Genomic DNA, 69844 nt, shown 5'->3' with positions numbered 1-69844 from the left:
CTAGTTTGGGTACCTCACGTGGCAGTTGATATTCTAACGGATTGTGTATTCTCAGATTAGTGGTGAGGTCCCAGAATTTGGATCGTGACTAGTCTATCTTTATTTTTCAGTCTTTTGTATCATTCAGAGACTTATGTTATATCTTCAAATTCGAACCTTCTATTAGATACTCTTTATACTTATGACACCAGGTTTTGGGATAATTTTTTTTATTGTTTTTCTTTTTATTTAAATTGTGGCATCACTTTCCCCTTTGTGATTCTTTTATGAGTTTTATTTTTAGGGTTACACATCAGATTAGGTTTTGAGATGTGTGACATCATCACCTCAATTTTTGGGTCATGACAATGAGGCAATGAAATTGTTTCGTGATATTTCTCAAAAAAGATCAAAGTCTAATATTGTTACCTATACTACTATCTTGCAAGGTCTATTTAAAGTTGGAAGAATTGGCGATGGGGAAAAAATTTATGCCGAGATGCTATCTACGGCACCATACCTGACATATGCTGGGTTTAACTGATAGTTTGAATGAAAAATTGAGGGAAAAAGAATTGGAGAGAAAACTGATATGTTCTCTCTTGCTTTATTAAATAAGCTTTGGTCCCACATAGGTGGTGGAAAGGAAAGGTCTCCTTCTTAAAAGAAGAAGCACTCCTTCATGTTGCTAAAGGGTCAAGAAGAGGGTCTCTCCTTGCGCCGTCATCGTCGTCGCTCGCTCGGCTCGGCTCGGCTTCGACTACGACTTCGGCTTCAGATTTGGATTTGGATTTGGTCAATTGATATGATTGATTGATAATCTTTTTGGACCAAATTTCCTTTAAATTTTAATTAATTAATATTATTTATTTATTTAATTAATTAAGTGGAAAAATCCTGACCCGTGACTCGCGACCCGTTTCTTTCCCGGATTAATTTAAAAATATTTCCCTCCGTTTTTCAAACAGATTTTTGAAAGGTTGCAACCTTGTCCGAAAAGTTGCAAACCTTTTCTCAACAGGCAAATCTTTTCCCAACAAGTGCGTTTTCTTAAAAGGTGCAAACAGTCTATATAGGTCTCTTAATCCTCAGAATGTTCCATACGAAATATCTGAAATAACATCTTTTTCTTCTTCTTTCTGCACTTCCTAAAATTGTGTGATATACAACCTTCGAGTGGTTCGCAGTCACCAAAATTTGCAGTACCTCTACTTTGGTGAGTAAATCATTCTATCTTGGGAGGAAAGATTCCAAAACCTCGGGTACTTTGAGGGGAATAATTTCCTTAAGGACACACTGTGTATTCAGTGGGCTCGATTTTGTTTTTGTTCTTACAATAATTTTTCAAATACTATTATTATTTTTCAGATTTATTCCAGATTCTGTCTTTATTACTTTCAGAAGTTTTTTGTTACTGTTTAATATTTTCCAATACAGTTTTCTAACAATCTTAAGGAAATTAATGTGATTTTTGTTTTTCTAATTAAATTGTATTATTTTTCATGACCTTATTGCTGAAGGTATGGTAGTTAATGAAGCATTTCAAGTGGCTGCAATGATAGAAAAGTTGCCTCTTTCGTGGAGAGATTTCAAAAATTATCTAAAGCACAGACGTAAGGAAATGAAGTTGGAAGATCTTGTGATTCATCTCAAGATTGAGGAAGATAACAAAACAACACAAAATAAGTCGCGTGGAAATTTAACAATTATGGGAGCGAACATTGTTGAAGATGCTGCTCCAAAGAATAAGAAAAGGAAGCAACCTTTTGGAAAGAATCAGGAGCAGAACAAGAAAAAGTTCAAGGGCAATTGTTATAATTGTGGGAAAGTTGGCCACAAAGCTCCAGATTGTCGTATTCCGAAAAAGGACAAGAGAAAGGGACAAGCCAATATGATGGAAAATAAAGAAGGTATTGATGATTTGTGTGCAATGCTATCAGAATGCAACCTAGTAGGTAATCCCAAAGAATGGTGGCTTGATTCGGGAGCTACTTCGCATGTGTGTGCAGTTCGAGAAGCCTTCTCTACTTATTCCCTTGCAGCACCTGATGCGACGATCTATATGGGAAATTCTGCAATTTGTAAGATTGAAGGATATGAGAGAGAATTTCTGAAAATGACATCCGGCAAGGTGGTGATGCTGAACAAAGTATATCATGTTCCAGAAATGCGAAAGAATTTAGTATCTGCCGGCCTTTTTATCAAGAATGGATTCAAGTATGTTCTAGTTTCAGATAAAGTAGTTGTCAGTAAGAATGAAATGTATCTAGGAAAAGGCTACCTCACTAAGGGTCTTTTCAAACTAAATATAATGGTTGTTGATGATAATAAAGTTCAAGGTTCTTTTTACTTACTTGAGTCAAATAATTTATGGCATTCACGTTTAGGATATGTCAATCATAAAACCTTGCGAAAACTGATTAACTTAAATATATTGCCTAACTTTGATTGCAATAAATCAAAATGTCAAGTATGTGTTGAATCTAAGTATGCTAAGCATCCTTATAAATCTATTGAAAGGAATTCTAGTCCCTTAGAATTGATTCACACAGACATTTGTGATATGAAGTCTACACCAACTCGTGGTGGGAAGAAGTATTTTATAACTTTTATTGATGATTTCACTCGATATTGTTATGTGTATTTTCTTAATAGTAAGGATAAAGCAATTGATGCATTTAAACAATACAAGAACGAAGTGGAAAATCAATTGAATAAAAAGATAAAAATGATTAGAAGTGATAGGGGTGGAGAATACGAATCTCCTTTTGAAAACATATGTTTAGAATATGGAATTATTCATCAAACTACTGCCCCCTACACACCAAAATCAAATGGAATTGCAGAAAGGAAAAACCGAACATTAAAAAAAAATGATGAATGCTTTATTAATAAGTTCCAGTTTACCGCAGAACTTGTGGGGGAAACTATTCTTACAGCTAATCGAATACTCAACAGAGTACCCCACAACAAAACACAAACTATTCCATATGAACTATAGAAAGGAAGAAAACCCAACTTGAAATATTTCAAAGTGTGGGGGTGTTTAGCAAAGGTCCAAGTTCCTTTGCCCAAAAGGGTAAAAATTGGACCAAAGACCGTGGATTGTGTTTTTATTAGCTATACTACAAACAGCAAAGCTTGTCAATTTTTGGTTCACAAATCGGACAATCCTGAAATTAATGTTAATACGGTAATTGAATCAGATAATGCTGAATTTTTTGAAAATATTTATCCGTATAAAACTAAATGTGAATCCTCAAGTGAAAGATCTAAACGACCACGAGAAGTTCAAAAGGAAAGTAAACCAACCGAAGAGGATCCAAGGCGTAGCAAACGTCAAAGGATATCTACTTCCTTTGGACCAGATTTTGTGACATTCTTGCTTGAAAATGAGCCTCAAACATTTAAAGCTGCAATGTCTTCTTCTAATTCAACATTTTGGAAAGAGGCAATCAATAGTGAGATTCAATCAATTTTGAATAACCATACATGGGAATTGGTTGATCTTCCTCCTGGAAATAAACCTTTAGGATCAAAATGGATATTTAAAAGGAAAATGAAAGATGATGGCACTATTGATAAATATAAGGCAAGACTTGTGGTCAAAGGTTATAGACAAAAAGAAGGTCTTGATTACTTTGACACATACTCGCCGGTAACAAGGATAACATCTATTCGGGTATTAGTGGCACTTGCAGTTGTATATGGTCTTGAAATCCATCAAATGGATGTTAAGACAGATTTCTTAACTGGAGAATTGGAGGAAGAAATTTACATGGAACAACCTGAGGGTTTCGTAGTTCCAGGTAAAGAAAGGAAAATGTGCAAACTTGTTAAGTCACTTTATGGACTTAAACAAGCACCTAAACAATGGCATGCGAAATTTGACCAAACAATGTTGACAAATGGATTTAAGATTAATGAGTGTGACAAATGTGTTTACATTAAAAATACTCCAAATCATGAAGTCATTGTTTGTTTATATGTTGATGACATGTTGATAATGAGTAAGGACATTACCGATGTAAATGCTACGAAACGTATGCTTGCTAGCAAATTTGACATGAAAGACTTAGGGGTTGCTGACTTGATCTTAGGAATTAGGATCCATAAAACTCCACAAGGTCTAGCATTATCACAGTCACATTATATTGAAAACATACTTGATAAGTTCAAGCATTTAAATTTCAATGTTGCAAAAACTCCAATTGATGTAAGTTTTGCACTTCAAAAGAATGAAGGTAAAAGTGACTCATAATTGGACTATGCACGAGTTTTGGGAAGTTTGATGTATATTATGAATTGTACACGACCAGATATAGCATGTGCTATTAGCAAGTTGAGTCGATTCATGAATAATCCTAATCAAACTCATTGGATGGCAATGAAATGAGTCTTAGGGTATTTGAAACACACCCAAAACTATGCTTTGCATTATAATAAATATCCCACAGTAATTGAGGGATATAGTGATGCAAACTGGATCACCGGATCATCTGAAGTTAAATCCACAAGTGGATATGTTTTCACCATTAGTGGAGGAGCAGTGTCTTGGAAATCATCAAAATAGACATGCATCGCCCGCTCTACAATAGAGTCTGAATTTATAGCTTTAGACAAGGCTGGTGAAGAAGCTGAATGGCTCCGAAATTTTTTGGAAGATATTTCATTTTTGTCTAAACCTTTGGCACCCATATGTATACATTGTGATAGGCAAGCAGCAATAGGGAGGGCAGGAAATGTTATGTATAACGGAAAATCGCGTCACATTCGACGGCGACACAATACTGTTAGACAACTACTCTCTAGTGGTGTTATCACCATTGACTACATAAAGTCAAGAGATAACGTATAGGATCCACTAACAAAAGGCCTATCTAGAGAGGTTGTTGAAAGATCATCGAGGGGAGTGGGGTTAAGGCCTAGGACAAGTCAAAATGATGGTAACTCTACCAAGTAGACTGGAGATCCTAAGAACTAGGTTTAAGGAGATCAAACAAAATTATGATTGGCAGTTCAACATTGTCAAATAACTCAACCCATTCTCGTGATGATGATAATGTTCAGAAACAAAGGATAAAACCTTGAGGCTTTTTAATGAGTGAATAAAGCTTTAAAGGGTTTTTAATAATTATCTAAGTCTGACGGAAAATGACTAGATAGTGTGTCTATAGGACTACATGTTTAGAAATCACCTATGTGAACGTGAAGTATAAGCCGCTTCAAGGGGAATGACGGTAAAGGCCCATTTTCTATGCATTCACGAAACCAGGCGGTGTTCATGGCTGAAACGAACACAACCGTGAGAACCATAGATAGTTGATGATTAATTGTGTGACTTATGTTGTCTAGTTATTCAACAAAGTTCAATGGTTCACAGATATCGCATCTACCGATTGATCGAGTATTTCCTATATAAGTTCACTATGGAAAGTTTAAAGGGAAACCTACTTATCCAGATGCAATTAATCTTCGCTTGTATATCACACACTTGTCCGTGCATTCCTTTATATTGTAGACATTCCCCATTCATGTGGGGGATTGTTGGGTTTAACTGATAGTTTGAATGGGAAATTGAGGGAAAAAGAAATGGACAGAAAAATGATTTGTTCTCTCTTGCTTTATTAAACAAGCTTTGGTCTCACATAAGTGGTGGAAAGGAAAAGTCTCCTTCTTAAAAGAAGAAGCACTCCTTCATGTTGCTAAAGGGTCAAAAAGAGGGTCTTTCCTTGCGCCGTCGTCGTCGTCGCTCGCTCGGCTCGGCTCGGCTTCGACTACGACTTCGGCTTCAGATTTGGATTTGGATTTGGTCAATTGATATGATTGATTGATAATCTTTTTGGACCAAATTTTCTTTAAATTTTAATTAATTAATATTATTTATTTATTTAATTAATTAAGTGGAAAAATCCTGACCCGTGACTCGCGACCCATTTCTTTCTCGGATTAATTTAAAAATATTTCCCTCCGTTTTTCAAGCAGATTTTTGAAAGGTTGCAACCTTGTCCGAAAAGTTGCAAACCTTTTCTCAACAGGCAAATCTTTTCCCAACAAGTGCCTTTTCTTAAAAGGTGCAAACAGTCTATATAGGTCTCTTAATCCTCAGAATGTTCCATACGAAATATCTGAAATAACATCTTTTTCTTCTTCTTTCTGTACTTCCTAAAATTGTGTGATATACAACCTTCGAGTGGTTCGCAGTCACCAAAATTTGCAGTACCTCTACTTTGGTGAGTAAATCATTCTATCCTGGGAGGAAAGATTCCAAAACCTCGGGTACTTTGAGGGGAATAATTTCCTTAAGGACACACTGTGTATTCAGTGGGCTCGATTTTGTTTTTGTTCTTACAATAATTTTTCAAATACTGTTATTATTTTTCAGATTTATTTCAGATTCTGTCTTTATTACTTTCAGAAGTTTTTTGTTACTGTTTAATATTTTCCAATACAGTTTTCTAACAACATATACACACATAGCACTTTGCTCAATGGTTATTTTAAGTATGGGCTTGTTGAAGAAGCTATGTCACTCTTTAAAAAGTTGGAAAGAAAGAGAGAAGGTACTATTGCATTTTACAACGTTGTCATTAATGGATTGTGCAAAAATGGTAAACTCGAAGCTCATGATGTTTTTGAGAAGCTTTCTTTCATTGGATTGCTTGCGAATGTGAGAACATACACTGTAATGATAAATGAATTTTGTCTTAAAGGGTTGTTTGATAAAGATAAAGATATTCTTAGAAAAATGGGAAGACAAAGGTTGCTTTCCAGACAACGTCACATACAATGTTATTGTTCAAGGATTTCTCAGGCGCAACAAAATTAGTGAAATGGCATCTTTCATGAAGGAAATGGTTGGAAGGGGCTTCTCATTTGTTGCAACTACAACTGGGATTTTGGTAAATATTTAAGGGAGAATCCTTGTGTCCTTGACATGATACCACAGCTTCACTTGAAAAATAAGAAGTGAATACTTCTTTCACTTGGTTTGGTTTATTAGCTTATACTCTGCCACTATTATACAATTTCCTTTTCACCCCTGCAAAAGAGACGACATTCAATGCAATTGCAGTAGCTGAAAAAATGGCAGTCAGAGTGTTACTTGAGCTTTCCAGGCACTTATTGTGGAGGTATGTCATTTTTGATATAATGATTGTTTTTCCACTCTTCTATGTTTTGGAAATCAGATAAATAATGTTCCTTTAAGGGTACTCTTTAGAAGTCTAGGGATATCATTTTGAGTGTTATTTAGTTATCTTCAGGTACTATCATTTTGGGATTCAATAACAATTGCCTGTAACTTAAAATGTTATGGAAACAATCTTTTTGACAAGTTCGACCAATCCTTCTGTCATTGAACCATAAAGTATGAATATATTTGATTATGGACGGTGAAGACAATATTCGAATTAATTTAGTATATATTCTTAGAGCTTTATGTATGAACCAAAAGCACTGGATTTATCGGAATTTAATTTTTTGAACAATAAAACTGTCAAAGTTTTTTTTGGTAAATAAAGAATTTTATTACCAAAGTAAGTGTATGTATAGCTCAAGAAGAAAAACCAGTACCTAACTGGCCTGGACATATAAAAATTTGCAAAGCTGATTGGTCCTTTGACTATTTGTGCCCTGTGAAATGAATACACAGACAATTGCCAGGCTGAAAGGTTTTGAATCTCCATTTTCTACTGTTAAGTGTTGGCAGGATGACTTACTAATGTTACCGATCAAATAAACAAATAGTGTTTTTTTATATGAAATGTGTTGTCCACAATTCTCAAACTAATAAGTGATAATTTAAATATAAGATTCTCACTCCTAATAATTTAAATATAAAATAAATAAAAAATTAGATATATTTTTCACACTTTATTAAAAAAAAGTAAAGGAGAGAGTAAATGAAACAATGTGAGAGATTCATATGTTTGGAGTGCTGGAAAATAGCATGCGTTGCGGCGACGGTGTTTATCTAAGAAGTTCTTTATCTAAGAAAGAAGGCAAAAAGATGAGAACAAAATTGGGTGTGCACAATTAGGCATTTAAATTTATATAAAATTAAACAAGTCGACACACTTATCCTACGTAACATAATACACGTAGGACACCACATAGGATACAGAATTGTCATGTAGGATGAATGTGTCTATTTATTCAAGTTTTAGATAGTTAAACTTTCTACTTGTGCACTAGTAAAGTTATAGGTCATAATTGTTTGTTGAATTCAAGTTAAGAAGCATATTTATGTATGATGCCTAATTTATATACCAATTTCTTAATAATGATAAGTAATTAAAACGATGAAGTAATTTGTAAATTTCTAAATGGAAGTTCCACAAAAACGCACCTACGTAATTAAGGACACTTGGTGGACTTCCACATTAATTTACTCTTAACATGTAGCAAAGTATTTAAGCTTAAGTTTTTGCGTTTGAAACAAGTACAGAAAAAAAAATTAGTAGTTGTCATCAGTTGCATCCTCCCAATATTCCCCAAAATATTTTTATAGTATACTTCGACAATCGGTAAGCAACCTTGGCCTCCAATGACTTCCAAGTACGATAAAGTGAAAGGAGATCATTTCAGTTCCAGTTTTTTTTTTTTGTGCACTCGCTTTATATCTTAGACACACAAGGAAGGAAGCAGCTCCAGCCTCTATCTGGCGATCATTTCGCTGGCATCTCACATTCACACTCCCGTTTTGACTGCCGCTCGGAAATTTTTCAGCAGCAATTCATGTACATCTGCAAATTCCAATCAAATAGGTCCTTCTCAGGAACAATAAACTTTTCTTCAACAAATATTATTACTGTGAAAATGTCAATTCCCCAAAACACGAAACATTGTCCAGATCTGTCTAGTGAAGGTGCAGTGAAGCAGTATATGATTTACTAATTCATTGGCACTTTCACACAAAAACATCTGCTGCACAGAACAAGACAGGGGAGTAGCGATCCAAGTGAAACATGTCGCCCTCGGGGGTGCAATTGTCTTCCAAACTGTTCTGCATGGCCAGTCCTTTTTTGAATGCTTCCCCATTCCCTAAAAGATTTAAATAGTACTTTGACAATAAACTTGCCGTCTTTCTGAAATTTTCACCAGTGAGTCACCAACCTGATCATTGAGAGACAGCCTCCAATTTCAGCAGCAAGTTATTGACATCTTCAAACTCCCATCAACTCCAAATAGTGAAAAAACTCCGACGAAAAATGAGAGTTGCAGTGGTCTATTTCCATGGGATAAAAAAACATTAGACACAGACAGTAGCCAAAGAACAAGTTTAAACTTGTAGCTCTATCCCCACATCAGTGATAAGTCATAACTCATAAACAACCCATAATAGCGCCTTTACTAGCAAAATAATGGTTGTTTTTATGTCATTTGGTAACAATTTAAGGCACTTCTTTTGACAAATACTAAAAAAAGTAGGGCTTTCTAATGGAAGAATGACACATCTTCCATTGGAACATAAACAATAAGAAAATACTAATGAAATTCTGAGTTCAAGAGCAAGTTAATTAGTTCACCCTTATAGAAAGGCCCAAAAGAAAATAAGTACTAAAAGCTTTAGATACGAACTTAGTATCAGAAAGGACACAGCAAATCATAAGATAACTTACATGACAAGTCATCTGCAGAATTCATACTGAAAAATCAGAATTCTTTTAGAAACTAGTGTAATATAGTCTTCTTTAACTTACACAGTAATAATAGTGGAAGAAATGAAAATACGTCCCAATAAGAAGGAAATTGTATAATAGTGGCAGTTTAGGCAAATAAACCAAGTGAAAGAAATGTTCACTGGTTTTTTTCCGAGCGAAGCTCTGGTATCATATCGAGGACGGAAGGATTCACCCTTATAACATTTAACAAAAACTTAGTTGTAGTTGCATCAAATGAGAAGTCCCTTTCAGCCATTTCCTTCATGAAAAGTGCCATTTCACTAATTCTGTTGCACCTGAGAAATCCTTGCACAATAACATTGTAAGTGACATTGTCTGGAAAGCAACCATTGTCTTCCATTTTTTTTAGAATATCTTTAGCTTCATCAAACAACCCTTCAAGACAAAATCCATTTATCATTACATTGTATGTTCTCACATCCGGAAGCAATCCAATGAAATAAAGTTTCTCAAAAACGGCATAAGCTTCTCTGAGTTTACTATTTTTGCTCAATCCATTAATAACAACATTGTAAATTGCAATACTAGTATCTTCTCTCTTTCTTTCCAACTTTTTAAAGAGTGACATAGCTTCTTCAACAAGCCCATACTTAAAATAACCATTGAGCAAAGTGTTATGTGTGGATATACCAGGTATGGTGCCCGTGGATAGCATCTCGGCATAAATTTTTTCCGCATCGCCAATTCTTCCAACTTCAAACAAACCTTGCAAGATAGTATTGTAGGTAACAACATCAGGCTTTGATCCCTTTTGAGAAATTTCACAAAACAATAGCATGGCCTCGACCAGTTTCTTTTTCTTACAATATCCATTTATTAGTATGTTATAGCTAATATTGTCAGGCTCAATATTCTTATCTATCATGATATCAAAAATTCTCCTTACTCCATCAAGTTGACCACGCAAACAATATCCATCCATCAACGCATTGTAGGTGATTATATCAGGCTCTACACCTTTTCCCACCATGAGTTTCATTAATTCCTCGGCATCTACAACTTTCCCTTCTTTACATAGTCCATCTATCACTATGTTGAAGGTGCGCACATCTGGATAAATATTAAGGTTCAAGGCCATCTCAGAGAACAAAGTCCTAACCATATCCCACTGACCAAGCTTACACAAACCATCAATCAATGAATTATACGTGACTATGTCTGGAGGAATGCCTTTCTGCTTCATCTCATTCATAAGGCCGATACCAGCATCTAAGTTCCCATCTTTGCAAAGGGCATCTATGACGATGTTGTAGTTAAATATGTTGGGCTTAGTGTTCCCCTGTTCCATTAACCATAGCAAACTTAAAGTCTTCTGAGTATGCCCTCTTTTGCTGAGCCCATTCATTACGGTTGCATATGTGACTTGGTTGGGCTCACAAATCTTCTCTCTCACTACCTTTTTGAACAATTCTACAGCATCTTTGACCTTATTTTCAGCAAAGATTCCCCTTATTAGTGTGGTAAAGGTGACGGTATCAAATGGAATACCCTTCTTGAGGTAAATGGGTAACACCGAAAACCCACAATCAGCACGATGCATCAGGCAATAGCTGTTAATCACGATATTCAAAATGAAATCACTAGTTGGGATACCCAATTTCTGCATTTCTCTAAAAAGAGAAACGACAGGAGAGTAATGCTTCCTATTTATCATAGTGTTAAATAATTTAGAAAATTCAACAAGAGAAGGAAGAGGCTTCATCCTAACCATTTGATGGAAGACAATAACAGCATCATCTAAACACTTGACATTCTCGTTTACTGTATTAGTATGGGATGAAGAATAAGGTCTAACAACTGTAAATGCCGAACCAGAAATGGAATTAGTAAAGAAAGAGAGAAAAGGGATACCATTGGAGCAGTAACTCAAAGGAATTCTCTTCATCTTCGATGGGCGCTTCTCACTCTGAATCTGTACCCTAATTTTGGACAACTTTTGTATAGAGGGGTTTTTTTAAAGTATGTTTTTATTAGATATAAGAAGAAGAAATACACATGTATTGTATATGTTTGGTGTTTTGAAAAAAAAAAAAAAAAGAATTATTGACAGCATATCCTCTGAAATAAATTTTACATTGCGCAAATCCAAATTAATTGAGATTTTAATGAAAACACCTGGATACACATTATTATGGTTACTTATATATGTTTGGTGTTTTGAATTTCACATAGAGGGGTTTTCACAAAGTATTTATTAATTGATTATCCTTAAGTATTAAAAAAGAAAATTGAAAAATTGTTGTTAATCAAGGCAAATGAAATGAGTTATATGATTAAGCAGGTTGGATCGGATTAAATTGGGTAATTTAAGTAAAATTGAGTATTTTCGTTGATTTAGGGCTTTCCATTAAAAAAGGGATACGGGTGACAAGTTTGTAGACGGCGAGGATAAAAATAACTTCATTTTAACGGTAAGGGTAAAATCAACTAATAAATAAAAATTAAGAGGTATTTTTTTTATACTTTTCCCTAAAAAGAAATACACGTCTATTGAATTATCATGAATACTTGGTATTCTTTATTCTTAATTAACAGTTTTGAATTCGAGTTTTGAATATAAAAAACATTATTGACAACATCTCCCCCAAAAATAAATTTCGCGGTGCACGAATCCAAATTAATTGAGCTTTAATGACAACATCTACTTTAAGTCAATAACGTAAGGGTATGATTGTATACACCCTTCTCACCTTGCGTTTCGTCATAGTATTTTTTTTAAAGAATATTTAACTGTTAAATTTTTTATTTATACTCATAAATTTTAAAAATTATTAAAGACACTCAGCCAAGAGAGGTATATTTTAGCACTAGATGATTTTTTTGGGGAATAGTTTGGGCAATGGATATGAAAAATGGGTTTAATTCATTTGGGTTAAGTTAGTTAGAGGATCAGATATGGGTCAAATTTGTGTGATGGGTCGTTTTTAAGAAAAATGAATAAATTGTGCTGATTTGAGATTTTTTGTCAAATGAGGGTTACGGGTGATAAATTTGTAGAAGGTGGGGATATAATTGATCGCGTATTATAATGGAGGGTAAAAGTAACAATTAAACTAAATTTGAATTGTTTGCTAAATAACGATAAATTATATGGCCAAACAATATTACATGTCAAAACTTTTCCCAAATATTTTTTGACAATATTTATGACTAAACAGATTCTTATAATAAAAGGTTGATTGGGATAGTTTGAACATGTGATACCTAAACCTTCAAAGGCATTGTATTTTCATGATTGAAGATATTAAAGTGGTACTACAAGATAGCTTAAAATTATATTTAGAAATATTGTATTAAAGGCCTCCTATCAAAATACACACACTATTGTCGTTACTTACATATGTCTGGTATTTTGAATTTTAGAAAAAGGTTTAAAAATATATGAAATAGTTCTTTTTTAAAAAAACCTTACATTTAAATTAAAAAAATAATAATCTATTTTTCACGCAAATCGTTTCATTGCCCTAAATCTTTTAATTTGATTAGAGACTTTTTATAACAATGTAAGTGCTGATGTGAAAATTTTAAAATCTCCAATGTTGGAAAATTCTTAATTACTTTAAAGGCATTTACTTTTTGCATATTTAAATAAAATGAAGGAAAAATGACTTAAATGCACAACTTATTTTTATCATATTCTCTAAATTTTTCTACCATTTAAAAAAATTATAAACATTCCTACTTTCTCCTATTCTTTGATATATCACTTTACGTGATGTATCAGAACGTTGGATACATCACTTTACGCGATAGATCGGTCGAATACATCACCTTTCGTGATGTATCAGGACGTCGAATACATCACTTAATGCAATGTATTGATCAGATATATGTAATGAACCTGTATGTCATTTTTAATAATTTTTGCAAAATAACCGTTTTACCCCATTCAACAGATTTCCCGAGTCACATTTGATTGATATACGATGTCGATTTTTTCAATTTTCTTGAAAAGTTGAGAATTTTGGTAAACTTTGAGTTTTAGAAGTTTGAATGACTCAAAAATGGTATTTGAGGTCATTCAGAGTTTCAAGTCTCGGAATGAAATTTTGCCGATTCCATCATTTTCGGAATGTTGAAATTGGTCTAGGAGAATTGATGGAATCATATTCGGGGTAATATCGTGGATTTGAGGTGTTGAGTTGGAAATCTTTGAGTTGACTTTGTTCAACATTCGGTGATTAGATGCTCGAAATTGAATTTCGAAGACTCCATTGAATTCAGAGGATGATTTTAGGCCTAGGGAGAGTTCTTGTGTATTTTCGAAAGCTCTGAAGGCATTTTGGTATTTTGAGGCATAAAGTTGGTTTAGTTGCGACTTTTTGGATTCCGGTCAAGGAGACCTCGAATTCGAATTCCGATGGTTCCATTGAGTCCGGAACTTTGAATTTAATATGGTTGCATATATGATTTGTGTGTACAAGATTCCCATATAATCCCGAGGGTCATTCGAAGACTTTGAGACTTGAGGTTTTTGGGATTTTTGTTGTGATCTGGTACAAGCCTCGCTTTAGCGAGGGGTGTGGCGCTAAAGCGACTCCCGCTTTTGCAACAAGGGTTACTTAAGCGGGGTTCGCTTTAAGCAAACCATTGGTCTCTAAAGCAATATCGTGAAGGCGACTGAAGGATAGCTATAACGTTGAGGCGGAGGTCGCTAAAGCGACCAATTAGTCGCGAAAGCGGACCGCAGTCGCTTAAGCGACAATAAAGATGGGTTTTGGCTAGGGTTTAAGTTATTTTAACCATTTTCGAACTTGGAAAGATTGGGTAGGCAATTTGGGAGAGAATTTTTGCGTGGAACCTATTGGGTAAGTGATTTTAAACCCTAATCCTCGTAACTAGGATTGTTCATGGTTATGGTTAAAAAACCAAATCAAACCTCAATCCGCACCAAACCGATTAAAAATAACCGATATTTGGTTTGATTTGGTTAGGTTAGGTTTGGTCTTAAATTTTAAAAATCAATACAAATTGATTTGGTTTTGATTTAACTAAAAAGAAACGCATAAATAATCAAACCGAATCGAGAAATTATATATATTTATAATTATTCACAAATAAAATATAAATATTTTGTTACGTTTTGATAAACTTAAGTCTTTAACTTTACCATTTTCTCATGTGCAACATTTAAATTTTAGCCCAACTATTAAAACCCTAAGTCTAAGTCCATCAAAGTCTATTACTTAGTCTTTATATTTTGTTAAGTTTTGAACTAACTTTATGCTATTGGAAATGAGTTTTTTTTGTTTCTGAAACTTGGTACATTAGATGAAGTTCAGTTGTTGGAAAAGACTTGCTTATATTTTTCTCATCTTTTGATTTATGGTATATAATGACTTTAGTATTGCTTAATAAAATCACTGTGTTTGTGTAATAATAACTCTAGTATTGCTTATTTGTTTAATTGAATCCACAGTAGTTTTCCTGTGAATTGTTCAATGTAATAGGTGTCTGTGTATCGAGATGCATATGCCCTTAACAAAATTATTACTTTCAAATCGAAAAAACCAAAAAAAATCAAACCCAACTAACAATAACCAAACCGATGGTTATTTTTTTGGTTTGGTTTGGTTTGGTTTTAGAAATATAAAAGCCGACTAAATTGGTTTGGTTTAGATTTTAACTAATAACCGATTCAAACCAAACCATGAACACCCCTACTCGTAACCCATTGCCTAATTGTGAATTTGGACTGGAAAATTGGTGATTTCAATTGATGAAAGTGACACTTTTTCAAGAACTTTGAGAAATTCTTCAAATGATGATTTTAATTTGATTTGAGCTTGTTTTTTGAAAAAGTTTTCACCAATGAGTTCAAATGCTTAGAAGAACGTGTTCATGTAAAATTTCCGGATTTAGACCTCATTTTTGAAATCAGAATTTGAGCCTTTTTGGTGTCGTGGACTTGGTTTCTAATTGAGAAACACTATTTAAATAGATCATGGCAATTCAGACTATATTCGGAAGGGGAAGACTCACGTTGATTGATTGATCGCAATTTGACTAAGGCAAGTGGACCCCTAAAACTCCGTGAATCTTATAGAATTCCCGAATTTTCCTTTGTTGTGTGTATTGGAGAATAACGAGGATGAGGTTACGGATTGAAATATGATATGAAATAATCTAAATTGATCGACGGGGTTAATAAAAGATGAAATGTGCTATTGTATTGTTTCAGGTTTGACATGTTGTGATCTTGATATCTATGTGTATTTAATGAAATACTTTGATAGTCTGATTTTGATTGCGGATTATTTGACTTGATATATTCCTCATTACTTGTCTGGCATGCTGATTGCATTGGTTCTATAACATTGTGATGAGATAGACATGATTATGATGCCGAGATCATTTTCGGAGAGATGTTATGATGTCGAGGTTATTTCTGGTGAGATATCCTGATGTCAAGGTTATTTCCAGCGAGATTGTGATGTTGAGGTTATTTTTGGTAAGGGATTGTGATGCTGAGGTCATTTTTGACGAGATTATGATGCCAAGGTCTTTGCCGGTGATTGCACACGAACATGATCATTGAGTATGCATATACATTCTTGCATATCTGTGTGTGGAAGACTTGATACTTGCATTTGACTCGTGATTACTTATATACTCTGACTTGTGATATTGAGTATTATTTGAACTGTTTAGCATGAGCTGTTAGGTTAGGCTAATTTTTTGTGCATGTTATAGTTATGGAGATTTGGTTGGATTGGAAAGGAGTTCGTTTATTCTATTAGATTTACTTAGTTTTGTTAGTCGGCTTGCTGGGTACCGTGTTGTTTGGTACTTACCCCTTGCTTCTACACTTATGTAGGTTCTGAGCTCGGACTTCGATTACTCATCCTATTGATTATTTGAGGCTTCCAAGAGACTGAGAGAGGTAGCTATGTGATCTAGCAGATTCTCTGATTCCTGTACTTTTATGCTTTACTCTATTAGAGAGTTGAAGACATATTGAGACTCGTATCTTTAATTTCCATTCTGTTTTAGTGGCTTGTACATATGACAACCAATCTTTGGGGGTTAATTAAGTTGAAAGACTTTTGCTTTTGTTTAATTGCTTGCCTATTTAAACTGTTTTCCGCTTTATTTTTGAATGGTTGAGTTTTAGGATGACTTGTTTGGTGGGAAAGGATAGGTTCCATCACACCCGAATTCGATTCGTGACAAAATGATATTAGAGTCCTAGGTTCATAGGTCTCACGTGTACAAGACAAGTCTAAGTAGAGTCTAGATGATCATTATAGAGATGTTTGCACTTATGTTTGAGAAGCTATGAAGACTTAGGAAACTTTCTTTATTCATTCTTTCTTATCGTGCTGAGATTTTGTCGTTGGTGCTGAGTGTCGAGTGTTGTTTTGGCAGATATCAAGTAACAGAGCTACATTTATTGGTAGAGGGGAGAAAGTCCCTGAGGTTGTTGTTGAGACCTTGGTTGGGGGTATAGGTAGGGGTTGAGCTAGAGGCCATGCCCGAAGAGCGACACCTACCCGAGGCCATGCTAGAGAGGCTTCCCTAGAGCCACATATTGAGGTTGTTGAGTGCCAGGTTTCTCCAGAGACTGCGGAGCCATTGCTTCAGGAGAACTTATTGATGATGCTGAGTATGCTGGAGAGTTTTACTCAAGGTGTTGCAGGCACGCCACAAGATTCATAGACACTAGAGCAGCATCAGGCCCTAGTGGTTTAGGATCACGTGGGTCAGCCACCATTGGTTCCCCCACCAGCTGGTAGTGTGCAAGTTGCTCCAGACATGGTTATGACTATAGCAGATCAGTAGTGCTATGAAAGATTTTAAAAGATGAAACCACCATAGTTCTAAGGTGGTAGAAGCGCGGATGCTCATGGGTTCTTGACAATATGTCGTGAGATGTTGGAACCAGTGAGTATGGATGATGCCCGGGGTGTTCAATTTGCTGCATTCCATCTCCATGGATCAACTAGAGAGTGGTGAACGACATTCATGAGATTCAGACCAGTTGGATCCTCTCCAATTGAGTGGGGAGTTTTTTCTAGTCATTTCGAGGATCGCTTCATTCCATGGAGCATACGTGAGGAGAGTAGATTAAGGTTCGAACGTTTGACTTAGTGTGGTATGTTCGTTCACGAGTATGAGGAATATTTTTGCCAGTTGTCGAGGCATACTACAACATTAATCCCAGATGAGGCGAAGAGAGTCCGCATATTTGTGAAGGAATTAACTTTCTCTATTCGGTATTATGTGTTCAGATCGGCTCATGAGGGGGCTTACTTCTAGTCTATTGTAAGCATCGCCAAAGAGGCAGAATTGATGGTCAGAGAGGAGTTTAGGGACCCCAAGATAGCCCATGCTAGTGGTTAGTTTTCAGGTAACTCATCTGGAGGTAGGGGTTCGCATAGAGGCAACAGTTTATTTTGGCACCAGAGACCCGTTCATGCTTCTATGCCAACATTTGAGAGTGGGCAGGTAGTTCAGAGATCTCAAGGTTAGGGTCCAAGGTGGTTATAGTATTCTATAAGGTTCTTTGTAGCAATCCTTTGTTCCAAAATCATGTTTTAGTTGTGGAGATTTTGGTCACTAGATGTGCTTGTGCCTACTACAACTCATTCAAGGCCCCAACGTACTTATTCAGCGGCTCCAAAAAGAGATTCGGCACCTCCGGCTAGAGTTCGGGGCAGAGCTCAAACAGATAAAGGTGGTAGGGCCTCTGTTAGTGGTGTTGTAGTTCTGCCTGGTAGAGGTACAATTCAAGGCGGGTGGTGGTAGAGGAGCTTAGTGTTATGCTTTTCTAGGGAAACCCAAGGTTGAGTCTTCAGATGCGGTTATTACATGTATCGTCCTAGTTTTTCATCAACCTGAATCTGTGTTATTTGATCCCAAATCTACATTCTCGTATGTGTCTACCTATTTTGCATTTGGATTTGATTTGGCTTGTGACCGCATGCCCTCGCCTGTATATGTTTCTACACCCGTGGGTGAGCCCTTAGTGGTGGATCGAGTGTATTGATCCTGTCTCATTTCTTTAGTCGGGTATGACACTTGGATAGACAAGATTATACAGGGGATGGTAGACTTTGATGTTATATTGAGTATGGATTAGCTTTCAACTTATCGTGCTATTTTTGATTGCTATGCTAGTGTTACATCCCAGAAAATTTTGTCACTAAGGCTACAGATGTCTTAATGTGAGCTCGAGGAGGAGAAAATATTACAAGTATAGAGAATGAGATTCTACTATAGTAGCATGAGGATATCATGAATATAATATTTGGAGTTCGTACAAAATGATTGGAATGATATGTTAAAAAATATATAGCCCTCATAACTGTGAGATGAAGTGGAGCCCATATGATGGGATTTTTATTAAAAGGACATCTAATAAGTTATATGGATAATATATGTGAAGTTAAACACAACTCAAGAAGGACCCTTGAGCCAATTCGAAGTGGAAACCATCAAAAAGATTTTTTTTAAGTCACATTTTCAGGTGATCTGACTTCGGGAGGCCAAAACTCCTTTAGTATTTGGAACTTGGGAAAAATCCCAAAATTAAAGTGGTATATAATTGAAATATCTTTCCAACCATAGGTCGTGGGTCAGAATGTGATAGAGGGATAAAAAGATATGGACGTTTTAAGGAAAAACGGCCGAACTGAACAGTGGATTCGGCCTAACCCGATTCCAACTTAGGTCAGGCCTAATACCCACTCCATTAAATGGAATTTTCCAGCTTTTTTCTTCAGAGTTCAGACCAAAGATGTCCATAAATTTCCAGAGAGAGTAAGAGAGGAGAGCCCTAGAGAGAAACACCAAAATTGACCATAATTTAAGCTCCGAATCTCGAAGCTCATGAAGAGAAAAATGTTGTACGTCGCGTTGCCTTCAATTTGAGCTAAACATTGGCCAAGAATGAGAAGTGTTAATATGGTTTCTACACAGTTGAGGTAATCTTAAAGTCCTTTTTTCATTGTTAACAAGTTTATTTTGAATTTTAACGGATTACAACGGAGAAAATAGAGTTATAAACTCGTTTGTTGATTTGTTGAGATTTATAGATTAAGGGGTTGTTTTAGGTAGATTAAATGGATGGAATTAGCTGAATGATGATGTACAATAATTTTTGATATTATTTTGATGTTGTTGATGAGTTTTTGTTCTTGAATTTGGAAGAATAAAGTGTATGAAAATATTGCATATATATTTTGGAGCTATTTGGTATGATATTTGTGGGCTGTTGTAGAACTTGGTGTAACATTAACATAGTTTTCTTACATTTAAATGAGTGATTTGCTGTCATGGGGCTGCTGCTAAATATCATTAAAATAGATAAAAAGATTGTACAAAGTAACGTATAAAAATTAGAGGTGGTTTGCTTGGCGTGTTGTAGGGGTTCATAAGGTTTTTGAGCATCTTTATGTGGTTAATTAGGGGATGTTTTGGTATGTTGTTATTGTTCTTGTTGAGCTTGAAAAATTAATGATATTTAAGAATATATCTTGTGTTGTATATTGGTTGGGCTGCTGTAGGGTTGTTTCGATGAACGTTATGATTATTGATTATTAAAGATAACTTGAAGATGTAGTAGTAGTATGTGGATTTGAATTGTTGTCAGATTTTATGAATGTGGGCTTCCTTAACTTAGAAATATTGTTATAATGAAGAGATTAACTTGTATTAAATGGAATTGAAAGTAAGAAAACTCCATGATTAGTGTTGGTGTTGAAATTGACAGATTTGGAGTTGCTTGAATTAGATTGGGTTGATTGTTGTTGTTGCTATTATTGTTATGGATTATGTGTTAAAAGTGAAGGGATTATATATGTTAATGTTAAATCTCCATTTGGGCCATATTGGGGCTGTTCTAAATTAAAAATGGTGGATTAATATCGATTAATGTTGCGGTTGTTATTGTGGCTGATCATATAACGAAAATAAAAACATTCGACATGTCAAGTTGGAGTTGTAATTAATTTAAGGGTTGCTTGTAATGTGTGGCTTCTTGTGTTGAATGGAAGTATTAAGTGTAGTTATGATTATGCATTATATGATTAATTATTGGGCTGTTATAAATCATTTCGATAAGGTGTGGTAGCTGCATCCTATTAGTAATAATCCGATAGCATCAGTCGTCATGTTGATAATTAATGAAAGTCAATTGTTATATGGATTATTTGGAAGTATTCTTGAGTCTTGTCTTGGCTTACCTTAACATGACATTTGAATGTGTGATTATTGATGTTGCTTGGTGATAGTATGACTGATTTGGAGGTAAGGAAAGTGAGAGGTATAGGAGAGGTGTTGTCCAATTTTTTTAGAAATAACCTACCAATGATAAAGTATGTTTTATGCCTTTCCATAGCTTAACCGTAGTGCTTAACATCTTAATATAGTTTGAGACACTATGGGGAAGTATATATATGTTGTGTACGGATAAACGCTAAAGGTATGTAAAGCTAACCTTTCTTTCTTTTGGGATGATCCATATGAAACAAACAGACGACGAATATATAAATTCCAAAGAAGCTCCTATTCTTAAAGACACTAGGATGGCTAATGTTCTTGATTCCTAGAACTTATATCATTATGTCTTGATACATGTGTATGATTCCAGCTGTCCTATTTTAATATAATTCATATTTTGGTATAATTCATATTTGGTATAATTCATAATGACAACTGAAAGGTGCTTGAAATGACTAGTTTATTTATTTTCAAATGATGGTTTATTTTGAATATTCTATCGAGTCTCATATATTATTTAACTTGCATATGGTTTCTCACTACTCTGCTCGTGCATGCCTCAATATATTTTTCACCGAGTCTCGAGCCGGGTATGTATTTGTGCACAACTTCACTACATTGTTCACCGAGTCTCTCACTATAGGGCCGGGTACAGTATATATATATATATATATATATATATATGATGATGACATGATGATGTGATGATGACACTGATCCCCATGATGGGCCGAATATGATATACATGTATATGACAGATTCACCGAGTCCATAATGGTTCAGATATGATATATGATATAATCATGCATGATTTTATTTCATAAGGAACACGTACAGTAATTTCTTTATTATTATACTTGTCTCCTGAATCTCTACTTCAGATGTGACCTACTTTATGGTATTTTATGCTCTATATATTCAGTACATATGTCGTACTAACTGTTATACCCCATTTTAACTCGAGGTCAAATGTTGTACAACATATTGATGATTCCTAAATTATTTAATTTTAAGGAGTCGCCACCTAATTATTTTTAAGGTAAATTAGGATACCTAAATGATCAACTAATGTAATGCTAAAATTAACTCCATTTAATGGTCTACGTAACTTATATGATTCTAGGTAAGGGTTCTAGTTATTCTAAAGGGAAGGGATTAAGCATCCTTTAAAATTCGTTAAAAACGATTACCGGCCAAACTTAGGTTAAATAATTAAAACTAGAAATCATCTAAAAAGTAAATTGACACGAATTGGTTTATCTTTAGGGGATTCTAATTAAATTAAATTAAACTAAGATTAATATCTAAGCAATCATGAACAACATAAATAAATTAATTATTACAAACCGAATCAATAAAATAATAATAAAAAAAAAAATAAGTAATGAACATATAAAAAATATGGCCCGACACTTAGTTTCTGTACGCCTGGACTAAGCTGTTGGGCCACCTGCATTTTGGGCTTTTGGGCCAATTCTGATGTATATCACAACTGTATATACACTGTATATTAGTGCATACAACCAATAGTTTTCTTGTATATCAGATATATATGAAATTGCATATCAGTCAATTTTGCTCCAGTGCCTGTAAAAATACTTAGTAAACATGTTTATAATAAATAATATAAATAGTAATAATAAAAATAATAATAATAACAATAATAATAATACTAATACAAAAATAAAACCCGTCTTATGAACATGGGAGGCCTTGGAAATCAACGGTAATTTTTTCATCGGCCAATTTCAACTTGTAACATATAATATATAATGTAAACTTAAATTAAAATTTCCGTCTTTAAAATGGAGAGGCCTCGAAAACCGACGGAGAGATTTTTTCATTGGCCAAAATAAAAGTCTATTACATAAGTAGTAGACATGTAATCATCCCTCCAAATAATTAAAATAATAAAAACTATTTAAAACTTATTTTAAAGAAGTGGGTACTAACTTTATTTAAAGTAGTGGTGAAATAACTTTATTTAAAATAGTGGGGTAATAACTTTATTTAAAGTAGTAGGATAATAACTTTATTTAAAGTAGTAGTGTAATAACTTTATTTAAAGTAGTAGTGGGGTAATAATTTTATTTAAAGTAGTAGGGTAATAACTTTATTTAAAGTAGTAGTGTAATAACTTTATTTAAAGTAGTAGTGGGGTAATAACTTTATTTAAAGTAGTAGTGGGGTAATAACTTTATTTAAAGTAGTAGGGTAATAACTTTATTTAAAGTAGTAGTGGGGTAATAACTTTATTTAAAGTAGTAGGGTAATAACTTTATTTAAAGTAGTGGGGTAATAACTTTATTTAAAGTAGTAGGGTAATAACTTTATTTCAAATTTAATAAAGGGAGGCAAGATAAATTATGATAAATACCAAAATAATTACTACATGCTAGCAAATTTTATAAAAAATACTATAATTATTTCCTAACAGTGAAATATTTCAATCAACAAATTATGCCTGATTAGCAAAATATTAAACATTTCTCAAATCTAAATCAAGAAAATAAAATATCGGTTATCAATTAGCTAATCAAATAGATACCCAAATTAAAAGATATGCATTTAGACAATAGCAAATAATAACAATCTCACTATAAAAACCTTAATTAAATACAAGAATATAAATATGAACATAATTAAAATATAAGAACATGAATATGAACAAGAAACCTTAATTAAATACAAGAATATAAACATGAACATAATTAAAATGTAAGAACATGAATATGAACATGAAACCTTAATTAAATACAAGAATATAAATATGAACATAATTAAAATGTAAGAACATGAATATGAACATGAATATGAATATGAACATGAACATGAACAAGAACATGAACAAGAACAACAACAACAAAAACAAAAATAACATAAATATGCCTTTCAATCTCAATCAATTATGAATGAACAAAAATCTTTTAATCTTGAGTTTATCAAATCATTTGGATCAAAAATTAAGAACTAAAGTGGTGTAGTAACATGTGAACAATATGGATCTTATAAGCAAGAAAATAACAATAATGGTTAGAGTAATCAATCATCCCAATATTTGTTATGCAAAATAAAATTAGTAAACGGAGTCTAACATGAAAAAGATCTAAATCTTCCAAGCAAGAAAACTTATCAAGAACACCGAACACAAGATGTAATCAACCCAACATATACACAAATAAAAAAATATATGAACTTTTAGATCTAAAGGAACGCAACATATATAGTAAAATAAGAGTTAAACGAAACCATACCAAGACGGATTTGTAAAAATCCGTCTTCGACCTCTCGTCTTGTTAGTCTAGCGGCGGCTTGGTGGCTTTTCCGGCGTGGTTCGTTGGAGATTTCGCCGGAGACGAGTGGGAGAGAGGTATTCGATGGTGCGTGAAAGGAGAGAGATAAGGGGGAGAATGGTGAGGACGGTAACTTGTCTTGTTTTCTCTTTGGAGAAGATGAAGAGAGTGTAGAGAGAGAGAGATAGTGAAGAAGAGAGTTTTTAGAGAGAGTGAGTCTTTTTGTGTGATAATGGAAAGAGAAAAAAATTTAGTTTTTTTAGGATTTTGGGTCTTAGGGATAAAAATAGGAAATAAATTATCTTTTAATCTGGACCATTGGTCAATTTTTGATAAGCGACTGAGATTGGATCTTCGTATTTGATGGAGATGAAATGGGTGGATGTGATTAAATCTTATTTGGCTAAAATTTTAATAAATTGAATAAAGAACACTACACCTTAAAAAATAAAAATGGAGGAAAATTAAATAGATTACTTATCTAGATAATAACTATAATATATATGTTGAACAAGTAAAATTATAAACTTTATCAAGTAGTAATATTTGTATACATAAAGTAACTACTTATATATATACTATGTAAATATATGTGTATGTATGTATGTATATAGTATGTAATAAAATAGAGCTATAATTAATATAGTTAACTAAAATATATAATAAACTTAACTAAGTAATAAATTTATAAACCCATATATATAAGACGTATTAAAATAGATATGTAATATGTGCATGCTAATATGAATAAGTAAATTATAAAATAAACTTAGTTAAGAAATATATTTTTTATATATATAAAGAAAATACACACATACATAATATATACTCAATAGATACGTAAAAAATATTCAAATATATGAAACTCATTACTAAAAAAAAAATAGTTTGAATATTAATAAATAGCAAAATATTTTAAATTACAAACGTAAAAATATATGATTTATTAGGTAAAACTAAATATAAATTAATTTATTTAATAAAGAAATAATTTTGAAAATGCTTATTTATTAAGAGAGCAATCCAAAAAAAAGTCATGAGTTGGTCAAAATTGGGTGTCAACAGCTGTCCCTCTTTGACCGAAGACGATGAAAGAGTTTTTGGGCAAAGAAGTTGACGTAATAGCCAATTTTGTCCCAAATGGTGGGACATAGGATGAGTAGCGTTCGAGAGTAGATTAATGAGCATTATTGGTGAGTTTGTCTTTCGAACAAATATCCTTAGTTCACTGATTAGACATAATTCTACGTTGTACTACGGTTTCTGCAAAACTTAAACTTGATAAGACAATTAGTAAATATTAAATATAAAGCAATATGTAATAATTCATGAAAATGACACCTCTAGGGTGCGAGTATAAGCAAATGCGGCCTTGCAAGCCGTAATAATTCAATAAAATCAAAGTGTATGAAAAATACAGTTTTAAGACCGATGATGCATGATAATGGTGCCTTTCAGCGATGATTAATGAAATGAGGCCTTAAACCAAATGATTCATGAAGAAATGTGACTTTTTAAGTTTGCGATTTATGAAATCGATGATTTATGCAAATGACGTCTTTGCAAAAATTGCATTTTTGCAAGTGTTTCATGCAATTGTATTTAAAGCATTTGTGCAAGGCATTAGAAAGTAATTGAAAGTCATGTGGAATGTGTTTTTTAAAAAAAAATATCTGAAAGTATTTGTGGAGTGCATTTGATAATGTTTGAAAGCATTTGTGCAGTGCATTTGAATATATTGGAAAATATTTATGCGGTATATTTAAAAACATTTGAAAGCATATGTGCAATGCATTGGAAGATATTTCAAGATATTTGTATACTGAAATACCCGCATTAGAAGGTGGGTGCCTATGAAATGTAATGCAATACCCGCATTAGAAGGTGGGTGCCTATGAAATGTAATGCAATACCCGCATTAGAAGGTGGGTGCCTATGAAATGTAATGCAATACCCGCATTAGAAGGTGGGTGCCTATGAAATATAATGCAATACCCGCATTAGAAGGTGGGTGCTTATGCAATGTAATGCAATACCCGCATTAGAAGGTGGGTGCCTATGAAATATAATGTAATACCCGCATTAGAAGGTGGGTGCCTATGCAATGTAATGCAATACCCGCATTAGAAGATAGGTGCCTATAAAATGTAATGCAATACCCGCATTAGAAGGTGGGTGCCTATGCAATGTAATGCAATACCCGCATTAGAAGGTGGGTGCCTATAAAATGTAATGCAATACCCGCATTAGAAGGTGGGTGCCTATGCAATGTAATGCAATACCCGCATTAGAAGGTGGGTGCCTGTAAGTTATAATGTTCTCCAATCTTGACTTGCCGGAGATTGTATCTTCTTGTGAATTTTTGAGATCTTCTCAAAAATTCTGTCCCAGTTTTATTGTAAGGGAGAAATGAAAATCTTACAAGGAAAACGACCGAGCCATTGTGGCGCCTACATATCCTGTATGTGCAGGAATCAGGTCAACTGTAGTTCCAAACTCTCTGGATGATGAATGCTGCAAAATCTGAGACAAGATAATCAATAGACACATGTATAATATGAGCATAATGACATGGAAAATTGTATTACTTACAACATTTCTAGCTTAAAAACACGAGATATTCCACCCGTTTGATATGGACGATCCAGTAAAATAGGCATCTCACATCAATGGGATTACCCTAATGTTACATTATTTAGAGCAAACTATCCACTTTCAAAGGACAAATGCAAGAGTTTTTTTTTTTTTTTAAGTGAATGTAAAAAGATAGTCAAATTTTGACTACAATTGGTATCAACAGTTAGGAATGCATAGAAATATTTCTCATTTCCTTTCTCATAATTGAGATTGACTTCAAGGTAATTCCTATAGCTTCAAGTAGTACCTCAAACATACTTAAGTGTCGACAAGATTTTTTTCATCCTGCTTCCAACAAAGGTTTAGAATTATACCAATCATCATGTTTCAAGTGCCCTCACAATAAAGAAAGTTCTATTTCGCACATATATGAAGTGTTTGATTTGAGAACATTTTACAAAGTGCACTCACACTCTCAAGAAAGTTCAACGCATGCAACTGTGATACCATATGCTTGGCCTGCATGTAAGTCTCCACTAATGTGAGAATATTTGGAATGAGATCATATAGGGCTTGTTTATTGGTTTGTAATGTATGCTTAGGGAACGGGTGAGATATTAATTTGGGATAAAAGTGACTTAATCTCTCCTTGAGCATCACACTGAATTTGTGCCTTTGATGATTGATACGCCTTTGACGTCTAATCCTCTTTCTTTTATCTCAACTTCTTCGAGTCTTTATTTGATAGAGTTTTTTCTGCTTTTCACCTCTTTTTTTTGTCTTGACTTCTTTGAGTCCTTATTTGTTAGAGGTTTTCTCTTTTTCACCCCTTTCTTTTGAGGTTTCTCCTCTTTTGTTGGAGTAGTTTCCTTTTCGTCTTACATCGATTTTGTAGGATTTTTTTTTTTTTTTGAAAGTCGTCTTTGCTTTCTTGACTTTGGAGACTTTACGTCTTTTGCATTTGGCAATTTCGAAGTTGGATCTTCTTCTATAATTTGCACATCTTTGGTGCGCTCAAGGAGGTTGGGCCAAGAGAGGGATAGTGCATGTAAGCACTCAGAAGGGAAATGGCTAAGATGTGGTTGTCCAAAGAAAATGCTTTAGGCTCAAAGTGGGAAAACTAGGGATTAATGTTATTTGGTAGGCTTTGAAAGGCACAATCGGATCAAAAAAGGCCTACAATCCTTTCTCAAACCAAACATTACTCAGGATTTCGCCTCAACAACCATTCAGGCCAAGTTCTAGATCAACAGTGCGATGCAATTGAATTTTAATCTAAAGCTCACCACACAATGCACATAAAACCATGAGGTTGGTTTTATTCTTACCTTGAATGTGTGCAAGAGAATTTTCAAGCATCACAAAAGTATAAATGAAAGATACCAACAGAAGCTATGGTTTACCACAAAGCCAATCGTTTTTTCATCATACCGAATATTTCGCATGCTCCCAACTGTATTTGTCCCAATCAAGAAGATATGATTCTTAAAATATGTACACAATTTATTATTTTAATTTATTATTATTATTATTATTATTATTTTAATTTTAATTTTTTATTTTATTTTATTATTTTGAAAAGAAATACCGAACCCAAGAAGAGCTGCCTACGTATCTCACCGAGATGAGAATCAGGTGTGCGTAGTTCATGCAGATATGATATATAAAATAATTTAGAGCTTTAGACAAACTTGGTGTGGTCTTCCAATGTTAATATTTTATGTGGAAATGCTGCAACATGCTTTATAACCTCTGTTGGTCGGAATGTTGTGGCTTCCAACTTCATTACTCCTGATTCGACTTTAGAAAGGTCAATGATGTCATTTATTAGTTGAAGAACCAAATCTCCTGAAGACAATATTACATTCACAAGCTGACGATGTTCCTTATCCAATTTTGTGGTAGAAAGAATCTTGATCATATTGACCACTCCTGACAAAAGGATCTAATCTCATGAGACATGGTTGCAAGCATTTGTTTCTCTCGCATAGTTTTCTCTGTTATGTGAAAAGTTTTGTTAAGTTCAGTCTCCTTGGCCTTCTGTACAACTATCTCTTCTTGCAGCTTTGCCATTTTTTTCTCTTTTCCTTATCTGATCAGTTATCTCCATTCCTATGTAATTTACACCAATTGTCTCTCCTGCCTTATTGAATACAGGTTCAACATATATTAGAAAATTCTTTGACCCAAATAATCCCGTGTCATATGTAATTTCCTTCTTTGATGATATTCCCCGTTCCAAAACCTCTCTTTTGAGGTCTTGAGATTCCTTTGCACCCGCACCAGTAAATCTCTACATTTGTTTTACCGATGATGTCCTCTTCATACAGACTTGGCAAACTATTGTAGATAGCATAACTCATTGTCCTAGTGGCCGATAATAACAGGTGCATTTTGGAAGGCAAAGTGTAAGAAATTATCTGCTCTTTTTCAGAGTCTGGATAATTCTTCCACTGGAGAGGACTGCCTTTCAAGGTTTTCTATGCTTTCCTACAATTTCTCAATTAGTATTTGCATCCCGTTGAACACTTGCTTTTCTATAATTTCCTGTAATTTCTCAATTAATATTTGCATCCTGTGGAACACTTGTTTCCAACAATTTGTCCAAATGTTTAGCTTTCTGCTTTCAGTATTTTATGATATCATACTCAGTATCTATTTCTATTTTATCTTAAATTTTTACATCATTTCTTTTCTAGGAGCCTCTTGGATTATGTACCTCTTCAATTGTTCATCCAATATAGAGGTTGAATGTTTATCACCCCTATATCTTTCTTCCTCGAATTGATACTTCTCCAATAACTCTAATTTCTTGAGCTCTGGTTCTTGTTGTTGTGCTCTTCTTGAGGGTTGTCTCTTATGACTTGAGCTCCCTTAGATATTCACGAGAACCATACATTGTTATAACCATCCCCGACTATTATCGGGGACGGTTTTCCTGTAAAGATACGAGAAAAGTGTGAAAGAGGAGCCATTATAAAAATAAGTAACAAAATATAGAAGTAGGACTTCATAGTCAAAGACTCCCCCGATTTATCTTTCAAGTTATGTATTGGTGCATTGTGGAATTCAAGATCATCATTATTTCCCATGAACCCTTTGTCCCTCTTAAAATTGAGAGACAATCATTTATCGCATGATGTCCTTTAATAAGCCTCTGCAAAGGAAGAAAAAAAAATCAATTTTGGTTGAACCCTCGATATTTGAGAAGCAAGCAAGTTTGATTTCCGACACAAATCAGTCTCCCCTGAAAAAATAAGAATAACTCAAAAGCAAAAGTATTAGTTCGTGTTTGTAATAATTAATGCAAAATATCTCATAATGAACTAAACATATAAATGTTGCTTTGTTTGAATACAAACTAATCCATGGGTGAAGAAAGAGTAAACGGACAAAAATTGGCTCATTTAATTTTATAATGGATGTGTGAGAACGGTTGACTTGTGTTGAATCACGAATTTTTGCGCTTCAACTTTGTACCATCATTTTTCTTAGATGTAGAAAAAAAATTCTCAATTTCTTTGAAAGAATGAGGAAAAACTGAAAACTTCAAAAACAGGGACCGAGCCTTGAAAGGTTGCCTACGTATCTCACAAAGGAGAAATCAGGTCCTACGTAGTTCGACCAACTTGGTATATTTTTTTTTTTATTTTTTTTTGTATGATTTGAGAGTAAGTTCGAATTTTGTTGGGAAACTAAAGACTCGTGAAATATTTGGACGCACTTTCGATAGTGAATCGATATTTATGCCTATGAGGCTCTAGAAAAAAAAATAATTAAAGAAGTGGACTAGCATGCCTCCAAATAAAACAACATACTCACAAAAACAGTTATAGCATATAGCACATAAACAATTATTGCGCATCCTTAGCAGATATGTAACCTTTTCGCGCCAAGAATAGGCCTAACGATTTGAAGGATGTATAACGTCATTTGAAATATTCCATTACCCCCCACAAAAAAACATATTTATACAAGCTTTATGAATAACTAAATGGGGATACATAATAGGAAAATGGGATACAAATAATCAGTCCCACACAGGGGTATAATCCTAAACTACGGCTTCATGAATAATCTTTCGTTCTTGTCCTTTTGACATCTCCGAACGCCAACGCCTTTAGGATGAAGTTGCAGCTTGTGAAGCTCCTTATTTGACTAGACTAAGCTACTAAAATAAACTTCCGACCCCGAGGGACAATGGTTTGTCAAATGGCGTATACAACCTTCAACATATGGGTTGTTTTTCCTAAATGTGGAGTTGACACTCTAAGTCAATCCACCTAAGGTGTATGCATACATGACTTAGATCGAAGGGAAGCATAGCTCTATCTTATGTTTTCCAAGATTTGGCTTACTAGACAAAAGGTTCTCGAGTGGACAACTCGAGTGAGAAGGCTACGCGGCCACACAGAAAAAGATCCGGATACTCCGCGCATACGCCAACTCTCCTAAATTTTGGGATTTTGAAGAAAAATTTATGGGTGCGCGAAACACACCTCATGTGTATGTGTGATCGTGTCAATTTTCCAGAATTGGAGGAAGTATGAATGGAATGACAATTTATACAAAGCAGTAACAAATAAACAATTTATGCAAAGCAATAACAAATAAATAAATTATATCACATAAGCAAGTTAAAAATAAACTAACTAAAATAAAATAAGCAAATAAGCAAATAAATAAATTATTAACCTAAGTTAGTTATGGTTTAGACCCTAATTCCCCAGTGGAGTCGCCAAGCTGTTATACCCCATTTTAACTTGAGGTCAAATGTTGTACAACATATTGATGATTCCTAAATTATTTAATTTTAAGGAGTCGCCACCTAATTATTTTTAAGGTAAATTAGGATACCTAAATGATCAACTAATGTAATGCTAAAATTAACTCCATTTAATGGTCTACGTAACTTATATGATTCTAGGTAAGGGTTCTAGTTATTCTAAAGGGAAGGGATTAAGCATCCTTTAAAATTCGTTAAAAACGATTACCGGCCAAACTTAGGTTAAATAATTAAAACTAGAAATCATCTAAAAAGTAAATTGACACGAATTGGTTTATCTTTAGGGGATTCTAATTAAATTAAATTAAACTAAGATTAATATCTAAGCAATCATGAACAACATAAATAAATTAATTATTACAAACCGAATCAATAAAATAATAATAAAAAAAAAAAAAGTAATGAACATATAAAAAATATGGCCCGACACTTAGTTTCTGTACGCCTGGACTAAGCTGTTGGGCCACCTGCATTTTGGGCTTTTGGGCCAATTCTGATGTATATCACAACTGTATATACACTGTATATTAGTGCATACAACCAATAGTTTTCTTGTATATCAGATATATATGAAATTGCATATCAGTCAATTTTGCTCCAGTGCCTGTAAAAATACTTAGTAAACATGTTTATAATAAATAATATAAATAGTAATAATAAAAATAATAATAATAACAATAATAATAATACTAATACAAAAATAAAACCCGTCTTATGAACATGGGAGGCCTTGGAAATCAACGGTAATTTTTTCATCGGCCAATTTCAACTTGTAACATATAATATATAATGTAAACTTAAATTAAAATTTCCGTCTTTAAAATGGAGAGGCCTCGAAAACCGACGGAGAGATTTTTTCATTGGCCAAAATAAAAGTCTATTACATAAGTAGTAGACATGTAATCATCCCTCCAAATAATTAAAATAATAAAAACTATTTAAAACTTATTTTAAAGAAGTGGGTACTAACTTTATTTAAAATAGTGGTGAAATAACTTTATTTAAAATAGTGGGGTAATAACTTTATTTAAAGTAGTAGGATAATAACTTTATTTAAAGTAGTAGTGTAATAACTTTATTTAAAGTAGTAGTGGGGTAATAATTTTATTTAAAGTAGTAGGGTAATAACTTTATTTAAAGTAGTAGTGTAATAACTTTATTTAAAGTAGTAGTGGGGTAATAACTTTATTTAAAGTAGTAGTGGGGTAATAACTTTATTTAAAGTAGTAGGGTAATAACTTTATTTAAAGTAGTAGTGGGGTAATAACTTTATTTAAAGTAGTAGGGTAATAACTTTATTTAAAGTAGTGGGGTAATAACTTTATTTAAAGTAGTAGGGTAATAACTTTATTTCAAATTTAATAAAGGGAGGCAAGATAAATTATGATAAATACCAAAATAATTACTACATGCTAGCAAATTTTATAAAAAATACTATAATTATTTCCTAACAGTGAAATATTTCAATCAACAAATTATGCCTGATTAGCAAAATATTAAACATTTCTCAAATCTAAATCAAGAAAATAAAATATCGGTTATCAATTAGCTAATCAAATAGATACCCAAATTAAAAGATATGCATTTAGACAATAGCAAATAATAACAATCTCACTATAAAAACCTTAATTAAATACAAGAATATAAATATGAACATAATTAAAATATAAGAACATGAATATGAACAAGAAACCTTAATTAAATACAAGAATATAAACATGAACATAATTAAAATGTAAGAACATGAATATGAACATGAAACCTTAATTAAATACAAGAATATAAATATGAACATAATTAAAATGTAAGAACATGAATATGAACATGAATATGAATATGAACATGAACATGAACAAGAACATGAACAAGAACAACAACAACAAAAACAAAAATAACATAAATATGCCTTTCAATCTCAATCAATTATGAATGAACAAAAATCTTTTAATCTTGAGTTTATCAAATCATTTGGATCAAAAATTAAGAACTAAAGTGGTGTAGTAACATGTGAACAATATGGATCTTATAAGCAAGAAAATAACAATAATGGTTAGAGTAATCAATCATCCCAATATTTGTTATGCAAAATAAAATTAGTAAACGGAGTCTAACATGAAAAAGATCTAAATCTTCCAAGCAAGAAAACTTATCAAGAACACCGAACACAAGATGTAATCAACCCAACATATACACAAATAAAAAAATATATGAACTTTTAGATCTAAAGGAACGCAACATATATAGTAAAATAAGAGTTAAACGAAACCATACCAAGACGGATTTGTAAAAATCCGTCTTCGACCTCTCGTCTTGTTAGTCTAGCGGCGGCTTGGTGGCTTTTCCGGCGTGGTTCGTTGGAGATTTCGCCGGAGACGAGTGGGAGAGAGGTATTCGATGGTGCGTGAAAGGAGAGAGATAAGGGGGAGAATGGTGAGGACGGTAACTTGTCTTGTTTTCTCTTTGGAGAAGATGAAGAGAGTGTAGAGAGAGAGAGATAGTGAAGAAGAGAGTTTTTAGAGAGAGTGAGTCTTTTTGTGTGATAATGGAAAGAGAAAAAAATTTAGTTTTTTTAGGATTTTGGGTCTTAGGGATAAAAATAGGAAATAAATTATCTTTTAATCTGGACCATTGGTCAATTTTTGATAAGCGACTGAGATTGGATCTTCGTATTTGATGGAGATGAAATGGGTGGATGTGATTAAATCTTATTTGGCTAAAATTTTAATAAATTGAATAAAGAACACTACACCTTAAAAAATAAAAATGGAGGAAAATTAAATAGATTACTTATCTAGATAATAACTATAATATATATGTTGAACAAGTAAAATTATAAACTTTATCAAGTAGTAATATTTGTATACATAAAGTAACTACTTATATATATACTATGTAAATATATGTGTATGTATGTATGTATATAGTATGTAATAAAATAGAGCTATAATTAATATAGTTAACTAAAATATATAATAAACTTAACTAAGTAATAAATTTATAAACCCATATATATAAGACGTATTAAAATAGATATGTAATATGTGCATGCTAATATGAATAAGTAAATTATAAAATAAACTTAGTTAAGAAATATATTTTTTATATATATAAAGAAAATACACACATACATAATATATACTCAATAGATACGTAAAAAATATTCAAATATATGAAACTCATTACTAAAAAAAAAATAGTTTGAATATTAATAAATAGCAAAATATTTTAAATTACAAACGTAAAAATATATGATTTATTAGGTAAAACTAAATATAAATTAATTTATTTAATAAAGAAATAATTTTGAAAATGCTTATTTATTAAGAGAGCAATCCAAAAAAAAGTCATGAGTTGGTCAAAATTGGGTGTCAACACTAACCCCTTTCTTCGGAAGAAGGGTTGTGTTTCATGCCCGCAGGTACAGATACTGGTTTCGGGGATTCGCCAGTTTAGGATTTTCACTCAACTAATTTGGAGTGCTCTATTGTCCTGGAGCCTAGACTTTGGGTATCGATCCCTTTAGTGTATATATTTATTTATTCAGGGGTATGAAGGGGACCTATCCTATCATATGTTACTGTTAATACTCTTAGAGATCTATAGACATATATGTGGTTGTATATAGACTTTTTCCAGTTATGTTAACGACTTATGTTTCAAAGACGTTCCCTTTAGTAGTGCCAGCCTTGTCGGCTTACATGTATGTATTATTTGGAATGTGGTGTGTAGTGGTAGCCTTTTCATTGTGCATATATGTATATGGTGGGATGTTCTTACATGTAATGACGACCTTGTCGACTCACATACTATGTTATCTTTTGATGACTGTGACTCTTCAGGAGACAGGTTGTGTTAATATATAAATATGAGACAGTTTCAAGACGACATTCTATTTCCTTAAGTTTCATATCATGTTTTATTGCAAATTAATTATAGATAACAAATATGTATACGGGTGTCCAGTTCGGGAACCAGTCATGGCCCATAGGGTTGGGTCGTGAAAGCTAGACTGTGACTTTAGCGATACCTGGTGTTCTGAGGATCGAGTGGAAGGGCACTAGTAGTTCTTATCCCATTAAGGTCATCTCGAATATACATGTACAGAGGTTGATTAATAAAGGGTGTATGTCATATTTGGCTTTTATTCGGGATACTAGTGCTGAGTCACCTCCCCTGGAGTCTATTCCCGTAGTTAAGGAGTTCATCAATGTGTTCCCTACTGATCTTCTAGCAGTTTCTCCGGATAGGGATATTGACTTTGCTATCGACTTGAAGCCAGACATTAATCCATTTCTATTGCACCTAATCGCATGGCTCTGGCAGAGTTGAAGGAATTGAAAGACCACTTGTAGAATCTGTTGAGTAAGGGATTTATTCACCCTAGTGTGTTACCTTGGGGTACAACGATTCTGTTTTTGAAGAAAAAGAATGGGTCTATGAGTATGTGCGTCGATTATAGACAGCTGAACAAGGTGATAGTATAGAACAAATATCGTCTTCCTCATATTAACGATTTCTTTGATCAGCTTTAGGGAGCAACCTTGTTCTCTAAGATTGAATTGAGATTTGGGTACTATCAGTTAAGGATTAGGCCATTAGATATTCCTAAGATAGCTTTATGGACCCGTTATAGCCACTATGGGTTTCTGGTTATGTCCTTTGGGCTGACCAACACCCCAATAGCGTTCATAGAGTTGATGAATGGGGTGTTTAGGTCGTATTTGGACTCCTTTGTGGTTGTTTTTATTGATGATATATTGGTGTACTCCAAGACAGAGGAGGATCATGCTTGTCATTTGAGATAAGTGCTTCAGACATTGAGAGAACAAAAGTTATATACAAAGTTCTCCAAATGTGAGTTTTGGCTTAATTCTCTGAATTTTTAGGATGCGTGTGTCTAAGAAGGGTATTAGGGTAGATCTGGACAAGATTGAGGTAGTTAGAGGCTAGACCAGGCTTACTTCCCCTACCGAGATTCAAAGTTTCTCGAGTTTGGTTGGGTATTACTGATGCTTCATGTAGGGATTCTCTATTATTATGGCTCTATTGACTAGGCTGAATCAGAAGCTAGTAGACTTCCATTGGTCTGATGAGTGTGAGGCGAGCTTCCAAAATCTCAAGACCTTGTTAACTTCAACTCTTGTTTTGACCTTACCCAATGAGGGTGTGGACTTCACCATGTATTGGTATGCTTCCAGTGTTGGTTTAGGTGGAGTTTTGATGCAGAAAGGGAAGGTAGTTGTCTATGCTTCTAGACAATTGAAGGCTCATGAGAAAAACTACCCTACCCATCACTTAGAGTTAACAGTGGTGGTGTTTGTGTTGAAGCTATGGCAACATTACTTGTCTAGTATGTATGGTGAGGTATTCACTTATCACCAGAGTCTTCAGTACATATTTAGTCAGAGGGATCTGAATTTGATAAAATGCAGATGACTTAAGCTACTGAAGGACAATGACATGACTATATTATATCATCTGGGGAAGGCCAATGTAGTGGCTGATAATTTGAGTAGGAAGGCTCCTAGTGTGGGGAGTCTCATGGCGATTAGTGTTGATAGGAGGCCTCGGCTAAAGATGTTCAGAGATTAGCCAACAACTTTATTTAATTGCGGGTTTCGAAGGAGAGTGGAGGATTTATTGCTTTCATTGAGGCTCATTCTTTCTTACCAGAGCAGATTTAGGAGTGACAGTTCGATGATGAGAAGCTATGTCTCATTAGAGATAAAGTGTTGACGGGTGAAGCCAAAGAGGCTTGACTTGATTCAGAGGGTGTTTTGAGGATTGAGGATAGAATTTATGTGCCCAAGGTGGGCGATTTGATCAGATTGATTGATATGTCACAAAAATACGATATGTACAACGCTCAGCGCAAGGAGTTATTGTAAGTTCTCAACTGTATTTTGTTAGTTTGATATGTGTTTTTAGTTAGTTTAGAGGAAAATTGAAGCACACTTGTTTTGATGATATTTGGCATGGTTTATTTGAAAATTTGAATGATCTTGAAGGATGTTGGTAGCTTGATGTTGAGGTTAGGTCAAAAGGAAATCAAAATATGCAAGAAGTTCTAGGTTGACTTGAGTTTGGCAAGGTTTCGCAACAACTTGAAAGGAGAACTCAAAGAACGAACTTCACCGGAACTTGAAACACCTTGGAATAGGTGTTGGGAGATTAAAACAACATGTTTTGATCATGTATTCTCTCTAAGAAAGCTATAACAGGCTGTGGTAGGTAGTACTTGGCGTGAAAAACATCTCTCATTTGTGAGGAAGGCTCCCAAATAAGCTACCAAGAAATTGGCTATGGCTCACATCAAGGAAGCCTTACCACGAGCTGTGGTCCTCACCACTGGCCGTGGTGGACACCGTAGTGGTGTGTCTAGCCATAAAGATGCCAAGTAAAGATGTGACATGGGAAAAGCAACCACCAGAAGCCAAGGCAAGAGCAGCATGGCTAAGGCAATCACCAAGGGCCCTACCACGAGTCGTGGTCCTCACCATTGGCTGTGGTGGGTGCTGTGGTAGGTTGTCTAGACACAAAAGGCCAAGGCAATGACCAAGGAAGGCCACTATGAGCCGTGGTAATCACCACTGGCCGTGGTGGCTCCCGTCCAGTACCATCCGAGTCCAAAATCAAGTTGTTTTCCTAGTTCGTTTAGGATTAGTTTTAGGTTTCTATAATTACTTTCTTATGTTATATATTTAGGGTACACTTTTTCTATACTTTTTACATGTTTTTCCTACTATTCAGAGGATACATTACACTACGTCTTATTCTTCCATTGTGAGTTTGATTTATTGTTATTTGTAAGCCTTATAATACATGTTTCATTCATTATTTACTGAGTCGCAATTATGCAAGGCTAAACCCATAAGTAGGGTTGTGGTAACCATGATGATTTAACTAGAATAGGCAAAAGTAGGATTGATATTTGTGAATTATTTTTGCATGTATTGTTGGTTTTCATTCAAAAGTCTTTCTTAGTAAGTGCACATATTAAGAACTTGCATGTATTCGTTGCTTACCCGGGAGGGAGGTAGTATTAGGAAAAAACTTCACAATAGAAATTAGGAGAGTCTGGCTTTGAAATAAGGGATAAATTGAGTCTAAGTTACTTGAGACCGGGAGGAGATAGTACTCTATAATATAGGATGAGGGTTAGTATAGTATACATTCTGAGACCAGGAGGAGATAAATGAGATGTGTCTAAGAAGGACCGATAGGTGAATTAGATGTTACCTAACTCGCTAGATTTTGCATGCAATACGTTGAACTATATCATGAATACTATTAGCCTGTTAACTTACAAGTCACGAGGAACAGAATCCTAGTGTAGTCTTCATATTGTTTACTACTTTAATCTTGTTTACCTATTGTTACATTGTTACTTGTTCTTAAACTAAAACAACAAAACACCCTATTTTACTTTATGTACTTTTATTTTTGGGAAGTAGAAACTACAATTGAAAAGTTTATTATCATAATGGCGTCGTTGCCCGGGAATACTGCTTTTAAATATTCTATTAGTTGCTAATTCAGTTAGTAGTTCTATTTCTTACTTTTACTATTTGTTTTTATTTTTGTTTGTGGTTACTACAGGGCCCATATGGAAGTTTGATGAAGTCTGAGTAATCCAAATTTTGGACCTGGTCCTTCCAAGGACAATGTGTACCTCTACTCAGGCCAAATGCCTAAGTTGAGGGTGGCTACTATAAGGAGAATTAGTTTTGTGAACCTTTATCATAGCCCTGGTCCCTCGTAGGTGATTATGTACTTCAACTCAGACCAAAAGCCTAAGTTGAGGGTGCCTAACATAAGGAAAGCATAGAAGTTAGGGTATGAAGAGAATATTGGGAAGAGAAGAAAACAAAAGCAGAGGGTGTGGCCGCAAGTGAAAAACCAAATAAGTTCAAATATGAGTCATAAAGAAAGAATAAGATTGAACAAAAGCGGAAACCACTCCCAAGAAGATATAATGAGAGAATAAGGGAACAACAAGAGTTTGGGGGGATGAAAAACTAAGTAGCTAAGCCAAAGTAGCGTTTGGAGGGGAAAAGTAGTTACATTTATCCTAAGTGTATCCTACCCAAGCATGAAACTACGTTACAAGCCTAAAAAGTCCTATTGTGATCCTAAAAAGGTTATTCAAGAGTTGAAGTGTTTAAAATAAGGGTAAGCCTATGGTATTTACTTTTGCATTGTTTGAATATCTTTTGAGAGTGCGAGTAATCTTGTTTTAATCTCTGTTTTTCTTATATATATATATATATATATATATATATATATAGATTGTGTGAGAGACTTGTTTGTAGTGAGGGCATTGTGATTGTGTTGTTTGGTTGCTACATTCAATGGTCTATGACTATTTGCATTGATTTGGTTAAGCTATGGATAGTACAATGTCATGAAGTAATCCTAGGGAGTGGCTAGAGCATGAGTGCATTGCATGAGGGTAGTTGGGCATGAGTTTTATATTCCAGGGCTGCTATATGTTTCCATAAGTTGCTTGTATTTTCCCGACGTTTGGTTTGATGTTGTTTTATTGCTTGAGTTCAAACAATAATTCTAAGTTGAGGGTTTTGATGTGTCATCAAAATACAATATGTACGACACTCAAAACAAGGAGTTATTGTAAGTTCTCAAGCGCGTTTTGTTAGTTTGATATGTGTTTTTAGTTAGTTTGAAGGAAAATTGAAGCACACTTGGGTTGATGGTATTTGGCATGGTTTATGTAAAAATTTGATTGAAGGATGTTGGTAGCTTTGTTTTGAGGTGAGGTCAAAAGGAAAGCAAAATATGCAAGAAGATCTAGGTTGATTTGAGTTTGGCAAAGTTTCGCGACAAATTGAAAGGAGAACTCAAAGAACGAACTTCACTGGAACTTGAAGGAACTTGAAATGGGTGTTGGGAGATTAAATCAATATATTTTAACCATGATATCCAACACGGGCCATCGTAGGCAGTACTGTCCGTGAAAAGTATCTCGCATCTGTGAAGAAGGCTCCTAAGTAAGCTGCCAAGAAATTGGCTAAGGCTCACACCAAGGAAGCCTTAACACGAGCCGTGGTCCTCACCACTTGCTGTGATGGGAACAATAGTGGTGTGTCCAGACATCAAGAAGCCAAGGCAAAACGTAACATGGGCAAGTCAACCACCAAGAGCTAAGGCAAGAGCAACATGGACAAGGTAGGAGCAACATGACCAAGGTAACCACCAAGGGCCTCACCATGAGCCGTGGTCCTCACCACTGGCCATATATAAAAGAAAAATTCAATGACCAAGAAAGGCCACCATGAGCCGTGGTGGCTCCCGTCTAACACCATCCGAGTCCAAAACCAAGTTGATTTCCTAGTTCGTTTAGGATTAGTTTTAGGTTTCTATAAATACCCTCATATTATATTTTTAGGGTACACTTTTCATATACTTTTTACACATTTTTCCTACTATTTAAAGGATACATTACATGAACTAAACTTCTTTGTTGAAGGATTTTTCATCAACCACACGAAATTGGACAGATTTGGGAGAAGAACACACAACTCGGATTCTTTGATTTCTAGTTTTGGTGATTGGAATCTAAATCTTATTCTTCAATTATAAGTTTGATTTATTGTTATTTGTAAGTCTTCTAATACATATTTAATTTATTATTTATTAATTTATCCATCGAAATTATGCAAGGCTAAACTTACAATAAGGGTTGTGGGAACCATGAGGATTTAACTAGAATAGACAAACGTAGGATTGATATTTGTGAATTATTTTTGCATGTATTGTGATTTATTTATTCAAAAGTCTTTCTTAGTGAGTGAGAGTATTAATAAATTGCCTGTATTCATTGCTTGCCCGGGAGGGAGGGTTAGTATAGTATACATTTTGAGATCGAGAGGAGATGAATGAGATACATCTAAGAAGGGTCGGGAGGTGAATTACATGTTATTTAACTCGCTAGATTTTGCATGCAATACATTGAACGATATCATGAATACTATTAGCCTATTAACTTACAAGTCATGGGGAACACAATCCTAGTTTAGTCTTTATATTCTTTACAACTTTAATCTTGTTTACCTGTCGCTACATTGTTACTTGTTCTTATACTAAAACAACAAAACCCCTCATTTTACTTTATGCATCTTTATTTTTGAAAAGTAGTAATTACAATTGAATAGTGATAGCTAATAAAACTTGTTTCAACCTATTTCTTATGAGTTCGATCCCGACTCTTAGTTGAGTAAAATATATTGCTAACGATTGTATATAAATCTTTCGATAGGTGTAATTGAGCGTTATCATTGATTCTAAAGGGGGCTCATTGCTCTCGATATTTTATTCATTCGGGCACGACAAAGATGTATCATGCCTTTAGTCAGCACTATTGGTGGTGTGGGATGAAGAGGGACATGATACATCTTGGAAGGCATGCCCATTCCTACTTGGAAGTGGGAGAGGATCACCATGGACTTTGTTATGGGTTTGCCTCCCACTGTGGGTGGTTATGATTCTATATGGGTGGTTGTTAATAGACTGACCAAGTATGGCCATTTCATTCTAGTTCGGGTGAAGTACATAGCAAAAAAGCTAGACCAGTTGTATATCAGTCAGATTATTTGGCTTCATAGTGTACCAATATCTATCATTTCATATCGGGGTTCGTTGTTTACCTTATACTTTTGGTAGGCATTACAACATTTCTTGGGTACTAGGCTTGATATGAGTACAACTTTTCACCCACAGACTGATCGCTAGTCCGAGCAAATGATTCAGGTGTTGGAGGATACGCTTCGAGACTGTGTTATTGATTTTGGTTCTAGGTGGGATTAGCATTTTCCCTTAGCAGATTTTTCCTACAACAACAGTTATCACTCCAGCATTCAAATGACCCCATTTGAGGAATTATATGGTAGGCAGTTTCGATCTCCTATTGGGTGGTTTAATTCAGCTGAGATGTACTCTTTAGACACAAACTTTCTTAGATATACCATGGAGTAGGTTCGTATGATTTAGGATAGGCTCTTGACAACCTAGAGTAGGCAAAAGAGTTATGTAGATAGGAAGGTTAGACCTTTGGATTTCATGGAGGGTGACCATGTGTGGTTCTGAGTATCGCCCATGAAGGGCATGATGTGGTTTGGGAAAAAGGGAAAGCTAGCCTCGATTCATTGGCACATTTGAGATTTTAGGGCAATTAGGATAAGCGGCTTATAAATTGGCTTTGCCACCTAGCTAATGAATGGTGCATCCTATGTTTCATGTTTCGATGCTCCAAAAGTATGTTCTAGACGAATCTCATATGATCTCTCTTGATTCGGTAGAGTTTGGTCCAACTTTGACCTTTGAAGAGCCTATAGCCATTCTTGATAGATAGGTCAGTAATCTTAGGACCAAAGAGATAGCTTCAGTGAAGGTACAGTTGGAGAGGCGACTTAGGAGTCAAAGGATGACATACTGCCCGATATCCCCAACTTTTCGAGGTCCAGGTGCTTTCATTTACTTTATGTTCAAGGACGAACATGATTTTTAGTGGTGGATAATGTAATGACCCTGAAGGTCATTTTAGATAATTTTTATAAAATGATCATTTTACCCCTCCTGATAGTTTTTTCGAGTCACATTTGATTGATATCTGATGTTGTTTTCATGGCTTTTCTTGAAAAGTTGAGATTTTTGATAAACTTTGAGTTTTAGAAGTTTGAATGGCTCAAAAGTGGTATTTGAGGTAATTCAGAGTTTTATATCTTGAAATGGAAATTCATCAATTCCATCAATTCTGGAATGATGAAATTGGTCTAGGAGAGTTGACAAAATTAGATTTGGGGTTATATCGTGGATTTGAGGTGTTGAGTTGGAAATCTTTGAGTTTTTGAAAATAGGGTTGACTTTGATCAACATTCTGTGATCGGATGCTCAGAATTGAATTTTGATGACTCTGTTGAATTCGAATGACGATTTTAGGTCTAGGGATATTTTCTGTGTATTTTTTGAAAGCTCCAAGGGAGTTTTGGTCTTTTGAGGCATAAAGTTGGTTTAGTTACAACTTTTTGGATTTCGGATCAAGGAAATCTCGAATTTGAATTTCGATGGTTCCATTGAGTTCGGAACGTCGAATTTAGTATGGTTGCATTATGGTTTGTGTGTACAAAATTCTGATCGAATCCCGAGGGTCATTCGAAGACTTTGAGATTTGTGGTTTTTGGGATTTTTGTGATCCAGTCCAGGCTTCGCTTTAGCGAGGGGTGTGTCGCTAAAACGACTCCCGCTTTCGCGACAAGGATCACTTAAGCGGGGTTCACTTATCACTAAAGCAACGTCACCTAAACGACTGAAGGATTGCTATAGCAGTGAAACAGAGGTCGCTAAAGAGACCAAGTAGTTTCAAAAGCGATGGTTCACTTAAGTGGACTCCAGTCGCTTAAGCAACATCAGAGATGGGTTTTGGTCGGAGTTTATGCTATTATAAACTTCCAAAGAATTTATAAAATCAAGTACAGAGACAACTTCCAAAGAAAAATCAAGTACAGAGACAACTTCCAAAGAATTTTTAAAAGCAATTGAATCACTCAAAGAGAGAAAAATATTACAAGATCCTTCATCGTTACGTTCACAGAATTTTTTTTAGCAGATTAAAATTTCCAAGGAAAACATTCTGTTGAGTAGAAACAGAGGAAGTTGTTGAGCTCATATCATAAGATTTGTATACAAGAATGATTTGTTGCGGGTTCAATAACAACGTCACACATGCAGAAATTATAACCGGTCAATCGCTAGCAAGCATGTGTTTATTCCTAGAATTCAACTTCTCCGCCTGAAAATGAAGGATATCCTTTCAAGTTCATTCGCAAACAATTTTCAATACAAATATGTTCTGCAATGACACAATGATGATAAATAAAGCACATGGACAAACAATTACTAGGGTGTGTTTGGTATTGGGGGAAACATTTTTCAGAAAATATTTTTAATTTTTCTATGTTTGGTTTTGGAAAACATTTTATTTAGAAAAACAAGCTCCTTAAAAATGAGAAAAACGATTTCTCTAATGGAAGTAGGGAATACAAGTTGCATAAATGACATTTCAATTTTATTGTCTCCTCCCAACCATCACACCCCTTGACCATCCTACTCCCCGCCGTCCCTGAACCTCCACTCTCTCCATCCCTACCCACCTCCATAAAGTTTTGCCAAATAACATATAAATTCTCTTGAGATAATATTTTTTTGTTTACTTACCAAACACTAAAAAATAAGTAAGAGATCTACTTATATTTTTCAAGAATATATTTTCTAGGAAATCATTTTCCTTCCTACCAAACACACTCCTAATGTTGAACCATATCTGCCACAACACATATTCTCACATGGCCAACTATACGTTGCACTTTCAAGAGGGATTTCCATGTCAACAACTAGAGTGTTGATTATGACATATTAACCCAAATGAATGAAAGGAACATAGCAATCTCATCTATAAGGAAGTATTAGGTGAAATATGTTTCATTACATGATTATACAACATAGGTATAGACGATATGAAATTATCTTGATAATGGCAAACATGTCAAGATTCAATAATCAAGGACAATTGAACTATTCTTTTACTATATTCATTCATCTATACTTTTTAAAGCACATTTATTAAGGAACAATAAAGAATGGGGTTGAACGTCCACCACAGTGATTAAGCAACATGATCATTGAGAGAGAAAACCCCCAATTTCAGAAACAATTCATTTACATCTTCAAATTCCAATCGAATAGGTCCTTTTCAGGAACAATGAACTTTTCTTCGACAATTATTGCTATTTTATGGAAATGTCAATTCCCAATAAGCATTCAATACTCTTGGATCATGTATAAACTTCCAAAAATATATTCTAAAATAATTTAAATATGATATTGACCATTCATCTATGGAAACAAGGAGAGTTCAATTCTCAATTTTTTGTCCTTTTGTTTCTTTATTTGTTTTTGCTCTTGTTTAAAGTTTAGCTTTTGCATTTTTTGGACTGGGTTTCGTTTGGGCCTTGGATTTGTAAATATTGTTGATTCCTTTTATTTCAATAAATGGGCTCATGCCCACTTTAAACTTTTTTAAAAATGATATTGACCATTCATCTAAATAGTATATCCTATCTTGTTTGAACAAGTTCTAGTTTCTATTTCAGAAAAAACAAAATTATTCAAGGCCAGAAGGATGAGTTTGATCTTATAGCTCTAGTGTTCCATTTATGGATGATGTAACTACGATTTTAGAAACTACCAAAAAGATTGTTGAAATTTCTAATTACAGGCAATTATTGATCCTTAAAAGAAAAAGAAATTATAATACCTGAAGATAACTAAATAGTAGTGACTTGATTTATACCGTGAAAATGAAGGAGATCGGGAAAATTAACGTACCTACTCAATAGGCCTGCCTAGAAAGCTCAAACAACATTGTAATTGTTGTCAGCTTCTGCAATTGCATTGGATGTCATTTCTTTTGACAACTGGTCTAACATAATGATTGACCACAGAAGAAATCTAATAAGTGCGGCCACCACCACCCAGACACGTAGTAGTAGAGTGCTTGTTCTTGCATCTTTCAAGTTCTTAGTCTGTTGAAATTTTGCCTTTTCTTCCTCCTTTATAGAAACCATGAGAAAACAAAAAGGCCAAAGGGTGCCTTACACGTCAATCATCGGAAGAAATGTTCTGTAGAGGTAGTTCTAAACTGAAACCCATGGATCTCTCACTCTCTTCTCATAATTTATTACATGCCAATCCCGAATTAGTCGGGATCAACTAGATGAATCATTTGCATCTATATCTCTCTATTAGGACTCATCTCATTCTTCAAGAATCAATCCTAGCTATCATCGTTGGGTAAATAGAGAAACCAAATAAAACAGTTCCAGAGTGTAATCAAGAAAGAAAAGAGCTCAACTCTCATCAGTGAAAAATCATTTCTTGAATTCCTATACACAAAAGAAAGCATTTTGAAACCCTTAGACACTACCATGAGTTATGGGAAATTTCATGAGTGGAATTTTTAGCTCCATATCCCAAAGAAGCCACAACACTGAATAAGTATTCTATAACTACTATTAGAGTATCTATCACTATTAATGGTACTCCGGATGGTTTTCGGACTAATCAGACGTGTCTAAGGCAAGGTGATCCAGTCTTGCCATACCTTTTTATTCTTGATTCTCTTGTCATTGAAACGTCTAACATTCCTCTCCATCCAAATAGACCAGGAAATGCAGGAAGGAACAACAATTGTGTAGTGCTCATTGTCCCTTGGGCTGCTTAGTGCAAGTTTAATGCATCCTGGCATGATCCATTGGACACCAAAAATAGCACGAAACATTGTCCAGATATGTATACAGAAGGTGCAGTGAAGCAGTGGATGATTTACTGATTCATTGGCACTTTCACACAAAACGCATCTGGGATGACACATGCTCTTTCCCCTGTACCTATTTGGTTCTCCCTTTGGGTGCAAAATATAAAGGACCTGAGGTATGGAATGGAGTGGTGAAAAAGGTGGAGAAGAGGCTGGCAAACTGGAACAGGCAATATCTATCTATGGGAGGAAGGCTAACCCTGATCCATAGTGTACTGGACAACATACCTACTTACATCATGTCGCTCATCCCAATGCCATATGAGGTGAAAGAGCAGTTGGATGGTCTGAGAAGGGGATTCCTATGGAAAAGAAACAGTGAATAGCATAAATTTCACCTTGTGAAGTGGGATAAAGTCATATTGCCAAATGAACAGGGAGGTCTGGCTATTAGGGACCTTGACAAACACAACAATAGCCTACTTCTGAAGTGGTGGTGGAGGTATAACTAAGGAGACACACATCTATGGAAGGAAGTGGTGAATGCAAAATATGGTAAACTGGATGATTGGTGCACCAAACAGAATACAGCCCCTCATGGTGTCGGCCCTTGAAAACATATCAACAATCTCCAGGATGATTACTTCAAGGAAGTATCCTTTAAAGTTGGAAATATCTCCAAGGTCAGGTTTTGGAAAGACAAGTGGGTAATCAATCAACCCCTCAAAGACTCTCACCACAGGATACTCCTTTTAGCAACAAAACCAGACTCCTTTGTAGCTGATAGCAGGGAAGACAACACATGGTTTACAAGACTGGGAGTTGGAGGAACTCACTGATCTATACAAGTTACTGGTAGATTACTCAATGAATCCCCAACTTCCAGATAACGTAAGGTGGGGGCTCAAAGAGAGGCATCTTCACATTGAAAACATGCTACAATCACTTGAATGCAACAGATGGAATGATGACACCTTAGCCTGGAAGTTGGTCTGGAAAACAAAATCCCCCAAAACTTAAAGGTTTCCTTTAGACAGCCCTTCATAATGCCATCTTAACCCAGGACAACCTGAGAAAAAAGAGGCATTCCAGTGGTGAACAGGTGTTTTATGTGCCAAAAAACTTAGAGACTGTAAATCACTTGCTATTGCATTGCCCTGTGGAAGCTGAGCTTTGGACTATGTTTTTGGCAATTTTCGGAATTAGCTGGACAACCCCTCTCAACCTAAAACAAGCAGTTGAAAGTTGGAGTTCATGGAAAGTGAACAAGACCATCAAGAAGATCTGACAGATGATCCCAGCTTGTATTTTTTCGTGTTTATGAACAGAGAGAAACAAAAGATGTCATGAGGGGACTTCAACTCTTAATTTCTCTCTTAGATCTAAGTGTTTGTTGAATCTTTATAGATGGAGCAACCTTTCCCCTACAAATGATATCATCCCCTTCTATATTTTATCAGTTCCCTCTCAGTGGCTTAGCAGCCTTGAGCTTTTGCTTTCGGTTCTTAACTCCAAGCTCCTACTTGTTTTTTTTCAGTGTTTGGAGTTATAACCATTTGATTTGTAATCTTTCATGCATCTCCTTGATGCCTTTTCAATAGAACAACTTATTTCATCAAAAAAAAATGCCAAACTTGGTGGCCTTCCATATTTAAATTACGCTTACCATGTCACAATGTATTTAAGCTTATCTTCTTATGTTTGAAGCTTATCTTCAGTTTCTGGTGTGACCGTGGTGAGCCTATTCTTCTCACCCACATATAAACAAAGTTGACATCATAAAATAAAATGCCACAATCTAACTACAGACCTAGCTACTAGAATAGATAAGAGGAAGCACAAGATTTTGAACATCTGGGATTATATTCAACCAAAAGATACAAGATAAGATTTTAGATGCCTTTCAATCCAAAAATGAAAAAAAAGAAGCTAATATCTTATAGATAAATATTTTGAATTAAAAAAAACTAAACATTATATTTCCATCAATTTACTAAAACCCTAACCTCTAATACTAACAAAGTGAGTGACATAACAAGAAAGATTATGTCAATATTAACAGAAGAAATCTAGTAAGTGCAGCAACCACCCATTAGACATGTAGCAGTAAGAATGCTTGTTCTTCCATCTTTTAAGTTTTTAGTTTTTGTTGAAATTGTCCTTCTCTATCCTCCTTTCGTAGAAACCATCAGAAAATATAAGGCCAGAGGTTGTCTAAATGTCAGTCACATGAAGGAATCTTCCGTAATGGCCATTCTCTCCTGAAAATCATGGATCTCATTTCATTTTCTTTCAACAATCTTACATGTCAAGCCTGTTCCGGTCTATTAGAACATGCTTTATTTTCATTCTTCAGCAATCAAACCTAGCTAACATCCTTGGATAAATAGAGAAACAGTTCCAGAGTGTAATAAAGGAAAAGCAGAACTGGCTCTCAACAGTGAAAAATCATTTCTTGAATTCCTATACACAAAAGTGAGCATTTTTGTAGCGAAATCCCATATAAGCCATTAACCTGAACAAGCTTCTTCCTGAATCATAGGTACATGATTTTTAAACATCTATTGACCTGCTTTATGTTGTTTATCATGTCATTGAGACGTCTATCTTTCCTCTCCACACAAATAGACCAGAAAAGGCAGGAAGGAATAGAAGTTGTGTGGTGCTTGTTGCCCCTTGATGAGGACTGCTCGCACCAGCTGGTCAGTGCAAGTTCAATGCATCCAGGCATGACCCACTGGACACCAAAAATAGCAAGAAACATTGTCCAGATCAGTCTAGTGAAGCAGTGGATGATTTATAAATTCATCAATACTTTAACAAAAAGCATCTGCTGTATAAAACGATTCCTCTTTTTGCAAGTTGTCATGGGTTAAACAAGCCTAGTGAACCAGGTAGCTCTTGGAGCTACAATTGTCTTCCAAAATATTCTCAACAGTCAGTCATTTTGAATGCCTCCCAAGGAAATTAACTGCCTTGCTGAAACTTCCACCACAGTAAGTCAGCAACTTGATCATGGAGAGAGAGCCTCCAATTTCAGCAGCAATTCAATTATATCTTCAAAATCCCAATCGAATAGGCCCTTTGCAGGACCAAACTCGAGCAACGTTCCAATTGCCATCAGCTTCTGCAAGGAAATCGTATCACAACCATAGTGAAGCAGAATAAACCAAGCGAAAGAAATACTCACATTTTATTTTTCAATTGAAGCTGTTGTATCATGTCAAGGACGGAAGGATTCACATATCTTGTCTCTCACCAATTTTTTGAACAATTCAACAGCATCTTTGACCTTATTTTCAGCAAAGAATCCTCTTATTAGAGTGTTAAGGTGACAACATCAAATGAAACACCATTCTTCAAGAAAATGGGTAACACAGAAAATGCAAAATCAACACGATGCATCAGGGAATAACTGTTAATCACGCCATTCAAGATGAATTCATTAATTGGGATACCTAATTTCTGCATTTCTCTAAAATGAGAAACGACAGCAGAGTAATACTTCCTATTTATCATAGTGTTAAATAATTTAGAAAATTCAACAAGAGACGGAATAGGCTTCATTCTAACCATTTGATGGAAGAGAGTAACATTGCATTTCCGCACACAAATTCTCCTCATCATCGGAATATCTATATCTGTCAAACTGGTGTTTTGGTGTGCCCTAATTTTGTTCCGAGAAAAATGAGCTCACAAGAACCAAATAGTACACCCTTAGAACTAATATATTCTAAACTAAAGTTGAATCCTCTGATTTTGGTAAATCAGTGATTATTTATTATAATGAGAAGGGTTTAAAATGTAACATCCCATAAAAATGTTGTATACGATACTTCAATTCTCGCCTAAACATGATATAACCTCTATATTTTGGGCATAACATTTCATAGGAATATCCAAATTGGATGATTCAAATTTTTGAGTAACCACAAGATCATTACCTACAACTTTTGTGAAGACCATATTTTAAGTTTTGGAGGTTAAGTAGGTCAAATAAATTAATTTTTGTAAGATAGGATTCTGTGACGAAAAGGAGTGTTTATAGAAGAAAAAATCATATCTCACTGTAGGTTTATCCAAATTGATTGATTCTTGAACAATATGAAACTAGACTTCCATATCTACAATTCTTATGAGACACCAAATCCTAATAAGGAATTTATCTTATTCAAACACAGCTTTGAAAAAGAGTATTCTGTCAAGGATAACTCATTTCATCTACCATAGAAAGATCTAGATACATTTGACATCAATCATGACATAAATTATCCTCCATTTAACATCATCCATGACATCAATATATTCAATTAAATTTTTAGATTTTTTTATAATTATTTTATTTATTGTTAGATCCCTCTTTTCCACCTATAAATACCCACCTTATTTCCTCATTTTATTTATTAAGCTTTCTCAAACAAATCTTCTCTCTATACACTTTTTTACACATTCTCAAATATAGTTTTAGTTCTTAGTAGTGAAGAAATACTATTCCGTTAATTCATATACTCCGGATAGTACACAAAACATTCCGGCGAGGAGAGAAGCTAGGACTCAAGAGTGTTCATTAAGTCTTTTGGTACCAACTAAAGCTTCGGATTCCAGGTATGTAAGGTTTTAATGAGAGTATTTCTTCCACTCTCATGCCTAAATTATTTTGATTATATGATAAATTATGTTTATTTTCTTTAAGTTTTACTCTAAGTCATGTGGGCGTTAATCCATGGGTTGTTCCACCCATGTAGTACAAAAATCTTTCAATTAAGTCTCTTAATTTTAAGTAATATTTTTGTGATGGTAATTTTTATTTTTACTTAATAGTATGAATCATGTACTATTAAGTTGGAGTAACTGGTAAAGTTGCTGCCATGTGACTAGGAGGTCACGGGTTCAATCCTGGAAACAGCCTATGGCAGAAATGCAAGGTAAGGCTGCGTACAATAGACTCTTGTGGTCGGGCCCTTCCCCAGACCCTGCGCATAGCAGGAGCTTTAGTGCACCGGGCTGCCCATTTTAGTATGATTCATGGTTAAACTAATGATTATTGGTCTATTTTGATACAACATAATTTTATATGTATGAATTGATGAATTGCAAGTAATTTATTTATTTATATCTTTAAAGGTTCTTGAAATTCATGGTGGGTTGTCTAAAGCATGACTTTTAATTAATGAATTTCAAAGTATTTATGTATATTTATTTACATACATGTTTTCAAGTTGAAGTGATTTAAACCCACCTAGTTTTACTATGTTTTTAATAAAGTTTGACTTGAAAGCTTTGACTCCAAATGAATGTTTATGAAAGCAATATCTATGATCAAAAGGGAGTCTTATGAAATGAAAGAATGATGAAATGATATGAATGATGAAATGATATGAATGGTGGATTCTTTATGCAATAAGGACAATTCTTGCATATTTGAATTATCAAATGTTTTAATGAGCTATTCTATCGAATATGATGTTTTGATTCTCAAGCTATATGCTATGACTATTTTGAAGTATTAAACTATTCTGTGAGATTGACTTAGCACCGAATGGGTCATTGAGGTGGAATTCGGTAAGGGAATCCTAGTAGCAACCCCTTGTCTCATTAACTATGTGCCAACATAGGAGCCCTTGTAGGCTTAGGCTATTGGATCCATAAATAGCCCTTAAAGTTAAAGTTAAAGAAATGAATAAAGTTGATGGAGTTCTACCTGGCAAGTAGTCTCCCCGGCCAATATAGGGGGTTATGTTGGATTTCATGTAATAGCTCGCATGGTCTTAAATGTCGGTTATGGTTAATTTCCCACAAAATAAATATTTTAAAGGATATCTATATGATTTATTATGCATACATTAAATTATGTTCCATATTACATAAATGTTTTAATGTTTCCTCAATGTTCATGCATCCTTACATACTTAGTACATTCAAAATACTAACGCATACTCTTTTGCCTACATGATATCACCATGTAGGGATCAGTGTTCCTCCTCGTTCTCCTCCACATGGCTAGTTGAGACTTCGTTTGAAGACTACTTTTGGTGAGTTCCCATGTTCCGGGAATAATACTCTTTTATATTTCTAGCTTATGATATATTGAGATATTTTACTATGGTATTTCTTCTATTATGCTTAAGGGTGAGCTAGAGACCTATCTTAGCCCCGTTAAATCTAATAGTTAGAGGTATTGTTGGACATATGTAAGTTGAAGATTTATTATTATGATTTTCTCTTATTTATTTATCATCATTACCTATGAAAGGCTAAAAGAATGTTAAGAGGCTTGTTTGAGGTACTTTCGGGTTCCTCATTCGCCATGTCACGTCTAGGCCCTAGACTTGGGTTGTGACATAAAATGCCCATCAACATGTATAACTATTCTTCATCCATCTTTCGACCCCTAAATACTCCTGATATCAATTTTTTAATTCAAAAATATATTTGATATTAACCCTTTGGCTAGGATTAGACATAAAATACCAAAAACCGAATTACCGAATCGAATCGACTATTTTGATATTCGGTAATTCAATAATTCGATTCGGTACTAAAATATAATATTTAGGATTCCGGTTTCGATATTCGGTATTTACAATTATACCGTTCGATATTCGATAAATACTGAAAACCAAAATTAAATGACCAATAGTCCAATATTATATGTCTGTATGGCCTGAAGGACTCCTTTTAAACATAAAGGGCTATAGGCCCAATGTAAAAATATTGAAGTCCAGCCCAATTGCCCAAATCCCTAACACTATAACCCTAAGAGTCTTAAGACCTCAATAATCAGTACTTCACCTGTTCGGTTGTTCACCACCGTCATCTCATTGAGTTATTTATGTTTTCCCTTTCTATTCATCCAAATCGTAGACGTTGAGTGAAGCCGCGAGGTGAGTTGAAAGCATCGCCAATCTGCCTCGAGCAACTGGCAGAGGAGTGCGTTTTTTGGCTTTTGTTTTTTTGTATTGATGGTTTTCTGGTAGGTATGGAGGAAGCACTTGATTTTCTTGGAATGTGAAATTACTCTATTAAAACCTCAAAATCCCCATCCATTTCCACTCTGTTTGAAAATTGGAGTGTTTGGACAACTACTGAAGAATTTTCATTTTCCATTTGTATGTTTTTTTTTCTCGTAATTTTTGTGTGTTCTCTTTGATGATTAGAAATTTATTTGATCTCGTGTTGGTTATTTATCTATATACACTCTGTGTGTGAATTTATTGATCTTTGTTTTACAAATTAGACATTGATTAGCAATTTGTAGTGAATTACTGCGAAAATGGTCAGTTCTGACTTCTTCTTTTTTGTTGTTTTCTTTTTTTGCGATGTGGCGGTGTATTTTTTTATCCATTGTTCTCTATCTACTTACTTAGGTCCTTTCTTGATTTGTTTTTTTCTAATCTCTTCTATGTTTAGATGAAAGATGAAACAAGTCGAACAACCAATGTCAGTGGAAGCGCACCTCTTACTGAGTCTCTTGATTCAACATCGAAAGTTGAACAACATTCAATAACTGTGAAGAGGAAAGCTATAGAATCAAGATCTCCTGGTTGGCCGCATTATGATAAGCTCATAGAAGATATAATTAATAAAACAAAGTACAAGCATTGTGGTAAAGTTATCTTAGCTGATTCAACTAAAAATGGAACAAGTGGACTGAATAAACATTTGAAAACTTGTCCTAAAAATCCAAATAAGGTTAACACTTCCAATTATAAGTACACACAATCAAATTTAAACTTTCCATTAGAAGGTGAAATGTGTGATGGGCAATTTGGACTTTTGATCAAGAGGTATCTCAGAGAGCTTTAGTTGAGATATTAATCCTTGATGAGCTTCCTTTTCGTTTTGTTGAAAAGGAAGGTTTTAAGAAGTTTATGAAAAAACCCCAACCTTTATTCCGAGTTCCCTCCCGTAGAACAGTGACTAGGGATTGTTATGTAGTTTTTGGTGAAGAGAGACAAAACTTTATGAAGTATTTGAAAGAAACATCATCGAGAGTTTATCTAACCACAGACACATGGACTTCTATACAGAGAATAAATTATATGTGTTTGACAATATACTTTATTGGTAGTGATTGGCTCTTACATAAATGAATTTTAAACTTTCGGGTTGTTACTAGTCATAAGGGTGAAGAAATGGCCCGTTGTATTAGTAAGTGTTTGCTTGATTGGAAATTGGAGAAAATAATCACTATAACTGTAGATAATGCTTCTTCTAATGATGTCATGGTGAAAGAGTTACACAAACAAATGTTTAATTAAGGATCTAACATGAAATGTGGTAACCATCTTCACGCGAGATGTATGCTCACATTTTAAATCTTATTGTGCAAGATGGAATGAAAGAAGTTGGTCCATCTATCAAACGTGTTAGGAAAATGGTGAAATATGTTAGACAATCTGCCACAAGGATTAGAAAATTTGCGGAATGTTGTGAACTAAAAAATATAGACAGTAAGAAGTCATTATGTTTAGATGTTTCAACCCGGTGGAATTCGACCTACTTGATGTTTGATGCAGAACAATATTTTGAGAGTGCATTTGATAAGTTTGATCTTGAAGATGGTGGATTGTCAACTTATCTTGCTAATCATGTTTGCGAAGATGGAAGTGTTGTAGGTGTATTTGAAAGTGATGATTGACAAAAGGTGAGAAATATGGTAATATTTCTTAAAAGGTTTTATGATCTAATTGAGAAGATTTCAGGTTCACTCTACGTCACTTCTAATGGTCACTTTGAAGATATAGTTGAGCTTCACAATCATTTAAGAGAGGTATGGAAGACAATGATCCTTCTTTGGCAAAAAATGGAAGAAAAAATGAAAGAAAAGTTTGTCAAGTATTGGGGTGCTCCTGAAAAAATGAATAAAGTGCGTTTTATTGCCTCTATCTTAGATCCTCGTAACAAACTTGAGTATGTTGGTGACACACTTGAGGATATGTTTGGCGATTAAAAGGAGAGTGAAATAAAAGATGAAATGGTGACTTACATGAAATCTATGTTTAAAGAGTATGTAGCAAAATTTTCTAACGCATCTCGACGCTCATCTTTTCTCTCTGATTTATCAGGTCAGACATCGAATTAATCTATATCTAATACTAGCACAAAATCAACAAAAGTAAGAAATAGGATCCAAATAAAGAGGAACAAACAACATGGTACATGTTTGGGTGGTAAGTCTGAGTTGGAAAAGTATCTTATTGAAGAACTTGAGCCGAATGATGATGAGGACAATTTTAATATCTTGTTGTAGTAGAAAGCTCATTCTCCTAGATATAAAATTCTTTCTGAGATGGCTCGTGATGAGTTGGCAATTCCAATTTCTAGTATGACATCAGAATGTGCCTTTAGCACCGTGTAACACCCCCTAAAAATTTTCACTGAAATTTGGACCATTCTACGTGTACTTATAGGATCGTACTAGATGATTGTAAAGTGCATGTATGAGTTAGGACCAATTCCTAAGAAATTAGAGAGTGTTGGATGTGATTTAGGGTCATAATAGATTCCTAATAACCAAGCCAAGACCAAAGAACTCGTCTTGTGTTATATCCCGTATTTTATACGGTTGGATATTTCAAGGTATCCATGATAAGGTTAAGGGAATGACCATCTTCAATTTTTTATATATATATACAAGTTGGTTATGAATATTATTTATGAATATTAATAGTGTGGAAATATTGGAAAAGGCAAAGGGCAAAAAGAAAAATTCGCAAAGTGGCCTATGGTAATATTGTGGAAGGCTAGGGGTAAATCGAGAATTTCACAACCAAAGTGTTCAAGAAAATTCATGTAGGAATGGGCCCCATATGCCATATTTCAGCCCCCATTGGTGGAGAGAGAGGTGTTGGCCCAATGAAGGCTTGACACTTGTCACCACTTAGGGCTTGACATGTGTCACCACTTAGGGATTGACATATGTCACCCCCTTAAAGTAGCCTATATATATATATATATATATATATATATATATATATATATATATATATATATGACTTTTAGTCATCAATATCTCATAAGTTCCATTTATTTCAAGAAAAGTCTAGAAAATAAAAGAAGAGAAGCAGAGAAACTCTAGACTAGAGAGAAAGACCTACGGATTTGGAGGAGAAAAGAGCACCAAAACGTCACCAAGCAGTCCTAAAGTTCTAGCCGCATTAGGAGAGCTTCCGAGGCAAGTTTCAACGAGTTTGATGAGTTTTGAGCAAGGTAAGGGTTTTCCTTTCAAGTTGGAGTTTATGATGTTGTTATGAGGTGTATTACATGTCCTAAATATGGTTGGAAGTAGAGAAATTGTACAAGGATGCCTGATGTTAGAGACTACTAAATTAAAGTCGTAGTAGTTAAATCGAAGTCGCGTAGTGTTGTCATTGTGGTGCTGCGGTTGTAGCTGGTTGGGTTGCATGTTGCAAGGATTTAAAGTGTTTTAAAAAGGGTGTGGGTTCTGCTGGTTGCAGCCACACGACCCCCCGGTTGGTATGGTTAAAGATTTTATGAAATAAAGGTTAAAAACTCTATTTTGGTATCGTAGTTTTATGCTAGTTGTTTGGAGCTTGTGTTGTGTAAAGTTGAAGTGATTTGATTGTATATATACTTCTGGTTGTTGTTGTTGATATGGTTGTTGACATGGTGGCCGAGTTGAGATCTCGGGGATGGTGTATTTATAGGGGAGATGCTGCCAAAATTTCGGCAGATTGGAAATTAATTTGTTTGAAGGATTAAGAAAGGTATATGGTGGTGAATCTAATGACTATGTCAACTCTCTTGAATGTAGAAAAACAAGTTGGACACATAAGCGTAGCTAGTAAGGTGCGGCACAGGTATGTAAAGCTAACCGTTCCTTCTTTTGGCATGTATTTAGCATAAGTATGTAAGGCTTTCCCTTTTCTTTCAAGGAATGATTCCGAGGTTATGGTTTCATAAGTGCTTCCATATTTTCTTTGTTTTCACAAGCTAGGTGTCAATGGTCCCAAGGAAATGACTTCTTATAACCCGTCAATGTTTTCCAAAATGTCTATAGTTTCCCAAAACAAAGGTTTACCCTTCTTTCGCTTGGCATGTTTTGACATAACTATATAGAGCTACTCTTTCTTTTGGCATGGGTTTTTATGAAACAAGTAAATGACATTTTACATAATTTCAAGGAAGTCCTATTCGTAGAGCCACTAGGATGGCCAATTTTCTTGAGTTTCCAAAGGATATTTTCTCATGCTTAGATATGTGTATATGATTCCAAAAGTTTTATTGTGATATAATCCATGGAAATTTTCGAAAGGTACTTGACATGAATCTTGTCCTGATTTTTGAATCATAGCTCATTTTGATTATTCTACGAGTCTTGAAAATTGGTCCTATGTGCATATGTATACGATTTGGCGCCTTGCAAGATTGTGACCTTATTCTACATTCTCTTAATATTATCCTTCGTTGATAGTCTTATCTTATAATAATTATTCCTTCAAGGCGAGACAAAGTGACCATGGTTAGTCAATAATATAATCGGAGGTTACCGACCTTCCGTCACTTTGATAAATACATGACTTTCGTTGGGATCTCGTGCATGCTGTCTATATGTATATGTATATGGGGGATATGAGGAGGTGTATATATGGCACTATAGATGCATTCCCACCTAATCAATTGGAGTAATTTTCATCCCGGACGCGGGATGCCCAGACGCGGGACATATGTGGGCGAGCCGACGTTGTTCGGTGATATGACTTTTATTTTCTATGTATATGAAAAATAAATATTTTTAAAGATAAGACCAACGTGCATGGCATTCGTCTTAAAAGACACTCATATGTACAGGTTACTTCTCTACCTCATGATATGTTCTATATTTCTATTTTGTTGTTATTCATATTTATATTCCTTACTATATTACTATTCATACCTTACATACTCAGTACAAAGCTCGTATTGACCCCTTTTTCTTCAGGGGCTACGTTTCATGTCGCGTAGGTACACCTATATGAGTAGAAGCTATTGTAGAAGATGTTCCTGCAGGGTTAGAAACTCCACTTATTCCTGGAGTGCTGCCGAATCAGAGTTTATGTACTATGATGTTTTGTTCGAAGTTAGAGACTTTGCAGACAGAGTCTTGGGTATAGAGTGTCAGCTTTGTAAGCGGCGTCACCAGCCGATATGTTATTATGTCGTATGTCGCGCGTTTTATGGGATGATGGATTTTGGAAAGCAAGATTTGGAAAGCTTAGCTATGTTTTTTATTTCTTTTGATGTACAAGTCTAAAGGGATTAAGTATGTAATATAAGCTAGCGCGTTTGCTCAGCTCCGAGCATGGGGTCGGGTGCCCATCATACCCTATTAAGATCGGGGTGTGACATCTTGGCTAAGCTTCCGAATGAGTTTGTATAAGGGTCAACTACCAATGACCTTATCTTTTTGAATATAATGAACTGGGTGGTCCATGACCCATTAAATTAAAGGTCTTTGAGTCTTATTTCCAACACCACCAAGATTGCATTGTTAGGAGTTTAGAGTCAAAAGTTACGAATATCTTACGACGGACTAGTGCTGTAGGAATTTCAGGCCACTATAGCGCCAAGAACAAGCCTCAGTAGTTTGGTCCTTGGAGCGACGCGCCACTATTAGATGTGCAGGGTTTTTAAGCCTATTTTCCAGAACTGAGAAAATTTAGACTTGGCGCTACAAGGGCGCGACTCCACTATCGTGCCAGAAAACATCCTTAGTAGTTTGGTCCTTGGCGCGATGCGCCACTATTACATATGCAAGGTTTTAAGCTTATTTTTGACTTGGCGCTGCAGTGGCGCGGTGCGCCACTATAGCGTAGGAGAGCTTTAGCCCATTTTTCTAGATTTTTGAGGAAAGGCAAATTGGACTTTTTCCTAATTATATATACTCTAGACTTGAACGATTTGGACCATAATTTTATGCCTTGTGCCTCTCTCTAAAAGCCTTAGACATCCTCTATTCTCTCTCAATTCATCTCCAACAAGAAATTTCGTTCAAGAATTTCTAAGATTCAAGCTTTCCATTGAAGACCCAACATCAAGGTTCGTTCAAAGTCATCACCAAGGTATGTAAGGCTACTCAAAGCATGGGTTGAGTCTACCCATGTGTCCTATTCCTTCTTTGAGATTGATTGTTCCTAAGAATGGAGTTGTTTTTATAGATTTAGGTCCAAATGGGTCTTTTTCATCTATTAACCTAAATTTTATTATGGTGATGTTGTGGAGTTAAGAAAGTGATGTGCTACATGTTGGTATGAGTTGATTGATATGAGTGGTTAAACATATTTTGTTGATTTTCTTAACTATGTTGATTATTTTAAATATGTTAATTCTCTTAGATATGTTGATCATCTTAAATTGTTGATTTAGAAAATCTTGGAGTCTTGATGAGTCCCACAAAGATTTGTTAAATGAATGGAGAAATGATTGGATATGATTACATGTTGTCATAAATGCATATTTAAACTACTCTTGAAAGATGTGATTGGAATTGATCAGATAGTATGATTGGAAGAGGTTTGATTGTGATAGAATTGATGATTTAACAAAGTTCCAAATGAGACTTGTCGATATGATTAGATTGAGTTGATTGGATGGAGTTTTATGAGAATTAAGTCTTGGAAAGAGTATCGAGTACCAAATTGGGTAAAAGTAAGTAATAACTCTAATCCGATAACCACGTTGCCAAACATAGGAGGGGATTGAACCATTAAAGTCGGATGCTTCCCAAATTATTTTTCTGACATGATAGGACTTAGTTGGATATGGATCCATGATTGGTTGATTCGTTCATACCCTGGCAAGGTATGAATGGACGTGGCAACAATGTCGGTTTGTTATATTATCACTAGCTCATAAGTGATGGTTGTCGGATAAGACAAACTCCCATATAGGTCTTGATAGTACTTTGAGGCAGTTTGGGTTGAATTGCATGTGATTGGTTCCGTCTAAACCATATTCTTGTTTAGACTTAGGACACTTGATTGAGCTGTTCTTTATTCTGAGTTGAGATTCCAAGTTGATTTGATTCTTCTTTGATGGTTTTTTCATTCGGCCATTTTACATACTCGTACATTCCATGTATTGACGCCAATTGTCCTGTATTGTTTCATGATGCAGAGACAGGTACTAGAGATCATTAATCGATGTACCGTTGAAGATTTATTCACTTCTAGCCAATGGTGAGTCCTCCTAGTTTTCGGAGGATATCGAGAGTATCTTTCTAGGTTTAGTTTATTTCCCTTATTTTGATTTTTGGTAGCTATGGTCCTGTTATCGACACCTCCTAGATTGTTGATAGAGGCTTCATAGACTAGAGTGTGAAAGTGTTGAATTGTTCGTTTTGACTAGTTTTATTCTAGTTAGTTATTGATTTGGTATTTGTTTGGCCTTTGACCCTAAATTATGAATAGTATCCTTATGATTGAGTCTTCCGCTGATAGAATGTGAATGAATGAAAGTGTGACTGGACCAGGTGGTTCACTTGAAGGCCAGAAATCGCTTTCAAGTGCCGGCCACATCTAGGGTACCCTCCCGAGGCATGACAAACATGGTATCAGAGCACAGAGTTCAAGAGTCCTAGGGAGTCTATGAAGCCGTGTCTAGTAGAGTCTTGCTTATGGGTGTGTTATGAACCACACTTATAATCAGGTGGTTATAAGACATTAAGAATTGTTTCACTTCTTTCATACTCTAAACTCGTGCGATAGAGTTAAACTCTATAAGACTTCCTTTCTAATTTGTATGTTTATACGTTGCAGATAATGCCTACTAAACGTACTACTAGCCAGAAAAATACTGATAACACAGATATGCCACAGTCAGAAATGCGCCCATCGAGGACTAGGGGCTGACCCGTAAGGTATGCTGAGGCACCTCAAGTGTCTACTACTCCGTCTGCACAACTTCGGAGGCAGAATTTTGAGGAGCGATTGCTATGCTCACTCAATTAGTGACTGCCCACAGTGGTAACCAGAGTTTGCCAACTCTTAGCTCTAGTTCCCAAGATCCATCTGCTGCCACAAGAATTAGAGACTTTCTGAGAATGAATCCACTGGCATTCACGGGTTCTAAGGTGGATGAAGACCCCCAAAATTTCATTAATGAGATGTGGAAGATCCTGAAAGTTATTCATGCTAAGAAGATCGAAGGGGTTAAGTTGGTGTCTTATCAGCTCAAGGATGTGGTAAACATCTGGTATAACCAGTGGGAACAAAGTAGGGGTAAAGATGTTGAGCCTGCTATTTGGGATGAATTTGAAGGAGCCTTTCTGAACCACTTCTTTCCTAGAGAATTGAGGGAAGCGAAAGTGGAAGAGTTTGTGAATTTAAAATAAGAGGGTGTGACCATTAAAGAGTATAGTCTAAAGTTCATCCAGCTGTCCAGATATGCTCCACAGATGATCCCAGATATGAGGTCGAAGATAAGAAAATTTGTCTCCGAATTGGGAAGACATGTAAAGAAGGAGTGAAAAAAGGCATTGTTGATCTTCGACATGGATATCTCAAGATTAATGGTGTATGATCAACAGGTAGAGGATGAGAAGAGGAAATACATGGAAGAGCATCTGAGCAAGAAGGCAAAATTAGCTGGACACGAGAATGAACAGAGGCAGAACAAGTGAAACAGGTCCTTCATTCAGAAGAGGTCTTCCAACTATGCCTCATCTACCGCAAGTGCACCTATGTCACATAACAAGTATGATCGGCAGGGAAAAAGTCGCCAGAATTTTAGATCCCATGGTTCTTAATCTCAGGCTAGCATGGGTCAAGGTTCGAAAGGGAAGCCACCATGCGGCAAGTGCAGTAAGCTCCACTTGGGATAGTACAGAGAGGGAGATAAGGGTTGTTATAAATATGGATAGGTGGGCCATTTTTAGAGAGAGTGTCCAACATAGGGCAATAGGGCCTAACATTCTACCACCATACCACCAGCTAGAGGTAATCAGAGGGGCACTGCTTCAAGTACTAGTGGGTTTGTCATTGGTACCTTCTAGACTTTGATAGAGGCTTCACAGACTAGAGTGAGGGAGGTTGGACTGTTATTTTGAGGAATCCTATTTTACCTAATTTGTTGAGTTGAACATGTTGGGCCTTCGGCCCCATATTGCATATGGCATGTCAAAATTGAGCATTTCTTTGAGTATATGTGACTGAATGGTAGCCAGAGTTCGCCAACTCCTAGCTCTAGTTCCCAAGAGTCGTCTGTTGCAACCAGAATTCAAGACTTTCTGAAGATGAATCCGCCAGCATTCACGGGTTCTAAGGTTTGTGAAGACCCCTAAAACTTTATCGATGAGATATGGAAAATTTTGAAAGTTATGCATACTACAGAAATTGAGGGGGTTGAGTCAGTGTCTTATCAACTCAAGGATGTGGCAAATATCTGGTATAACCAATGGGAACAAGGTAGGGGTGAGGATGCTGAACCTGCTAGGTGGGATGAGTTTGAGGGAGCTTTTCTTGACCACTTCTTTCCCCGAGAATTGAGGGAAGCAAAAGTGTAGGAATTCGGGAATCTGAAGCAGGAGGGTATGACAGTTAAAGAGTATGCCCTGAAGTTCATCCATCTATCCAGGTATGCTTCAGAAATGATTCCAATGTGAGGTCAAAGATGAGGAAGTTCGTCTCCGGGTTAGGAAGGCATGTGAAGAAGGAGTGCAAGGCAGCATTGTTGATCTCGGATATGGATCTTTCCAGATTAATGGTGTATGCTCAACAGGTAGAGGATGAGAAGAGAAAAGACATAGAGGAGCATTTGAGCAAGAAGGTAAAATAAGCAGGAAATGAGAATGAACAACGATAGAATAAGGGAAACAGGTCCTTCTTCCAGAAGAGGCCTTCCAACTATGTCTCATGTACCGCCAGTGCACCTATGCTGAAGAATAGGTATGGTCGACAGGGACAAAGTCGGCAGAATTTTAGACCCCAGGGTTCTCAATCCTAGGCCAGTGTAAGTCAACGTTCGAGGGGAAAGCCACCATGCGGCAAGTGTGGTAGGCTCCACTTGGGAGAATACAGAGCAGGAAGGGTTGGTTTCTATAAATGCGGTTAAATGGACCATTTTTAGAAGGAGTGCCCAATAGGGGGAAAAAGAGTCTAGAATTCTTCCACCGCACCGCCGGCTAGGGGTAATCAAAGGAGCACTACTTCAGGTATGAGTGAAGGTACAAACTACCTATATGCCATGGGTAGTCGTCAAGATCAATAGAACTCTCCAAACGTTGTAGCGGGTATGATACGAGTCTCTTTTCTTGATTGTTATATATTGATGGATTTGGGTATCACCCTATCTTTTGTGACTCCTTATGTGGCTAGTAAATTCAATAAAGTTCCTAAAATCTTTATGAGCCTTTTTGCATAGCTACTCCTATCGGTGATTCTATCTTAGCTAAGAGAGTTTATAAAGATTGTACTGTGTCAATCCATCACAGGGACACCTTGGCTGACTTAATTGAGTTGGACATGGTCGATTTTGACGTGATCTTTGGCATGGACTGGCTTTATGTCTGTTATGCTTCCATTGAATATAGGACCCGGATTGTTAAGTTCAAATTCCCGAATAAAGCTATTATAGAGTGGAAAGGTAGTCCTGTTATGCCTAAGGGTAAGTTTATTTCTTACCTTAGGGCCAGGAAGCTAATCTCAAAGGGATGTATCTATCATATTATACGAGTGAAAGATGACAATGTTGAGTCTCCATCTCTTGAGTCAGTCCCGATTGTCAATGAGTTTCCCGACGTCTTCTCCGAGGATCTGCCTGGAGTCCCTCCTGATAGGGAAATCTACTTTGGGATTGATGTTCTCCCTGATACCCAGCCTATCTCTATCCTTCCATATAGAATGGCTCCGACTGAGTTGAAAGAGTTGAAAGAACAATTGAAGGACTTGTTAGATAAGGGATTCATTAGGCTGAGTGTCTCACCATGGGGTGCTCCCGTCCTATTCATGCGAAAGAAAGATGGGTTCCTTAGAATGTGTAGTGATTACAGGAAACTAAACAAGGTAACCATAAAGAACAAATACCCTTTCCCCCAAATAGATGACTTATTTGATCAACTTCAGGGTGCCACTTATTTCTCAAAGATAGACCTAAGATCTGGCTACCATCAGTTGAAGGTGAGGGAGTGTGACATCTCAAAGACAGCCTTTTGGACCCGTTATCGCCTTTTGAATTCTTGGTTATGTCCTTTGGGTTGACTAATTCCCATGCAGCTTTTATGGATCTCATGAATTGAGTATTTAAGCCATATCTTGATATGTGTGTGATTGCATTCATTAATGATATTTTGGTTTACTCCAAGAATGAGGAGGAGCACGCCTATTATCTTAGAGTCGTCTTGCAAACTTTAAAAGACCAGGTATTGTATGGAAAGTTCTCCAAATGTGAATTTTGGCTTGCATCAGGGGCTTTTCTCGGCCACATTATATCTAGAGATGGTATTCCGGTTAATGCTCAGAAGATTGAGGCAGTGAAAAATTGGCCCAGACCCACATCCCTAACAGACATAAGAAGCTTCTTGGGTTTGGCTGTCTATTATCGAAGGTTCATAGAGGGATTCTCATCCATATCATCACCATTGACCAAACTGACCCAAAAGAAGGCTAAGTTCTAATGGTCCGATGCTTGCGAGGAGAGTTTCCAGAAATTGAACACCAAACTGACCACTGCTCCTGTTCTAACCTTGCCCGATAGAACATAGGGTTTTGTGATCTATTGTGATGCATCTAGGGTTGGTTTGGCTTGTATGTTGATGCAGAGGGGAAAAGTGATAGCCTATGCTTCAAGACAGCTTAAGATTCATAAAAGGAATTACCCAACTCATGACCTTGAGTTGGCATCTGTGGTATTTGCTCTTAAAATTTGGCGCCACTACTTATATGGAGTGCATGTTGATGTGTTCAGCAATCATAAGAGTTTGCAATATGTCTTTAGCCAGAAGGAACTTAACCTAAGACAAAGGAGATGGCTCAAGCTACTCAAGGACTATGATATGAGCATCCTCTACCATCCAGGTAAAGCTAATATTGTTGTTGATGCTCTTAGCAGGTTATTTATGGGTAGCACTTCCCATATAGAGGAGGGGAGGAAAGAATTGGCTAAAGAGGTGCATAGACTAGCTTGATTGGGAGTTCGGCTTAAAGAGAATAATGAAGGCGGAGTTAATGCTCAGGATGGGTCTGTATCCTCACTCGTGGTAGAGGTAAAAGAGAAGCAAGACCAAGATCCCGTCCTTCTCTAATTGAAGGAAGTTGTTCACAAACAAAGGGTGATGGTTTTTACCAAAGGGGGAGATGGTGTGTTGAGGTACCAAAATAGGTTGTGTGTCCCAGATGTTGATGATGTCCGAGAAAGTATTATGGCCAAAACGCATAGTTCTAGGTACTCCATTCATCTTGTCTCTACCAAGATTTATCATGACTTGAGGGAAGTTTATTGGTGGAGTGGAATGAAGAGAGATATTGCGGAATTTGTTTCCAAGTGCCCGAATTGCCAATAGGTTAAAGTTGAGCATCAAAGGCCATGTGGGTTAGCAAAAAAATATAGAAATTCCAGAATGGAAGTGGGAGATGATCACTATGGACTTTATTACAGGTTTGTCGAGGTCCCGAAAATAACATAATTTGATTTGGGAGATTATGGACAGGATGACGAAATCAGCTCACTTCTTGGCAGTTAAGACTACTGACAACGCAGAAGATTATGCAAAATTATATATTCAGGAGATCGTCAGATTACATGGGATTCCCTTGTCTATCATCTCAGACAGAGGAGCTCAATTCACTTCCCAATTTTGGAGATCTTTTCAGAAGGGACTAGGTTCAAATGTGAATCTTAGTATGGCCTTTCATCCCCAGACAGATGGCAAAGCGGAGCGCACCATCCAGACATTGGAGGATATGTTGAGGGCATGTTTACTTGACTTTAAAGGAAATTGGGACGATCACTTACCTCTCATAGAGTTTGTATATAATAATTGTTATCATGCAAGCATCCAAATAGCTCCTTATGAAGTTTTATATGGGAGGAGGTATAGATCACCAATTGGGTGGTTTGAAGTTGGTGAAGTTGAGTTGATTGGGCCTGATTTTGTTCACCAGGCTATGGAGAAGGTGAGAGTTATATAAGATAGGCTAAAGACAGCCCAAAGCCGCCAAAAATCTTACACCGATGTGAGGAGGAGAGACTTAGAGTTTGAGGTTGATGATTGGGTTTACTTGAAAGTGTCACCCATGAAGGGCGTCATGAGGTTTGGAAGGAAGGAAAAGCTTAGTCTTTGATACATTGGTCCTTACCAGGTTGTGAGGAGGATTGGGAGTATCGCTTATGAGTTGGAGTTACCCTCGGAGCTAGCCACAATTCATCCGGTATTTCACATTTTGATGTTGAAGAAGTGCTTGGGTGATCCCTCATTGGTAGTCCCCATTCATAGTATTGGAGTTAAGAATAGATTGTTATATGAAGAGGTTCCGGTCCAAATCCTTGATCGCCAGGTTCGTAAATTGAGGAACAAAGAGATTTCCTCTATCAAAGTCTTATGGAGAAATCAATTTATTGAGAAAGCCACATGGAAAGCGGAGGAAGATATGAAAGCTAAATATCTGCATCTATTCGTTCCCATCAATGAGAATGTTGAAGGTAATGTTCATTTTCTTAATTTAAATTCGTATGTGCATTTTGAGGTCGGATAGTAAATTATTTCGAGAATTTGATTGGTTGAATGACTGAATTCTGATTGTGATTTGTACCTCGAGTCCATCCATGGTTTACTCAACATTCTTGGACGAATGATCCCAAGGGGAGGATAATGTAATACCCTCCAAAACTTTTCACTAAAATTCAGACCGTTCTACGTGTACGTATAGGATCGTACTAGACGACCGTAAAGTGCATGTATGAGTTAGGAATAATTCCTAAGAAATTGAAGAGTGTTGGATGTGATTTAGGGTCATAAGGGATCCCTAAAAACCAAGCCAAGACCAAAGAACTCGTCTTGGCTAAGCTTCCGAATGAGTTTGTATAACGGTTAACTTCCAATGACCTTATCTTTTTTAATATAACGTATTGGGTGACCCATGACCCATTAAATTAAAGGTATTTTAGTCTTCTTTCTAACGCCACTAAGATTGCATTATTTGGAGTTTGGAGTCAAAAGTTATGACTATCTTACGACGGACTAGTGTTGTAGGAATTTCAGGCCTAGATTATAATTGAGGAAAACCTGGGCTTGGCGCCGCAGTGGCGCGGCGCCACTATAGCGCCAGGAACAAGACTCAGTAGTTTGGTCATTGGTGCGATGCGCCACTATTAGATGTGCAGGGTTTTTAAGCCTATTTTCCAGAACCCAGAAAATTTAGGTTTGGCGCTGCAAGGGCACGACGCGCCACTATCGCACCAAAAAATAGCCTCACTAGTTTGGTCCTTGGTGCGACGTGCCACTATTAGATGTCAGGGTTTTCAGCCTATTTTTGACTTGGAGGGCCACTATAGCGCCAGGATAGTTTTAGCCTATTTTTCCAGATTTGTGAGGAAGGGAAAATTAGACTTTTTCCTAATTATATATACTCTAGCCTTGAACGATTTGGACCATAATCTTCAGCCTTGTGCCTCTCTCTAAAATCCCTAGACATCTGTTTTTCTCTCTCAATTCATCTCCAATAAGAAATTTCCTTCAAGAATTTCTAAGATTCAAGCTTTCCATTGAAGACCCAACATCAAGGTTCTTTCAAAGTCTTTACCAAGGTATGTAAGGCTACTCAAAGCATGGGTTGAATCCACCCATGTTCCCTACACCTTCTTTGAGATTTATTGTTCCTAAGAATGGAGTTTTATTTATAGATTTAGGTCCAAATGGGTCTTTTTCATCTATTAACCTAAATTTTATTATGGTGATGTTGTGGAGTTAAGAAAGTGATGTGCTACATGTTGGTATGAGTTGAGTGATATGAGTGGTTAAACATATTTTGTTGATTTTCTTAATTATGTTGATTATTTTAAATATGTTAATTCTCTTAGATATGTTGACCATCTTAAATTGTTGATTTAGAAAATCTTGGAGTCTTGATGAGTCCCACAAAGATTTGTTAAATGAATGGAGAAATGATTGGATAGGATTACATGTTGTCATAAATGCATATTTAAACTACTCTTGAAAGATGTGATTGGGATTGATCAGATAGTATGATTGGAAGAGTTGATTGGATGGAGTTTTATGAGAATTGAGTCTTGGAAAGAGTATCGAGGACCAAATTGGGTAAAAGTAAGTAATAACTCAAATCTAATAACCACGTTGCCAAACATAGGAGGGGATTGAACCGTTAAAGTCGGATGCTTCCCAAATTATTGTCCTGACATGATAGGACTTGGTTGGATATGGATCCATGATTGGTTGATTCGTTCATACCCTGGCAAGGTATGAATGGACGTGGCAACAATGTCGGCTTGTTGTACTATCACTAGCTCATAAGTGATGGTTATCGGATAAGAGAAACTCCCATATAGGTCTTGATAGTACTCTGAGTCGGTTTGGGTTGAATTATATGTGATTGATCCCGTCTAAACCATATTCTTGTTTAGACTTAGGACACTTGATTGAGTTGTTCTTTATTCTGAGTTGAGATTTTGAGTTGATTTGATTCTTCTTTGATGGTTGTTTCATTCAGCCATTTTACATACTCGTACATTCCATGTACTGACGTCAATTGGCCTGCATCGTTTCATGATATAGAGACAGGTACTAGAGATCATCAACTGACGCACCATTGAAGATCTATTCACTTCCAGCCAATGGTGAGTCCTCCTAGTTTCCGTAGGATATCGAGAGTATCTTTCTAGCTTTGGTTTATTTCCCTTATTTTGATTTTTGGTAGCCATGAACCTGTCATCGGTACCTCCTAGATTGTTGATAGAGGCTTCATAGACTAGAGTGTGGAATTGTTGAATTGTATGTTTTGACTAGTTTTATTCTACTTAG

General features: G+C 35.5%; 1 protein-coding gene, 1 long non-coding RNA gene and 1 pseudogene across 5 annotated transcripts; all 3 read right to left on the bottom strand.

The window, feature by feature from the left end:
- Positions 1 to 9256: 9256 nt before the first annotated feature.
- On the bottom strand, positions 9257 to 11614 carry LOC129901467 (putative pentatricopeptide repeat-containing protein At1g12700, mitochondrial). Of its 4 annotated transcripts, XM_055976656.1 has the most exons (3): positions 11517 to 11591; positions 11374 to 11426; positions 9257 to 11215 (listed from the first exon to the last, which is right to left on the bottom strand). In XM_055976656.1, the coding sequence occupies exons 2-3, from the start codon at positions 11400 to 11402 to the stop codon at positions 9781 to 9783; spliced, it is 1464 nt and encodes a 487-aa protein (XP_055832631.1). In that variant the 5' UTR covers positions 11403 to 11426; positions 11517 to 11591; the 3' UTR covers positions 9257 to 9780. The 4 variants fall into 4 exon arrangements, with proteins under 4 accessions (XP_055832631.1, XP_055832632.1, XP_055832630.1 ...); XM_055976657.1 differs by lacking the exon at positions 11374 to 11426 and having other exon boundaries at positions 11517 to 11604; XM_055976655.1 differs by lacking the exon at positions 11517 to 11591 and having other exon boundaries at positions 11374 to 11501.
- Positions 11615 to 28439: 16825 nt separating this feature from the next.
- LOC129899778 (histidine kinase 5-like) lies at positions 28440 to 29733 on the bottom strand (annotated as a pseudogene).
- A 19126-nt stretch (positions 29734 to 48859) lies between these two features.
- Positions 48860 to 50587, bottom strand: LOC129899697 (uncharacterized). Its single transcript, XR_008769572.1, has 3 exons — positions 50446 to 50587; positions 50063 to 50164; positions 48860 to 49999 (listed from the first exon to the last, which is right to left on the bottom strand). It is a non-coding gene; the product is annotated as an uncharacterized LOC129899697 (long non-coding RNA).
- Positions 50588 to 69844: the final 19257 nt, after the last annotated feature.

This window comes from Solanum dulcamara, chromosome 8 (genome assembly GCF_947179165.1).
Source record: "Solanum dulcamara chromosome 8, daSolDulc1.2, whole genome shotgun sequence".
NCBI lineage: Eukaryota > Viridiplantae > Streptophyta > Magnoliopsida > Solanales > Solanaceae > Solanum > Solanum dulcamara.
This window is presented reverse-complemented; position numbering and strand designations above follow the sequence as displayed.

What these genes read in the sequence shown, in the direction of transcription:
- LOC129901467 (XM_055976654.1), bottom strand. Translation starts at nt 11,550, where the DNA reads ATGAAGAGAATTCCTTTGAGTTACTGCTCCAATGGTATCCCTTTTCTC.